This window comes from Dasypus novemcinctus, chromosome 1 (assembly GCF_030445035.2).
Source record: "Dasypus novemcinctus isolate mDasNov1 chromosome 1, mDasNov1.1.hap2, whole genome shotgun sequence".
NCBI lineage: Eukaryota > Metazoa > Chordata > Mammalia > Cingulata > Dasypodidae > Dasypus > Dasypus novemcinctus.
Genome location: NC_080673.1, coordinates 116,370,789 through 116,442,877, shown reverse-complemented (window position 1 = coordinate 116,442,877; position 72,089 = coordinate 116,370,789). Strand labels below are relative to the sequence as shown.

General features: G+C 39.1%; 1 protein-coding gene across 1 annotated transcript; it reads right to left on the bottom strand.

The window, feature by feature from the left end:
- Positions 1-27,957: 27,957 nt before the first annotated feature.
- On the bottom strand, positions 27,958-51,856 carry LOC105746638 (17-beta-hydroxysteroid dehydrogenase 13). Its single transcript, XM_058295811.2, has 7 exons — positions 51,509-51,856; positions 45,006-45,113; positions 43,639-43,770; positions 42,101-42,207; positions 40,232-40,369; positions 35,225-35,341; positions 27,958-28,448 (listed from the first exon to the last, which is right to left on the bottom strand). Exons 1-7 carry the CDS (start codon positions 51,716-51,718, stop codon positions 28,358-28,360), a joined length of 903 nt encoding a protein of 300 aa, XP_058151794.1. The 5' UTR covers positions 51,719-51,856; the 3' UTR covers positions 27,958-28,357.
- Between the last annotated feature and the right edge of the window lie 20,233 nt (positions 51,857-72,089).

Genomic DNA, 72,089 nt, shown 5'->3' with positions numbered 1-72,089 from the left:
AAAGCTGTGCTGCAGACTATTGTGGTGATGGTTAACATAGCAAGGGAATGCACCACTCATTTCATAGTGTGACAATTTCTTTGTTCATTTGGATTATGGATTCTTCAAATGTTAAACTTCACACAGTCATAGCTGTGATACAGTGGACTCCTTAAAAAGAGAAGCAATTCTCAAATCACATACTCCCTCAGACACAGCATTAGGAGCAGAATGCAATGTTTCTAGTGTGATAAAAAAAAAAGTGAGGAATAGTTCTCCTCTGTCAAATTATTACCTTGGAAACTCAGTAACCAAAGGCATACTTGGTCTGTAACAAATTACTTCAAATTACTTTGGAAAAAGGAGGTCCTTTCCATGGGGACAAAAGCAAATTGAAGTTTGAACTGAAAAATATACTTAACAATTAGAACTTAAATTTACTCATTTAAAAGAAGTTTAGACATTAACAAGAGTTAGTTAACCCTAAGGAACCAGTTTAGCTTCAAGGAAGATTTAGTAAGATTTAGAGGTTATTTAATTTGGTACTTTGTCACAACTTGACTGGTGCTTCTTTCCTCACTGTCTTGACATCAAGCCATGAGGTCAATTCTGTTTTCAGTAAATGTTTGACAGCTTTTTACTTAATAAAGTTTCAGCACTTTATCAAGCATGCAAGACTAACAAAACTTTGGCAATGCATCAGTGTAAAATGGTGGCAAGAGATAGCTTTTACAATTAAGTTTTCTAAAACTGCCTTCGCAGTGTGGAAATTGTGCTACACCCACCAAAAGAGGGCACCATCTACTCTAATATTTTAGTACTTCACCCCAAGAACAGACTCCTTTGCATTTGGATTCAGATAGCTCTTGACCATAAGGTCTTCCAAGAAAAGAGGCATCACTGATAACAAGGTCATTAAATTGGTCCTGGATTTGGTTCATAGTTTGTGGGAGATCTTGAGCTGGAATAAACCACTCATGTTCTTTTTCCTCTTCCAGCATTTCTTGGAAACAGCATTCAATAAATTCTTCTTCCCATAACTCCTATTTGTCTGTTGAATTCTTCTTCATTTTGCATGCACATGTACTCTGCAAATGGACGGTCATCTTCATGAGAATGACCGTTAATCATCACGTCTTCACTAACGATGCTTGAGCGAGTACTGCTGCGACTGGGCTCTTTCATGGTTGATGTTACTTGTTGTGTTTACCCCAGTGCGCGGCTGTGGGGGGAACAGCTCCTGGAATCCTGGCCTCTGCGGACCTCCATGGACTCCCCCGCTCGACATGCACTTCCCCCACCACCTCCCTTCTCCAGTCCCTGTCTTATAATCTTTTGATGCTCACTGTACTTTTTAGTATTTTTAAATATTAATGCTTACTCTGAGATTTAGTCCCCCACATTGTCTTTTCCTTAACTGTATCCAGCTAGTGGTATGGAATAAATTTCCTTGAGTACCAGAAGCTAAGAAAAACAAAGGCCAAAAGCACTTTTCAGTCATTGAAAATTGACCGTCTTTTAGCTGGTGGTCTCTCTCAGAGTATAGTCCTCTTATCAAATAGATTAGCCTGAGAGGAATGTGAATTGCAGCCCCCAAGTCTCCCTCTTATCTGAGCCTGAGGGGAGCCTCCTTCCTCTCCTAGGCCTGTGCTTACTTTTGGCCTAAGGAATTCCACCACATGCAGGAATTTGTATGGGGAAGCGGACTTGGCCCAATGGATAGGGCATCCGCCTACCACATGGGAGGTCCAGGGTTCAAATCCTGGGCCTCCTTGACCCGTGTAGAGCTGGCTCACAAGCAACGCTGATGTGCACTAGGAGTCCCCTGTCATGCAGGGGTGTCCCCCACATAGGGGAGCCCCATGCACAAGGAGTGCGCCCTGTAAGGAGAGCCACCCAGCGCGAAAGAAAGTACAGCCTGCCCAGGAATGGTGCCGCACACACGTAGAGCTGACACAACAAGATGATGCAACAAAAAGAAACACAGATTCCCATGTCGCTGATAAGGATAGAAGCGATCTCAGAAGAACACACAGCGAATGGACACAGAGAGCAGACAACTGGGGGGAGGGGGGAAGGGAAGAGAAAAAAATCAATCTTTAAAAAGAAAAAAGGAATTTGTATGTCCCTTCTACCTCCTATGAAATAGACTTTCTCTCCCTCCTGGATTCTCTATTGCATGAATTAATGCAGGCAATCCTTTGTCTCAGGCCTCACTGGCTCAAATTGTTTCTTACTTTGCTTTAGTAGCCTGTAAGCTGCTTCTGCTTGTAGGGCAAGTTTTGGGAGGGTGAGGAGACAAGTTTCCTGGGAAACTTGCATCTCTGAAAATATGTTCCTCTATTCTTATTGTCTTTGATGCTTGCATATTGAACACTAGTTTTAAAATAATATTCCTAGGAAGGAGGTCCCTTGAATTTTGTTGATGTTATTCCTTATTCTTCTAACTTCCCAGTATTGCTGTTAAAGAGTTTCCTCCAAGCTTTAAATGAGATATATTTTTTTAATTCTGGAAGTTTTAGGATCATCTCCATCTATGGTGGTATGCAGTTTCATGATGATGTACTTTGGTATAAATCATTCAGTGTTAGAAGTACTCAGTCTGCCCTTTCAATCCTAATACTTTTTTTGTTCAATTTTAGATATCTCTCTCCCATTGTTTTACTGCTAATTCTCTCCCTTTCCCATTTATTTATGTAGGTATGTATTCATTTATTTATTTATCATTTCTGATTTCTTATTAGACAGATGTTGGGCATGTGCTAAAGTTTTTAATTTTTCTTATTTTCCATTTCTTTCTCTCTATGTTCCTCTTCTAGATATTTCTGCAGCTTTAGCTGTCAAAAAATTTTTACAGGGAAACGGACTTTGGCCCAGTGGTTAGGGCGTCCGTCTACCACATGGGAGGTCCGCGGTTCAAACCCCGGGCCTCCTTGACCTGTGTGGACCTGGCCATGCGCAGTGCTGATGCGCGCAAGGAGTGCCGTGCCACGCAAGGGTGTCCCCCGCGTGGGGGAGCCCCACGCGCAAGGAGTGCGCCCGTGAGGAGAGCCGCCCAGCGTGAAAAGAAAGTGCAGCCTGCCCAGGAATGGCGCCGCCCACACTTCCCGTGCTGCTGATGACAACAGAAGCGGACAAAGAAACAAGATGCAGCAAAATAGACACCGAGAACAGACAACCAGGGGAGGGGGGGGAATTAAATTTAAAAAAAAAAATCTTTAAAAAAAAAATTTTTTACAGAATTTTATATTCTTACTATGAAATTTGTAAATGTCAAGAACTCCTGTGGTCTCACAGTTTCCCTTCCGGAAGTACATGAAATAGCTCACTTCAGCCCCTGGCATCTCAATGAACCTGCTGTGAAAGGGGAATGGGCCGGGTGCACGTAAACTCTGCATGTAGGAGGTTGTCAGCAGGGTGACAGTGCTCAGTGAACATTTTACAGGCCTCTGGGCTGCAGCAGACCCTGCAGAAAGTGGTGAGGAGGCCGTGCCCCCTTGACTGTCCAGGCTTGGAGGAGATTCCTCCTCGCCAGCACACCCCTGGCTGGGTGAATCTAGGGCAGGTGGTCCTGCACCGTGTTGGCGAGGCCCTCCTGGGCAGCATCCACCACTTTGCAGGCAGTGACGCTTCTTCAGCCTCTTCCTACTACTTCCCCTCCATTTGCCCAGGCCTCCCTTGTTCTAGGGCTGTTGGGAAGGATAGCCAGCCTGAAGTAGTCACAGCACGTATGGGCTTGGGTGGAGCCCATTGGAAGGCCTGGGACTTGGGGCAGAAGGGCTGAACAGTGAGGAGCACAGGTCATCCAGCCGCTGACCTGCTGGGAGTTCGTAACCACGGTGTCTATTGGTGGACTGAGGGTCGGGGACGACTGCTGTGCCAATGTGAGAGAGAGGTTTAGTGCCCAGTGGCTGCAGGTGCTGGTGGGTCTTGCGGCCACAGGGAATTATGGGAAGCCACTGTCATGCTGCCCTACCACCCCGCGTGCTTAGGGCTGATTGGGACAGAGCTGCTCCTATTGCTCCTGCAGTATCTGCTGGGAGGTGCAGGTCAGCCCAAGGTGTGTCCCCAGGCCTCCCACTTCACAGGGTGCATCCTCCACACCTCTCCTTGTTCTTATTGTACTCCTTAGCCCCAGGCTGCTCCCTGACCTCCGTCTCCTCAGGGCTGGCTTGGGCATCAGGGCCCTGAGACAAGGCCTGTCTGAGGGAGAGAGTTGGAGGTTTGGTGCCCTGAGGAGGCAGGTTCCAGGAACAGTGGGACTTGGAGGCAGGTGGGCAGTGGTGCCAAAAGAACACGGTGGCTGTTGGGAAGGTGGGGCCGCAGCACTGCCCTGGCAGCCACCACCATGTGGCTCATCCACCGAGGCTGAGGGACTCGGCTGATGGGGAGAGACAGAGCTCCTCTTGTTTTACTGGCAATTGCCACCTAAGCATGCATAACTTAATGCAAGCTGGGTCCCTCCGGCCTCCCTGCTTTATCAGTCAGAGCTCCATCCCTGACACCTCAGATTCAGCACCTCTGTGCTTTCTCTCTGACTACTTTCCTACCTTCGAATATACTCAGGATCCTGCCGCATCGAACTGGGTTGAAGCCTCAGCTTTTTTTTAGGTTATCCCATCATTTGAATAGATGGTACATGGTGCTGAGCATTCAACTTTCTGCATTTTAAAAAAATATTATTTTGCCAGCATGTACTACCTAAAATTAAAACATGAACCACAACGTTTTATTGACAAAAACTCAAATCTAATCATAATAGCTGAGTATAATTCTTTACAAAGGATTATAATGAGAGGAATTACATATCATTACATACATATATATTATAAATATAAATACATATAGAATTACATACATATAATTACAGGTCTTGTCTTGAGAGGAATGGATACCCCCATTTCACTTAAGCAAGCTTCTGAGTCAGTGTTGTTTATCTGCAAACTGCTTGCAAATGTGCATCTCCTAATGCCAGCTGCGTGCCTCAGAGCAGAGGAAGGTGCCTGGGACCCTATCCTTTAATACATGAGAGGTTTGAAGAGTTCCCTCAAATACCCGCTGGTGAATAACAAAGCTGTAGGTGTTAGATGACTTATATTTCCAGCAGCCACCTGCATTTGTCTGACTCTCCTGTACCTGCCTGTCACAGACTTTTCCACCATCAGTGGTGTCATTTGTTAGCAGATGCCACTTCAGGTTAGCCAAGTTAGTGTGTTAACCATAGCTTTGAATATATTCTTACCTGTATCGAAGTAGTCTTTTGTAATACATTCTATGCAATCTATGCAAAGAGGGTGATTTTCCACCACTTTGACCTTGGCAGGAAGCACGGAGCTCCTGTTTTCTAAGCTCAACTGAGCAGTCTGTTCTCAAAAGGAGCAAGCCCCTTATAATACTTTGCCTTCATTTTCCTCCATTTGAACCAATTTTCAGTATATGTAGCAGTTTGCTATGGTTATGAATTCCAAAAATTGATATTGGAATGTGTTTGTCATCTGGTCTGTACCTGGGAGTGATTAAGCTATGAGGAGGGTTTTGATTGGCCATGTCACTAAGACATTGTTTCTCCATCCCATGGGCAGTGGTGACTCACAGAGTAAAGGCATGGCAAAGGACAGAGTTGAGGATTCTTGAAGTTGGAGTTTGTTGCTGAAGCCTTAGCTGGAATCCCAGGAAGTAAGATCACCGAGGAAAGCGAAGCAAGCCCCAGGAAGACAGGACCCAGGATAACACAGAGGAATAGAAACAACTCCTTAGTCATGGCAGAAACCCCAGGGTGAGTGAGAGACAGAGCCCTTCACCTGATTGTCTCCAGCTGACCTTGTGGAGAGAGGCAAAGCCTAGAGAGCCTCATAGTCTACAGCTGCCCTTGTGGAGAAAACAGAGGGGCTGAGCCCAGAGAGAAGCAAGACTTGGGAAGAGAGGAACCCAGGAAGCCTGTACCATGGCAGATGTTGCCAGTCATCTTGCTCCAACATGTGGAAATAGACTTTGTGGAGGGAAGTAACTTAGGCATTATGGCCTGGTATCTGCAAGCTCCTACCAGAAATAAATACCTTTTGTGAAGACTAGCAGGCTTGTGGATTTGTGCATCAGCACCCCTTTGGCTGACTAGTACAGCACACAACTCTGTCATCTTGTTAACATTCACAATGCTGTGCTATTTTCCCCTTCCACCATTAGCAAACATTTTCCTTCATGCAAAACTGAAATCCTTTACTGCCTATCACCTGCCCCAAGTCCGTGTGGTCATCGATGTTTTGTCTCTGTGAAGTTCATTATTTACCCAGCTGATTAAAGTGCAGTTCTGCAGTACTTTCCCTTGCGCTTAGTTCAGTTAGCACAGTGCTTTCATGAGTCCTCCATATTTCAGTTCTTTGCATTCCTTTTTATAGCTGTACAGTTCTCTGTTGTCTATATATACCATTTAGTTTATTCATTCATTGATGGACATTTAAGTTGCTCCACATTTGGCTATTGCAAATAAAGACACTGAAAACAAACAAACAAAAAGAACTCTTTTCTTTCTGACTGTTTCCTTCTAACGGTGTCCTTTTTGTTTATTGAAGCAACATTTTTCCTTATCTTTCAAGGATATCCTTGAAGTTTTCTTCGTTCTGAATTTTCTCTTTTCAGTTCCTTTTAAACAATTGTTTGTGACCTTTCTCTTTTATGTGGGAAGCATGTTTTTCAAATATCTGACAATCCTTGTTTGCCCAGACTCTAAAACACTGATTGGAATCTTTGCTGGCAGGGGTAGGGCTTGTTGCCAGATGGATGTCACTATACTTCTTTTGGAAGACCAGTGGGTTTTCACATTTCCAACCCCCAAATGTCAGGATCTATAGATCTTTTCTTTTGGATTTTTCAGTTTTGTTTTTTTTTTTCTTCCAGAGAAACAGCTAGCAGTCCCCTGCCCAGAGAATATAAATCTGACTGCTGGCATTCTGGAGGAGGATGTGGGAAGTATCCTTCTCTCCACAGTTTTTCAAAACATTTATTGAGGACTTATACTGTATCAGACACTGCATGATTTTGGAATATGAAGAAGGAAGAATGAGGTCCCTACACTCAAAAATTCACAGCCCAGTGATAAAGCAGGAGTGCAACAGGCAATTGTATTTCAGCATAAGAAATAGGCTGTGCATGGAAACAGATGTTGCTCAAGTAGTTGGGCTCCTGCCTAACTCATGGAAGGTACCAGGTTTGGTTCCTGATGCCTCCTAAAGAAGACAAGCAAGACAGTGAGCTGGTGTGATGGGCTGGCACAACGGGCTGGTATGGTGAACTGACGCAACAAGATGAGGCAGCAAGATGATGTAACAAAGAGACACAGCAAGGAAATACAATGAGAGATACAACAAGCAGGGAGCAGAGGTGGCTCAAGTGCTTGGGTGCCTCCCTCCCACATGGGAGGTCCTGGGTTCAATTCCCAGTGCCTCCTAAAAAGAAGATGAACAGGGCAACAAGCTGGGGGAGGGGGGTATAAATAAACAAATAAAATAAATCTTAAAAAAAAAGAAAAGAAACAGGCTGTGCAAAATGCCACAGGAACCTTGGCGGAGAATAAGTGATTCTGTCAAAAGAGGTGATTAAACACACAATGATATCTCCAAGTCAAATATGTGCAGCACACACACACACACACACAAACCCAACCCTCACCCTATTTCTTATGCTACTCACTCAAATCTGTGTCCTGTTTTATTCTTTTACCTACAAGTAATCTAATTTCCAAATTCTTCTGGCCTCATTTTTAAAATTAATTATCTGGTTATTCTCAAAAGAAAATCATCTTGTTAGATGTGATATTCAAGGTAAAAATATAAAACTGTTTGAGAAAGGAGGCAAAAAATAAAATTTTTTCTCCCTCTCTACTGTCACAATGTCACAGTTTCCTCCTGATTAGTTCTGGGCATAGGGTTTTTTTTTAAAGTGGGGAGGACTTCTCCATTCTTTCTTACCATCCAGTTCAGAGGACTCTGAGCCCCTTGAAAACAGCCAGGCTACAAGAAGGAAGGAACCTACACTCCTGAAGGAATATGGAAACCACCCACTGACCAGGTACACCTGCATTTAGTACTTTAGGTGAGTAAGAAGTAAACTTTTATCGTGTTAATTAACCACTGAAAATTTGGGATTTATTTGCCACAGGAGCTTATGTTATTTCAACAAATATATCAGGTTACTCATACTCCTTTACATATTTGACAAAACATTCTTTGGTCACTTGACCCATCAAAGTATTTTTTTTCTCCTCTATACCACAACAATTTCACTGTTTCTGGAAAGCCACAGTCCCTTAAAATCAGAAGGCAGGCAATGTTGGAGTGCCCCTTCCCACTTTCCCCCTCTCATTAAAAGTCAGAATTATGACTTCTTTTCCAGAACCTACTCTAGTTTGGCCCATTGCTATGGACTGAATTGTGCCCCCTAAAATGATAGGTTCAAGTCATAACTCCCAGTACTGTGAATATGACCTCATCTGAAAACAAGGTTTTTGAAGATGAAATTAGTTGAGATGAGGCCAAGTAGACGCTAATCCAATATGCATGGTGTCCATCTAAGAAGAGGGAAATTTGGATACAGACCCCAGGGAGAAGGCGATGTGAAGGTGGAAGAGGCAGAGATTGGAATGATTCAGCTACAAACCAAGGACTACCAGTGAGTGCTGGTAAACACCAGAAGTTAGGGGACAAAGGAAGAAGTCTCCCCTACAGTTTTCAGATTATGTGGTCTGTTGACATCTTGATTCCAGACTTCTGGCTTCCAGAAATATAAGGCCATACATTTATATTCTTTTCAGTCATCTAGGTTGTGGTACTTTGTTACGGCAGTCCAAGGAAAAATAAGTCACCCATATTTCACCCTGACTGACTTAAGAAAAGACATCCTGTAGTGTGAACCCGGATCATGTTTCAGTGCAAATAATGAGGTGTGGCTTTACGGAAACTGAACAAAGTTCTTCACACCAAAATCACCTGGTTTCTGCATGCAAAGGGACCTTGGCGAATCAAGAGCAAATGCTACTGTTTGTTTTAGCACCACCTCCAGATTTCTTTCATTTGTTTGTTTTCATTTGTGCTTTTGCCAGCCAATATTTATAATCCTTACCTTTCCCTTGCTAAGCAAGGTTGTAAAAAATGAGGGCAGTCTGGCTGTGAAAAGTGTATAGACTCTGATACCACGCAGCCACCATCAGGCCAGAAGTTCTGTAAGTATGAATAAAACACATTAGCATTTCTATGCTGACAGAAATTAATACAGATTCAGCCTGGCCGACTCAAATTTCCAAACTCCAGGAACTTGAGAGGTCTCTGATTCATCTTCTTCTGCTCAGATATTTTTTCATATCATTTCCAAGAGATAAGGAACTTCCTTGGATTCACTGTGAAAGAAGCAGAAGATGGAGAATAAAAATTTGAACTGCATGTCAGAAAAGTCAAGGGAAAGTAGTTGATTCCATCTCTGCAGGAACAAAATTGCCTCTGGGTTTAGTTATTCTGGGAATGCAAAATTGCATTAGTGTAAATACTAGACCTGGTTTTCTCTGCTCAGGGCAACAGCTCTCAAGGCCTCACCCTGAGTGGGGGATGGGGTGGGGAGGGTGAGATAAAAAGAGAACATGGAAGGAGAGATGGGAGAGAGGAAATAGAATTTGAAAACTAGAAATGGGGGAGGGGAGGAGGATTATACAGTGGGGGAGAACTAAGAGGAGAAGAAATGGAAGGAGGTAGGAGCATAAATGAGAAAAAAGGAAAATGGAAGAGGAAATGAGGAAGAGAAAGGAGAAGTGCTAGGGGAAAGGGAGGGGAATTAACATTCATGGAGTACTGTGGTAGTTTGAGTCTTTTGTGGACCCCAGAAAATAATTTTCTTAAACTGGTCCATTCCGATGGGTGGGACCTTTTGACAGGATTGGATTCCGTTGAGGGATACTTTATTGGATTACTTCAGTGGGGTGTAGGTCAGGGTGGGTCTTGGTCCTCTTGGTGGAGTCCCTTAAAAATGGGAGGAACACAGAGAAAAACTCTTAGAAGATGAGAGAGAAGGTCTGGGGAGCCAGAAGCTGAAATCAATGGAACACTTAGAAGCTGAGAGAAGGCTTCAGAAGCCAGAAGCTGAAAGCAACCAGGCCTGGCCGGGAGTGTAGAGAACAGATGCCATGCACCTGATGGCCCATGGCTGTAGCTCAGGGAGAAAGGATCTCCTAATGATGCCTTGATTTGGAAACTTTCCCTGCCCAGAACTATAAGCTCATAAGTTAATAGGTCCCTGTTGTAAAAGCCAACCCATTTCTGGTATACCACTTTGACAGTCTTTAGCAAATTAAAACAAATACCTTTTAGGTAGATGATAAACAAACCTGAGGTTGGAGTCTTACTTCCCACCTTAAAGGGACTGAAGTTTAAGCTGGGTACTTGAGGCTGGGTGTCTACGAAGTCTTACCCTGGATGGGGCTGATTGATATTGGAAGGTCCTTCAGGCAAGACCAGTCACATAAATCTGCAGAATTCTGTGTGTTGGAGATTGAATTATATCCCCTCACAAAATATGTGTTCAAGTCTTAATCCATGTTCCTGTGGGTGTGAACCCATTTCTAAATAGAACCTTTGAGGATGCTATTATTAGTTAAGGTGTGGACTCATTTGTGAATAGAACCTTTGACGATCATATTTAGGTGAGGCCAAATTGAATCTGGGTGGGCCTTAATCCACATGACTGGAATCCTTATAAGAAAGAGGAAATGTAGATGCAGTTCATCAATAGAAGCTATAAGTGAGAGTAAGCGAGGCAATGAAGCAGATTGCCTTGTGACAGAAACAGGGGTGCAAGCCAAGGAACTCCACAAATTATGGCAAGCCAGTCCCAGAACGCTACAGATTCTGGGAAAGAGCATGACCTGGTGAATCTTTGATTTTGGACTTTTGGCCTCCAAAACTGTGAGACAATAAATTCCTATTGTTTAAGTCAATTATTGTGTGGTATTAGTCATAGCAGCCCTGGCAAACTAAGAAACAACATGAAATGAAAATTCAGAAACCCTCGTTAAAAAGTACTAAGAATTTCAAGATGGTGACAACAGAGTATTAAATCAATTATGGGACTCTTTGGAACATGAGGCTCTATAACGGTTGGACAGGGTACACATCCATGAGCTGTTCCTTTTTTCATCCACACTGATATAACTGGAAAATTAGAAAAGGAACTCAACAATTGAGCAATGTTTATATGATATAAACCATCTGGTTTACTGAAACTGAATGTTTGGTACCATGTAAGCAAAACGGTTGACTGAATTTTTTTCAGACCAACTAGTTGTGTTGTGTTATATTAAATCTAGCCCAGAATTTTCTTTCATACCTGGCTCTATGTCCCAGAGCTTTAATTTTGACATAAGACCTTTGCTTGCTTTACTGATAACAATTGCTGTGAAATTAATAGCCACTCTTCATTTTTAGAATAGAATGAAAGATTATACTGATTGCAAAATAAAGACTCAGGTGTTAGCTCAGATTTTTGAACACAGGGAGAGATGTGATAAGCTCATGCAGGCTCACAGGATGAAAGCATTGAGAAGAAATTAATGAAAATGTAACTATGCCGAATTATTATGAAGGCTAAGTAAATACATTTTATTTGTATATTTTCCTTTATTCTAGCAATAATAAATTAAAATGATACTAAGTCCTTTTTTCCTGTATTCTACATGAATCCAGTTCCATATTTAATTCATTTTTTTTGGAAATGAATTCTTTTCAAAAAGCCACAGAAAAAGAAATCTGTGAGTATCTCTGCTTCATTGGTGGCACCTGGTCATCCTATACATATCAGCAGCTGAGTTTCTGGGTGGCAGCTACCAGCATTCCTTGCTACTTGCTCAGATAGGATGGCCAAGATTGCTATCCTTTTATTTTCACCTTCATACAACACATGCATTTCTAAGTCTCTTATCAATCAAACTTGGAATTTTAGAAAGGCAAATCTAAGTTTTTCTCAGAAGATGCCAATTATGTAAAGAGCAGTTACCACTCAGTTACATTTTTAAAATTAAATGTTCTCATTCTTAAATAGTTTGACTTACAAAATGGTTGCAAAAATAGTACAGAAGAAAGCAGACTTGGCCCAGTGGTTAGGGCGTCTGTCTACCACATGGGAGGTCCGTAGTTCAAACTCTGGGCCTCCTTGACCCGTGTGGAGCTGGTCCACGTGCAGTGCTGATGCGCGCAAGGAGTGCCCTGCCACGCAGGGGTGTCCCCCGCGTAGGGGAGCCCCACGCGCAAGGAGTGCGCCCTGTAAGGACAGCTGCCCAGCACGAAAGAAAGTGCGGCCTGCCCAGGAATGGCACCGCCCACACGGAGAACTGACACACAAGATGATGCAACAAAAAGAAACACAGATACCCGTGTCGTTGATAACAACAGAAGCGGACAAAGAAGATCGGGGGGGGGGGTGGGGGGGGTGGGGGACTGGGGGGGAGAAATAAATAAATAAATAAATAAATAAATAAATAAATAAATAAATAAATCTTTAAGTCCGAAGAGTTTTCACATACCTTTCACCCAATTTCTCCAAATGTTAATATCTTACATAAACCATTATACAATTACACAAACTGGGAAATTAACATTTCTATAAATGTATGAACTAATCTAAAGATCTTATACAAATTCTATAGACATTGTTAATAACACGTGGTTTTCTGCTTTAAGAATTTTCCCCCCAAAATGTGTTTACCATCTGAGTTGCTTGTAGTCATAGAGCAAACACTATTGCTGGTGAATATCTTAAATTGTCAAGGAAATCTCTACAAATCATCCAGTGTTAATACTTGGATGGGCAATTTGTTTCATTTTAATTGTGAGAAGATGAGCTGGTACACTTCAACAACATGAAACAAATTCCTAGATTTTAAAAAGTTGAACATTTCCCCCACTGATATATCTTCCATCTTCTTTGAGTAGGTCCTCTACCTAAATATATATCATCTAACGTAATGATGACTCTGATGAATATAAGAATGTAGTTGGGACTTGATATACTTCATATATAATGACCTAGCTTGAACTAGTTTAAGATGAAAGCAATTTTAGAAGAATGATGATATGTAGGATTTGCTTTAAAATAATAGAGGAGGTGAGAAGTGGGTGGAAGTATAGATTAAACAAGTTGGCCAAGAGCTGATAACTGGAGAAGTTGAGAGATAGGTATATGGGGTTAATTATATTATTTTATATAATAAAAAGCAAGGTTTCCATCTCCTGGACAATTTTTTCCTAAACTCGTTTATAATCATACAGTATTCTTTGTCCAAAATAAAGTTTTTTCTTATGAAAAAAAATTTTTAATGTTACCTGTTAAAAGAAAAACATTACCCTAAACAAAGAAACAACTCTAAAAAGCCCAGAAAACAAAAATGACAGTAAAATGGAAGTAAAAATCACCCCAAGTTCTACCACTCAGTGATAACCACTGGAAACATTTTGGTGTATGTCCTGCCAGAATTTTAAAATAAGCTATTTTTCAATATGTCAGCTTATATATTCATACCATATGGGAAAGGACTCCTTGTTTATAGGGAGAGTCTCTCAAGATAAATGCATAAATTAGTAACTGCACATTATATGTGCAAAATGATGATTTATATTTACATAGACATTTTGTTTAAGAGGGGACCAAAGCTTTCCTTAGGGTTTCAAAGCACATCATGTCCTAAATGGGCTGAGAACGACTGCTTTAGATTATGTTTCCTATTCACACAACTCTTTACAACTAGTCATTTCTTCATTAAGGAAAATTTGAAGAACTTTTCTTTTTACTGTAATTCAACTTTGATATTAGTAACACATATCTTTACCAAGGGAAAATAACCATCTAACACCAGATTTTGTTTTACTACCAGTAATTTCCTCTTCCCCGGTAAAAGAAGGATGGTTTAAAAATGTTAGGGTTGATACATTTTCATATAAACTTATGTGCTTTTGTATTTTTCAAATAACAAAGGTTGTATTGTGTTTGTTCTTTGTTTTTCCAAGTAAATTTCCTTTTATATTTGTTTGTTTTTAATAATACTCTAAAAATTTCTGGCCAATCTCATAAAATATTCCTTTAGATATTGAGTAAAACCAGCTAGATAAGAGAATCATCTTTTCTTGAATCACTTAATCCAGTAAACCCTTTTCATTTAGCCACACTATCAAAATAGTTAACAAGTTTCAGGTTTAAATTATTTTCTTTTAGCAAATAAAACACAACCTCTTTATAGAATGGTTTGTTATAACATAGAAGTGAAATGATAACATAATAACTTAATACACAGTATTAATTTGTGGGTTTTTCATTCATTCATTCATTCATTCATTCACATTTCAAAGAGGGCAAAACAATGCAAGGAAAATTATATCATTAGCTGGTGTTTTGCCTCAAGTCCCACTGTGGCAACACTGTGAGACTAACTCTCCATTGGAAGGTTCCTTTTCCCAAAGCTGTTAAAACCTAAAGAGCCTCAAGTCAAAACAAATCAAAATGCTCTGCTTTGTGGATTTACATCATCTCTTTCAGTTATCCATTGCTTTAATGGCCCTTTAGGTCACCAGTCCCAGAAGAAAAGGAACCAGAGAGCATTAGCTCCCAGAGCTCAAGAGTGGTAAGTGGAAGGTTTGGGATTGGGCAGAGAGGGAGGGCCTCTCAGGCTAAGCTGCCTCCTAGCTCTTCCTTACAAATGACATGGTATGTCAAAATCATACCTCATCCACATTCAGCAAAGGTAGTCTTGACCTTGTTCTCCCCTTCCCCCCCACCACCACCACTATGGCCAAACAGTCACCCAATCCTGTCCCAACCAGCAGTCTGCCTCCTTTAGGGTAAACGAAGGTGCTGGGCACAGAGAAGACATATTTAGAAGGCAGAGTGAAATGAACTTGGTAAGAAAGAATAGATAGATCCCTTTGGTTTAATTCCTACTATTATGGAAACAGGAACAAGCAATTCTCAAAATTCGTATTTCAAATGAGTACACTTCTAGGTTTTATTTCCTCCCAGCAAAAGTATACCCTTCAAATCCTCACGAAAAAGAGGAAACGAAAAGAGAACGAGGTCAATAAGCCCAGCCTTGGTGGGACGTCATTTCAACAAAGCCCAAGGTGGGTGTGGCACTGCCTTTCTCAGATGGCGTCTCAGTCCAAGCAGAGAAACAAAGGAATGTAATTAACACTGAGTAACAGATTTGAATGTGGTTAAAAGGGGACATTTTAGTTTGTACACATGTTACTGTAATAAAATTTTTTTTATAAAAACAATATGACTGTACAACAATGACAGGCAGGGAATCTAATATAAACCATGGACTATAGTTAATAGTGCAATTGAAATAATATCCTTCCATCGATTGTAACAAATGTACCACACTAATTCAAGGTTAATAATAGTGGGGGGTGTATAAGAGAAATCTGTATTTTCTGTATGATATTTCTGTAAACCTGTAACATCTCTAATTAAAAAAAAAAAAAAGGAGAAAAGAAAGAAAAAGCCACTAGAGGTTTCATTGCCTGACTTAGTTTTCAACCTCCACCTGCTCTTTCCCAAGAGGAGGTAGTCAAGTAAAAAGCAAAACAAGACAAACACATACTCCAGATCACCTGTACTTTTATCTCTTAAATTCCATCTTCTTCAGGATCAGTCACTATGTCATAACATTTTCTTACAGAGAAAATAAATATATCTGAATATATGAATATTACCCCACAGAACTTAAAACACTTAACAAAAAATATTTTCACAGAAAAACAGGGAGAGGTCACAGCTGACTCATATACCTTACAAGACGTTTACAAAAAGAGAACTTTGATTTTATTTCTTAAATATTTTATACACTTTGGAAGGAGGGAGTGGAAGTTACCAGGTTTTTCATCAGGGAAAAAGACTCCACTACTGTGACTCCCTGCGTCAGTTTTCTATTGCTGCATAACAAAAGACCACATTTTCAGTGGCTTAAAACAACACCCACTTATTAGCTCACAGTTCTTTGGGTCAGAAGTCCAGGCAGAGCGTGGATGCATTCTCTGCTCAAGGTCTCGCCAGGCTGAGAACAAGGTGTCAGCCGGGTTCAGGATCTCATCTGAGGCTCATGATCCTCTTCCAAGTTCACTGGGGTTGGCAGGATTGATTTCTTGCAGCTGCAAGACCTTGGTCCTATTTTCCAGCTTGTTGTCCACTGGGGACTGTTTCCAGCTCCAAGAGGCCGCTCTTCTCCATAGGCAGTTCACAAAATGACTGTTCGTCTTGCTTACAGGCCAGCCAGGGCAGAGAATTTTTCTGACTTTGCTTTGTCTACTGGCCTGAGAAAACCACCCACTTAAAACAAAACAAAGCAAAACAAAAAACATCTCATGGGCTTTGGTTAGATTTATTGGTGTGATCTCCCTTCAACCAGGTAACTGGCGTAAACGCGTCCCATTCACGGTCTAGGGCTTAGGCAGGGCGTGCCCTCGTGGGACCAAACCGTGGGGCGGTCTTAGAATTCCCCGCACCTTCGCTGCAACCATGACCGGAGGAACAGCAGTATTTAAGGAGCAGGAGGAAGAGGAAGGTCCCGAAGAGGAGAAAGGGAAAAGCAGCCCGAGCAATAAGAGAAAAACTGGGCGAGAATGAAGAAATATAATCCCCTCACATGAGAGGTGCTGCAGCGAAAAGATTGCGAGCGTGGACCTTGGAACCGATCTCCATCCACCGTTTACTAAGTGGCCTTGGACAATGCGCTTAAACTTTACAGTTGCCTTATCTGTAAATTCTTGCCAATAGTAATACTTACATCAGGGGGTTGTGAAGATTAAAGGAGTAAATACACTAAGGCTCAAAGAGAAGTGTCTCAGGGTACAATCAGCAATGTGTATGTTTGCTAGTGTTTGAAAGGATTAAATCCCTTTTATATTATAATTACCAAAAAAGAATATGATTTCTATTCTCGTTGGAAAAGTTTAAAATTATGTTTTTTATCCTCGGTTCCTACCTAGTACAGCTCCCTTGAGTAGGTGCTCAGTAAAGGTTTGTAGAATTGAACCAATTATGTATCATGAACAGTACAATAGATGAATATAATTATTATTATATTAGCCCTGAATCTAAAAAGCTATCCTTCTATTGCACTCTGTCAGTGCCTCTAGACCTGTATTCTTTATAACTTTAGATAATGTAAGCATCTGAAATCCTTTCTGGAAATAAAGCAGGGTGTAATGTAATAAATAAAACACAGCTACAATGTATCAACTTCACTTTTTTCAAGGTCAGTGATAGATAATCTGTAAATTACTCTATGGTTCATATAAATATACTTAAATCAATTTGAAATTTTGCATGGTATTATCTTGTGACTGTATATTGTGGTGTTTAGCATAAATATACTGCTATTTATTTTATGATTTTTTCCCTCTGCTTTATGTCTCATTTCAACACCAGGTTTGTTTATCTCAAATGCAGATCTGACAGTGTCATTTTATGTACACCACCCTTTCACAGTTTCATGCCTCAATAAAGTCCAAATCCTCTGCATACTTTTCAAGGCTCTATTCTATTGCACACCAAACATTATTTCCAAGTTTTCATTCCCTGAAGTCCCCAGGCATGTGATCCCTGTTGACCCTGGACAAGCATACAACTCCCAAAGCAACATCTTGTAGCAACATACACTTTCACTCTTAGGTTCTATCTGTCACGGGATGTTCTTGCATTTCATTCTCTTTAATTTCTTAAATTATATCTCCTCCGTAAAGACTTGTCCTCCCATCCAAAATTAATCATGCTCTGTATTCCCATATCATGTTAGTAAATTTTCAAGGGCACTAACACTGTTTAGCTTTGGTGAGCAGTTGTTTACAAACATGTTTCCCTCCCTGCTCTACTGTAAACTTCTTTAAAGCAAGGATGGTATCTTCAGCTCTAATTTTTTTTTTTTTCAGTTAGGCCAGTAGTTTATTAAGGAACTGAGAAAAGAGAATAGAAATGGGAGAAAAGAACAGATTATGGGTCCTAGGTATACTTGCCAGCTGGTCCAGGCAGAAGACAGAGCACTCATGTGGTTGCTTTTTAAATTATTAATTACCACTCCCCTTGTTAATGTTTGGGGGAGGAGTCCCCGTGTTTGCTGTTTTGATTGGTTACCCTACCTGTCAATTCTCCCAGGTGTGTGGGGAACTAACAAGGCCCCTTGAGAGTATCCAGGGCTTTTCCTTGATTCTGGACAAATCTGTTTCCAAATGGGGAATTCTCATGAAGTTCTTCCAGCCTCCTTTTTTTGGAGGGGGTCTTTCCCTGGAGGGGTTCCAGGCGTGTTCCATGGCCACGTGTTTCAGAGCCCTGGTTTTCTGCCAGATCCCAGTCTCCTCCTCTCATTCCCTAAACTAGCCTGCCTCAGTAATTAGGTAGGCTATGAAGAAGGGGGTTTTCCTTGTTCATAGCATGGTTGGCAAGAGCCTCTCAGGTTCCTGTCCCAGTACAGGTCCATAAAAAGTTGAACATTGGGGGTTTCCAACCATTTTCTTTCCCTCTTACGCAAGAGATCTAACTGGAGTATGGGGTTATAATTAAGGGTCTACTCAATAGCCACTCCTAGCCCTTTTCTACCTTATATTGTGGCCCCTCAGTCTTGCAGATGAAGATAGTTTCTTCCTCTTACACCATGTGTAGGTGGCTCGACCCGGTTCCTGAGGAGACATCCCAGTGGGAAGTCTTGCAGGACTTTCTCTGGCCCTCCCTCATTCCCTGCTCCTGCCTGCCTCAACTCCTGCCCGCTGGGCCTCGGGTGTGAAGGTGGACTTCTGCTCCTGTCCACAGCCGTCCACCGATGGATCCTGAAAGAGAGCACTGCATCTCTGATTTTTAATACAGCCTAGTCTCATATGTTTCTTTTGAAAGTTGTTCAGCAAAATTCATGCTGAATGAATACATTTTCTTGAATTGTAGAACAAACTTGTTTCGGTTTGAAAAAGTCTTTGAGTTGGTGTAGACTTTATCTTGCATAAAGTCTATATTAATTCACTAAGACAGAAAGGAGTGCTTTCAAATTCACAATATTATTAGCTAGTAAGGGAAACTTGTGGTTACAATTTTGTTTAATATACTTAAACGATGTCATTCCAAAGTAAATTCAACATCAAGTGGTCTTCTTTCACGTCTACACAGGTGGTAGGAAATAGTTTCAGTGACTGAAAAATAGTGTATGCTTTTAGACCAGATTAGAGTGTAGGGAGGGATGCAGAAGGGAGAAGGGAGTTCCAGAAAAGAGAAAGAGTATAATGGAGGAAAGCAGAGGGCTAAATGTGATGGATGTAGGATGACCAGGTACCTAAAAGTAACTTGTTTCTCTCCATGTTGCTAGGATACAAGGAAAGAATTATATGTAAATTGGAAGGTAATGAGACGCAACCCTCTCTTGGTGCCACGTTCTGTTTCTTGTGGTCAAGAACATTCTGTTGAAGCAATGAAGTATGAAAACCACCTTCAGTCAGTTGGCTGAACCCACATAGAAGAAGCCCCTGGTTGCCTCACTTCAACTTGCTTAATTAACATAGTAAAAGTCTCATCCAGGAGTAGAGTTATCCGCCCCTTATTTGATCATGAAATGTATGTGCAAGCATAGTTTCCTGAACATACTAATCATTTATATATTATATAATCAATTATATAACTAGCTATGTATGTTCATCCATATGCATAAAAATTTATGCATAACCAAAGCATATTCTAAGTAGAAACTTAGATATTTAAGTAACAGTAAAACTGTAACACAGGAAGTCAGGTCTGAGTCACTTTAGACTGACTTTGGCTCCCACTTCTGCAGAGGTAATAAACGTAAGTTCTGCCTAACTCTCATGTTAAAGTTTTTTTCTCTACATCTCTGGTTATTCCCAAAGGCCCAGCTCTGGGGCATAAAAAATGCACCAAAGTAATTGGGCAAAGTAAGAACTGATGAGTAAAAGGCCTTAAGAAAGTAATAGGTGCTGAGAAACGGAAGGGGAAAAGTCTTAGTTAATGGAACTAGTTATAAGAACAAGTAATTTAGATTTTGGGTGGTGGTTTGAGAATATTTAAGTCTGAATTTACACAAGTTAACCTCACATTCACAAATAAAAACCATTGGGAAATGAAGTATGAATTCTAGATCATTATTAGGGTTCAATAGGTAAATGATTTTGCTTTTCATAAAGGATTTAATGTGAACTTATGACTATTCTCGTAATCGTACACTGGGTTTGTGAAGCTGGTTTGAATTGGTGGTGATTGAGTCCTAGGAAAGAATGTGCTGACTTGTGATTTGACTGTGATTACCATTACTATAAAAGATTCCCATCAAATCCATGCCACTTAACTTTTCTACAGTTCCATCCTTGCTGCAAGTAGCTGACAGGCAAATTTGATCAGATGTAATATATTCAATCAAATAAAGAAACGATTTTAGGCAAAACACCTCCCATATTTGAAGTGAATTGAAAACGGAGTTATGTGCCACCTAACAACCTTTAAATACAAAAGCAAGCAAAGTATAGAAAATGTGTGGGGGCCCTTAGGGCAAGGTGTAGTGGATTGAACTATGTACCCCCATTTAGATATATTCTTGGTCTTGGTCCACATTCTGTTGGGTTTGGGTCCATTGTAAAGAGAATCTCTTGAAGATGTCACTTCAGTTAAGGTGTGACCCAACTGAATCAGGCTGGGCTTTGATCTGAATTACTATAACCCTTAATAAGCAGAATGAAATTCAGACAGAGACAGAAACCCACGGGAAGAAGGCAAAAGTCAATGGAACCTGAAGGAGAAAGAAGACATCGGCATGTGCATTGCCATGTGACAAAAAAGCCAAGGACCAGGGATCACTGGCAGCCAGCCCCAGAACGCCGCAGTCTGCAGGGAGAAAGCATTGCCTTGCTGACACCTCAATTTTGGATTTCTCCTAACCTCAAAACTGTGAGCCAATAAATTCCTATTGTTTAAGCCTACCCATTGTATTTGTTTTAGCAGCTGGGAAACTAAGACCCAAGAGTCGGCATTTCCTACCTATGGTTTCTTGAATAATTTGTGAAGAAATGATCACAGAGGTAAATGTTGGATTTGTTATCGTTATCATATGTTCAGAATATCCTAGTTCATATGAAGCTGCGATAAATTCAAAGCTAACATCATAAAAAGCAATGTCTTGGAGAGATAAATTGTGCACTATTTAAGAATACAACTCTGAGGGGAGAGAAGTTGTGGGTTAAAGTTCCTTATGTTTTCCCCTGAAATTGTTTCCCTCTCCTGGAATCAAATGAAATTACAAGGCTCAGCTAAAACCTATAAGGACTGCAAAACGTGACCAGGGAATAACCAGGCTTGGGATTGGAGAGAAACAGGAACCGAGGTTGACAAAACTATTGGACTGATCATCAAATTTGGCTGTGAATTGGCAACCAGTTACATAGAAAATAGCCCTGAATCACTCTATTTGTGACTCTTCCCCTCTCCAAGAAGATTCTGTCTTCTGTTAAAATAACAGAGAACGTGAGCTAGCTGACTGTATGTTAGCTGATGCCCTAGGTCTTGGGTTCTCTGCGGTTTGTTGGGATGTTTCTGATATCACAGCCCTGAACTGTAGCAACTGATCTGAATTTGACAAAACAAGATGCAGTCCTCCCCCATTTCGCTTTGGGAAATCAAAACTACTCTACATACAAAAATAGAAACTTGCTGTCCTTGGGCAACAAAACAAAACAAACAAACAAGGAAATAAAAAATATAACCTCTTAAACCTTTCAACTAGAGGTCTTTTTAATGTGCAGATTCTGAGTTCTTAAGTTTGGGATGGGCCCGAGGTTTGCCATTTCCCACAAGCCTTTGTGTGATGGACATACTGTAAGGTTGATGGACAAATCTGGGATGGGTCTTTTGGGTGTCATGCTCTGTGTAAATGAAGAACTTCAATGTTAATCTCATCTTTGGAAACATCATACACCAAGATACAGGATTTAAATCTTAGGTTTTCTCTCCAACCATTCATTAGCTTTGGCATCCCTTTAAGCTATGCATAAATTTAGAGTAGCTCAGCAGTACCACTCTTAAACCTGGAAAATTGGTGTACCCATCCCAGCCCCTGTACCTCAGAGACCCTTTCTTTTTGGAATGTCATCCTTGTAATAATCTAAGTTCTCCTCTTTTGCTGGTCCTGTTTTTCCCCTTTGGGGTATTCTCCATCCCTCTAACCTGCACATAGGGTTGACCAGATACTCCAAGAAGCTCCTGGCCTTGCATCTACAGTGTTGCTGGGTCCCGGGTCAAGAGGTGGCCTTGTAAGCAGATTTCTCCCATTGGTTGGTGGGTATTTCTTTTTCAGGATCACATGAAATTGGACTATCAGAATGATGCTGACAGGCCAGATTGGGGCAATTCTCACTTTTTATTAAGATGCGGTCACCCCTCGGGCTGAAGTGTGGTTTGCTGGCCTGGCGGGGGAGCAGCCGCGGCAGGCCAAGCCACTGCCCCCATAATAGGGTGGCTGGTCGGACTCACCGCCACCCCTGAAGGGAGCTCGGCATGGGCGCAGAGTGCCCTCGGGTCTCCCCTTCTCGGCAGCCATGCTTCCGCGGCCGCCCCTCCTCCCGGATGGCGCCACACGATGCCTGTGGGGCGGCACCCTTCTTCTTCTTTCTCCCTGCGCAGGCGCAGGGCGGAAAATTCCAGTCTGCCCTTTTCCCCTCCCCCGACAGCAGCAACATTCAGGCGTGGGCGGAAAAATCCAGTCTTCCCTTTTCCCTCCCCCCGACAGCAGCAACAGCCAGGCGTGGGCGGGAAACTCAAGTCTGCCCTCTACCCCAGCAACAGCAGCCACCAATCACTAAACCCTGCCCCTTCCCCCAGCAACAGCAACAGCCAATCCCTAATCACCACCCCTCCCCTGTCCAGTACCTCCCACTGACCTTTCACCAGCAACCAATCAGAACAGGGCGTGGCTTCAACCAATCAGCCTTCCCCAGCCCCTATAAAACTGTTGCCTCTCCCTCAATAAAGTGGACTTGTGTGTTTACCTCGTCTCCGTGGTAGTTCTTCTGCCGTGCGCCCTCCAGTCCTGAGAGCCCCTGACAAGGGCCTGGCCTCCCTTGTCCCCAGTTCGTCGCCTGCTTCTCCGGGCGACCCCTTCGTCGCCGGCTTCGCCGGGCGACCCCGTCAGCCGAACCGCGCAACCCCTGTGAGACCGACCCCTCGTCCTGAGCTGGACCGACCCCTCGTCTGCAGCCAGACCCCACCTCTACAGACCGAGCAAGCCGTCGCATTAAGACATAAGACTAATTCAGGGCTCTGAGCTATCTAAGGCCCACTACCCAAACCCACATATATGGGTCCATGTGTCTACTCTCACTATCCATGATCTGATCGTGGTGTCATCTCTGGTGTACAATCCCCAAGGGCTTCCGAATGGCATCCAGTGTCCTTTATTCTGTGAAGACTCTGCTACTGGTTCCCAGTGCTGTCACCCCATCCCCTTTGCAGAACTATGCCATGTGTCAGTCTCCTCTGAGGACTTTCAAGACTATTATGGAATCTTCTGATCGATGTGGTGATGCCATGTTCTTCCTCATTGGGATTACACCTTCCCAGATGAGGACATTCCTCATGCTCATTTTGTTTTGTATAATCCCCTCCCTGACAGTGATTTTATATAAGAGGCAGGGGTCTGGTCAACATTGAAAGAGATTTCGTTCTAGGAATGCAATGATTATGGCCTAAAGAGTTCAAGACAGGACATGATTGGAAGATGTGCCATTCTCTATTATGCCATAAAATTCTAAAAGATAAATTTAACATCTCCAGAAAACAAATGATCACATTTCCCATGCATATTGTGGGTAAGATTTGAATTTGTGGCTGTCATCAAAGAAGTGCTATAATCAGGAAGTGGACTTGGCCCAATGGATGGGATGTCCACCTACCACATGGGAGGTCCATGGTTCAAACCCCGGGCCTCCTTGACCCATGTGGAGCTGGCCCATGTGCAGTGCTGATGTATGCAAGGAGTGCCCTGCCACGCAGGGGTGTCCCCCACATAGGGGAGCCCCACGCACAAGGAATGCACCCTGTAAAGAGAGTTCGCCCAGCATGAAAGAAAGTGCAGCCTGCCCAGGAATGGTGCCACACATATGGAGAGCTGACACAACAAGAAGATGACACAACAAGAAGAAACACAGATTCCCGGTGCCGCTGATAAGGATGGAAGCGGTCACAGAAGAACACACAGTGAATGGACACAGAGAACAGACAACTGGGGGGAGGCGGAAGGGAGAGAAATAAATAAAAAAATTTAAAAAAATAAAAAGAACTTAATTATAAAAAAAAGAAGTGCAGTAATAATCTTTGAGTCATTGGAAGTCAATATTTACTGGCAGGATATCAGCTGATACAATATCAAGAGTAATGATGTAATAACCAATATTAAATAAATGTAGTAGGGAACTGCAGAGGCTAGAAGATTCATTTTGTTTCAATATGTGAATTTCAACAGGTTCCAAAGAGCCATGGCATTATGAGAAATAACAGCATTGCTACCCTTTCTTGTGGTGAAAGATATTAAATCAGCAGGAAATGGTATATTTGATAATAAAAAGCAAAGACATTGTTCCTGGGTCTGAACGAGAAGAAATGGTGCCTGGATACTACAAAGAATCTTTACATGCACTGATTGGACAATAAACAAATAAGTTCTTTCCATTCTTCTAAATCCTCATCAAAAAACCAACTTCATCACATGGATCTAAGAATTTTATAATACATTTAAAATTAAATTCTTTATATAGACAAGGACCCCACAAAAAATACTTGATCAGGCCCTGCACACCCTAGGTAGGAATTAGGATCCTTCGGGAGAATTAAAAGATGGAGAATGTCATAGAAAGATATTTAGAAACTCAGCTAGAACTTATAAAGAAGAGGCTGTATAGTATGCAAGAAAAAGGGATAAAGAGAACTCAGTATTATGCTTCCAGGTATTTCTCTGAGTTTCACTAATAAAGAGCTAAAACCAAAACAATTAAAAAAGGAAGTTTACTTCTTTGCACTTAAATTAATACTAGGATTTATTTTTAGAGTTTTTTTTGGGTAATATGTGTAGAGTATTTTTTAGTAGTCTACATATTTTTTAGTATGCCTACATATGGCAATTGCCCAATAGGACAGAACTAAAACAAAACATGTTCAATGACTTTTTAAACTAAAAAACAAGGTGTTGAGATTTCCTAATTGCTAACCTCAGTGTAAATATTTAGCTACCTCATTAGATAAATAAAATGTCTTCATTATTTACACCAATGCCTTTGGGAAAACTAAACATTGGGGGAAATTTATGAGGAAAGAATACTTCTATCTCCTTCATATGCCAAGGAAATAAGGCAAATTTTTCATTTTGCCTACAAGAGCAAATTCAAAACAATATCAAAATCCCTTATCAGAGTTTAAATCCTTACAAATATTTTTGGGAAGTCATTTTGACAATATTTTTTCAAAATTTTTATGATCTTATCCTTTGTGCTGCATTTCTATATTTAGTGATTTACTTTATAATGTATTTGCACTACTTTGCAAATATGTATGTAAAAGCACATTTATTGCATTTCTAAGAGACACCTCCAATGAACATATCAAAATCAAACTCTTGATTTTCCCCCACAGTCCCCAAGCACTGCCCTTTCCAAACCCACGTATTCATACTTCCCCAATTCAGTAAATGACAACCTCTTTGTTCTAATTGCTTAAGATAAAAATATAGGACTCATTCCTGACTGCTCCACATTACCTCACCTTCAATCCATCAACAAGCCCTCTTTGTCTGATTAAAAATATGCACTAGATCCAAACATTTATCACTCCTTCCTCAATAGCCATCCTATTCCATCACTATCATCTCTTTCCATGCCATGAATAGCTTCTAAACTGGTCTGTTTCATCACTTCCCACTCTACTGTAATTCTCTACAGAATAAAGAAGATAACCTATTTTAAAAATATAAATCAGGTGTCTCATATCCCACCTCAAAATCCTCCAAAGTCTTCCCCTCACACTCCGATAAACGGAAGAGTCTTACTGTGACTTTATGTGGTCTTCAATAATTTGGCCATGCCTACTCCTCTTACCTGTTACCTGTGAGTTCACTCTCTAGCTTCTCCACCCTGGCCTCCCTGGCATTCATTCTGTTCTTCAGGGAAATTGGTTCCTTCTTCAGTGAGTGGACTTGCACTTTCTTTCCCTCTGCCTCAAGTATTCTTTTTGTACATCTTTACATGGACTGTGTCTTGCTTTGCACATACTTCTACCCCAAAATGCTGCTTCTTAGAGACTTCTTCCCTGACTCCACTATTGGATACTCTTTCTCAATAATTTTTATATTCTGTTATGGTTTGTCTCACTTACTAGAATGTACTAGAATGTGACTCCATTAAGACAAGGAGTTTGCTTTATTCACTGATGTTTCCACCATATCTAAATGGGCTTAGAAAAATTGAAAACAACCCAACTATCAATCAAAAGGGACAGGTTAATTATATTGTGATAGGGATATAAATTTATGGGTATCGTGTACCCATAAAAAGGAAAACCAAAATATGTTCATGATAACTTGTATTTGTTATATATATACTTGTATATCCATTTAACAAGACCAGGAGATTACAAACTAACACTCTGACATCTGGGGAGTGGAATTGTGGGGAGTAGGCTTACACTTTCCACTTCACATAATTTTGTTTTGGACTTCTGTAGCCATACATTTAAAATAATACATTTTTAAGTTTCCTTAAAATATTCTGTTTTTAAAAATATATTTTTTATTAAATTGTCTTTTTTTTAAGATACATAAATCACAAAATATGTTACATTAAAAAATATTAGAGTTTCCCACATACCCCACCCCCCACCCCCACTCCTCCCACATCAACCACCTCCCTCATCACTGTGGCACACTCATTGCATTTGGTGAATACATTTTGGAGCACTGCTGTACTGCATGGATTATAGTTTACATTGTAGAATTGGATTAAAGGAATATGTGGAAAATTATTGCCAAGTAACTAGAAAAGGAACTCAACACATTGGTACCCTGCTCAGTGCCACACATAGAAAGGGTTCAGTCAGTTTCAGCTGAGAAATCATCACTCTTACAGTCAGAGACCAAATTCTAGAGAACCCCAAATCTCACTTAATCTGCAATATTTACGTTTTCTTCGGATCCTTGATTCCTAAAATAGACTCTTGGAGAATTCATAGATTAGAAGTCAAAACTTAATTTTATAACTATAGAGGTTATTTTTTAAAAAGCACAGCATCCTTATTATTTGTTTTTTAATAAATTGTTTTATTAATAATTTCCTTGTATTCATTTGTTTTTAATAAAAGCAAGAGGATAATCAATGCAAGAATATTCTCTAGCATATGGAGAACACAAAAAACAAATCTAGTCTTCATATAGTAGGAGTATGCTTTTTTCTATCCAAAAAAAAAAAGCCCCAGATTTTCTCTATTTTTCCTTCCTCTCTCAGATCCGTTATCCAGAGTTAGGCAGCCTTACGCCTTTAGCTTTAATTTTTGAGTCTCAAAACTGTCTAAACATCTCTGGGACCAAAAGTATGTAATGGCATAAACTATAAAGAAAAGATTATCATAGAGTTGAATTGTCAGATGCTCTGAGATTGAAAATAGAGTCATCTTTTCTAATTTAATCGTTTTTTAAAAGAGATAATAAAAAGGGCAAACAGTATAAGGGTCCACTTTTGTTGGGCATAGACTTACAAGGGACAGAATCAGGTGATAAAGTCCAGAACATGATGGCACTGTTTTGGGCTGATAAAGAAGAGGCTGAAGAAATTTTCTCAACTCAGAATCTCATTTACATAGAAGTAACATTTAGAGCCTGTTTAAACTTGATCTTTAACTGCCCTCTCTTACTGTGTACTTGCTGAGGTTCTGTGGCTTGGCTATGGACTGGAAGGCTAATTTGAAAATGTCTTAAATGTTCCGTGGTGTAGATAAATTCTCTTTGTATTTACCTCAGGGAGGTAGCTTTTGTCTACTGTTAAACAAAAAGAATAAAAATAAAATATCCTAAAGAAAAACGAGCTTTTAAGTATGTTTAGGCAAGCATAGAAGTTTATAAGAGGCAAGGTATAAAAATGGATTTGACTATTAAACTATATTAATTTTCTTGAGAAAATGGAAAGGTGAGGTAATTAATCTTACTCATTTGACTGTGACTAATGCCTTTTTGATATTAAACAGCACTGAAAAATGTGAAATAAAGCTTTGGAATATTGATTCTCAACTTAGATCCACATCATTGAGGTACATACATCTCTGACTGGAGCTCATTTATTCATTTCATTTTGGTTTTGTTGCCAACCACTGCTTCAAATTGAATATTCTGTACATGATTTATAGCTGCCAAGGCACGTTCAGGAAGAAATCTGTATGAAAAAAGAGATGAAAACATTTCCATTTAAAAGTATTTAATAGCAGAATATCTCTCTCCCTCTCTCTCTCTCTCTTTCTCTCTCTCTTCCTTTCTTTTTTTCCCTTTTGTCAGTTAAAATACCCCAAGAGTTATCTGGACCGCATTTGATTTCTCTCTTTTTCACCTTTCTTCTTTCCATCGATTTCTCTCTCTGTCATTTTTTTGGTGTCTTTTAATACTCAGAGTACAAATTATATGTGAATATAAAAAAGCACTGATATATACCAGTCTCCTCACCCTTGACCTTATATTAGTAAAATCTTAAATGGGATCTTATGTGAGTAAAGACCTAAAACTGAAGGTATAGTGTTACTGCTGAGACCACTGATTATTCCTAAAGCTAATAGTGTACAGAGAGACACCACCAGAATCCGTTCCATCCATCTCTTCTCCTCTCCTTAAGCATTTACTGAATATTTATTATAAACTCTATAGTAAGATAAACTAAAGTACTTAAAAAATTGCAACTACCTTTAAGGAGTGTATTGTTTATCTAAAAGGCTGTGATGGCCATCTTGAAACAATCAGTAAAAAACATAACGTCTATAATGAAGGATTATAAATTAGGAGGAGGATTAATGTAGGATACAATTTAAGACATTTTCAAAGTCGCCTCAATCCGTAGCCAAGCCACAGAACATCAGCAAGTACATAGTATGAGATGATGACTAAAGATCAAATTTAAACAGGCAGTTGTGCTCCAAAGGACACAGGTTTCTTCTATGTGAAGCTTCAGAAGGACAACTGAGTGTTCAAGGATGGGAAAGATTCTAGTAGGCAGAGGAAAGAAGGAGAGTATGAATGAACTTTCTGAAGAGAAAGTCATATTGAAAGTTGTTTTGGTATTGTTGACTAATGCAATTTTCCTATATTTAGGGGATGGAAGATGATCAAAAGGGCAGGGAAGACCTGGCTGAGGGAAGGACAAGGATAGGAAGAGATCTTAGCATGGGTCTTTTGATTACATTCAAAAAGAAACTTTTATGGTTGTAAGTGCATTTACTAAAAAAAAAATGTCTACCTCTGTTAAAGGAATTAAATGCAAAGAAAATTAATATGTCCCTGTTACTAAGTTATAAGCCACGAAGACAGTCCACAATGATACCTAAAAGTTTGAGACTTCTATTTATCTCAAGGGATTGTTAAGTAGTTGGTATGGTGGAGGTGTGACACATCTCTTCCATAATATGAATATTATGCATATTCTCTAACCCTGTGTTTTATTATGTTGGTAGTATGCATGTCTGCTATGCTTTTAGAACTTTTCAACATTAATATGACTTTTTTTAAGCCCCAAGAGAGCAGCAATCCCATCAAATTTATTTCTTACCATACTCAGCCCAACACTAATATGGTCAAACCTCTTGATATAAAGTTGTTTTGAGGTCAAGGTTTTCCTTAGGCTAATTTAACTTAATCTATTTAACCTAAACTGGAAGATTGAAATAAATTCAGCAATCAAGTTTGTTCCTTGTTCTTAAGGTATTCTATTCCATGTTTGTGCAGAGTTTATATGATTTTTTTTTCAAAAAGACCCAAGGACTACAAAATTAGTACAGTTATCTGCTCATTGATACAATCTAAATTTATTAGAGATTGTCCTGAGTTGAGAGATAAGAAATTATATTTTCCAGGATACACCCTTCTATTTCCTCTTATCATGTCATAGAAGTTCTGCTTCTTAAGTTTTTTTTTTTTTTTTAAGTACTGGGACTGGGGAATGAACCCAGGATTGGGGATTGAACCTGGGGCTTCATATGTGGAAAGCCAGTGCTCAATCGCAGAGCCACATCTGTTTCTAACTATATCAATGACCACATTAAATGTATATGATTAAATGTAAATACCCCAATTGAAAGGCAGAGATTGTCAAATTGGATTAAAAAGAAAACAACCCACCCTACTATATACCATCTGCAAGAGACATATCAAATATAAGGAAACAAAAAGGATAAAAGTAAAAACATATAAAAGGATATACTAAGTTAATGTCAATCTAAAGAAAACTGGAATGGCTATATTAATATTAGACAAAGTAGATTTCACAGCAAAGAATGTTATCAGTGATAAAAAAGGTAATTTCAGAAATGACAAAGTGGCCAATTAATCTGGAGGACCCAACAATCTTAAATGTTTATGCATATAATGACAGGGCCTCTAAATAGATATACAAAGTAAAAACTGACAGAACTTCAAGGAAAAATATACACTGAGATTTCAAGACCTCTTTCCAAATAAATGATAGAACCAGTAAAAGATACAATTAGGAAGGATATAGAATACTTGAAAAATACTATCAATTAAATTGACCTTGTTGACTTTTACAGAATTCTCCATTCAACAGCAGCAGAATACTTACTCTTTTTAGGTACACAGGGAACATATTTTGAGCCATATAAAATTGTCAATAAATTTAAAATGATTCAAGTCATCCAAAAGAATTGAATTAGAAATCAATAACAGAAAGATCTCTAGAAATCTCCAAATATTTATAAACTAAATAATATACTTCTAAATAGTCCATGACACAAAAAAGAAATTAGATAGTATTTTGTACAGAATGTAAACACAATATATCAAAATTTGTGGGATGGAACTAAAGCAGTACATAAGGGGAAATTCATAGCAATAAATGCCTATAGTAAGAAGATAAGGTTTCAAATCAATGAACTCAGCCTCCACATTAAAAAAAAATTAGACAAAGAAGAGTAATTTAAATGCAAAATTAGAATAATACAGAAAATAATCAAGATCAGAGAGGAAAATAATGAAATAGAACAGAGAAAAATAATAGAGAAAAAAAAGTCAATGAAACCAAAAACTGGTTCTTTGAAAAGATCAATAACCTTAATAAACTTCTGACTAGATTTATGAGAAAAGACGAAAAGGACCAATATCAGAAATGAGAGATTATAAAGAATGGAAAAGGACAATAAAGGAATATTACAATAAAACTTACGCCAATAAATTTGACCACTTAGATGAAGTGGTCACATTCCTTGAAAGACACACTACCAAGAAGAAATAGTCTGAATAGTATTAGAGCTACTAAAGAAATTGAACCTGTAGTTAAAATATTTCTCACAAAGAAAACTACAGGACTAGCTGGCTTCACTGGTAAATTCTATCAAACATTTGTGAAATAAATAATAGCAAACTGTGATGATTTGGTACTGAGTAGACCCCAGAAGACCATGTCCTAAGCTAATCATTACTGTCCATGCTTAGTAGACCCTGGAAAACCATGTCCTGAGCTAACCCATTACTGCCCAGTGGGTGTTAACCTATTGTATGTAGAACCCTTTTATTAGATTACTTCAGTTAAGGGCTTTTTGATTAGATTATTTCTGTAAGGTGTGACCCAGGGTGGGTCTTAATCCTCTTATTGGAGTCCTTTATAAATGGAAATAATGCAGAGAAAAGGAGTTATATGTAGTGAAACCCACAGAAGCTAATACAGGAATCAAGGGAAACCAGGAAGCTGTAAGTGAGGAGATTGAAAAGAGAAGAGAGATACTGCCATATGTCTTCCCATTTGACAGTGAAGTCCAGGATCACCAGCAGCAGGTCTCTGGGTAGGTGAGGAAGTGCTGCCTGATGCCTTGATTTGGACATTTTTCTCAGCCTCTGAACTGCAAACTTGTAAGTTAATAAATCCACATTGTAAGAGCCAATCTATTTATGGTATATTGCTCTCAGCAGCCTTTAGCATCCTAAAATAGATTTTGGTACTGGGATTGAGGTGCTGTGAATGCAAATACAAAAAATGCTAAAAAGGCACTTAGTTGACTAATGAGTAGAAGTGGGAGGAATTGTGAGATCCTTTATAGAAAAGGCCTAGATTATTTTGAAGAAACTGTTGGTAGAAATATGGACTCTAAGGATACTTCTGATGAGGCCATAGGCAGAAATGATGAATGTGTCATAGCAAACTGGGAAAAAGGCAACCCTTGTTTTAAAGTGGCATAGAACTTGGCAAAATTGTGCTCTGATGTTGTATGGAAGGCAGAATTTGAAAGTGACAAGCTTGGATATTTAGCTGAGGAGATTTGCAAACTAAAGGTGGAAAGTGCAGCCTGGCTTCTCCTTGCAGCTTATAGTAAAATGTGAGAGGAAAGGGAATAAGCTGAGAACTGAACTCCTAGGCACAAAGAAACCAGAAACTTGTGGTTTGGAAAAATCTGAGCTTCTTGAACATGAATCCCTGGAGAATCCTAACTGTGAATCCCAAGTACTCTATGTGAGAACTTAACTGAACATGGAACTAGTCAGTTATTTCAGTGCAAGTCAGGATTCCAAATGCAGTTATCCAGAAAAGATCTGTGGAAAAGATGAGTATGTCCCCATACTTGAAGAATGCAAGCCTTCTGCCTTATTGCTGAGGAAGAGTTTTGCCACCCCAGGGTTCAGACAGGGTGCAGCATGTTCCCCAGTGTCGGGGGAGAATCTGTTCTAAGGGGGTTCAGCATATGTCCCTAAGATTGGGGAGAATCTCATCACCCCAGTGTTCTTGGACAGTGGGACATAGAGTTCTACCACTACCCCAATGCTTGATGAGGGTGGAGCTGAGAACATGGCCACTGGGCAAGCCCTTGGAAAGTGCTGCCACTCCATTGGAACCTGAAGACAAGGAATTATTCTATAGATGACTCACAGGACTTGAAATCTAATGGAGTATGCCCTGCAGGTTTTCAAAATTGTTTGGGACCTGTGACTCTGTTTTCCTTCTAATTTCTCCCTATGGTAATGAGAACATTTATTCTATGACTGTCCCTCTTTGTATATTGGAAGCAGATAACTTGTTCTAAGTTTCACAGGTACACAGCTTGAGGGAAAATTTCCCCAGGACATACTATGCCTAATAGCAATGATACTTTGTTATAAGGATTTAAGGCTTTGAGATATTGTTATGGAATGAATTTATTTATATATGGAAGGAACATATCTTTTGGGGAACAAGAGGGTGGAGTGTGACAGTTTGATGCTAGGTGGACCCCAGAAAATCATGTCCTTATAGCTAATTCATTCCTGAGGGTGTGAACCTTTTGTAGATGGGACCTTTTGATTAGATCACTTCAGTCAAGGGCTTTTGATTAGATTACTCCAGGAAGGTGTAACCAGAGTAGGTCTTAATCCTCTTACTTGAGTCCTTTATAAACAGGGTGAACAGAGGAATCCGCAGATAGAGATACCCATGGAAGCTATGAGATGAAGACACAGAAACCAGAAAGCTGAAAGAGACAAGATCTGGAAGGGAAGGGAGACACTGCCACATGCCTTCCCATTTAACAGAGGAGTCCAGGATGGTCTGCTGCCAGTCTTTGGGCAGAGTGCATTGCCTCATGCCTTGATTTGGACATTTTTTTCAGCCTCTGAACTGAGTATAAGTTAATAAATCCCCATTGCAAAAGCCAATCCATTTCCATTATATTGCTTCTGGCAGCTTTTAGTAAACTAAAACACAATCCCAAACAAAATATTCTATAAAACCCAAGACCCAGTATGAGACCAGTAATATCCCAATATAACAAAACCACTACAATGCAGGACTGGTTTATTCTTTGAAAATTAATTAGTGCAATTCACTGCTATAACAAATTAAAAAAGAAAAACTATAAGATCTTCTCAATATATTCAGAAAAAGTACTGGACTAAACCCAAATCAGTCTTCATAAAAACTCTCATCAAAATAGTAGTAGTTGAGGAACTTCCTCAACTTGATACTGAGCATCTATGAAAAACCTGGTAGCCAAATATTGTGAATGTAATTAACAGTACTGAATTATATATTTGAATGTGATTAAAAGGAGAAATTGTAGTTTGTATATATGTTACTAAAACTTAAAATTTCATGGAACTGTATAACACAAACAGTGAACCCTACGTTAAACCATGGACTAAACAAACAAACAAAAATCCTATGGCTAATCTCATGCTTAATTATCTAATACTGAATACTCTTAGGATCATGAACAAGAATTGGAAATCCTCTCTCACCAATTCTATTCAATTATAGACAATACAATAAGGCAAGAAAAAGAAATAAAATGCATACAGATTGGAAAGAAAGAAATAAAAGTATCTTTATTTGAAGACAGCATGATCATCTATGTAAAAAATCTGATGTAATCTAAGAAAAAAACTATTAGAAGTGAATTTAGCAAGGCTGCAGGATACAAGGTCAATATTCAAAATCTATAATATTTATATAAAATAGCAATGTACAATGGGAAGTAGAAAATTTTAAAAATATCATATACAATTATACCAAAAACATGAAATACTTTAGGATAAATCTGACAAAAGATGTTCAAGACCTGTACCCTGAAAACTATAAAATATCATTTAGAGAAATTAAAGATTTTTTTTTAAATGGAAAGATGTATTGTGTTCTATGAATTGGAAAACTCAATTCTTTCCAACTGATCTATAGATTCAATGTGATCCCAATCAAAATCTTAGTAGGCCTTTTTCAAAAAAAAGTCTTACTCTTAGCCACCTCACTATATTGCATTCTTTTTCAAACAAAAGATTGGGTGAAGATTATGAATGCAGTAAAGAAAATGAATCAATCCCTTTTTATAGAATTGATAAGGCAATAACAGAGGAAATATGACTATTCTTATCATGGATAGAGAGATTCTATGGCAACTTTCACAGCTGAAAGGCTCTCCACAATAATAGTGCTATTAGTGTTTTAATATTTAAGTTGTTCTATACTATACTTACCTCTCTAGTGTTAAGGTGAGATTGATATATGATGGAACAAAAATCATTTTCTTATTGGTAAGTATTCCATCTATCAGTCTTCTTACAACTTCATCTGTCTCCAATACAGGCCACAATCTGTGATTAAAAAGAGAAAAAAGATATTTTATTAACAAAGTCTGGATAATTGATTTTTCATTCTACCAAATTTAGAATTATGATTTAAAAGATTCCAGGATGCAATCCATAAATCCTACCACCACCACCTCATGTATGCTCATGCTTTGTTATCACAATCTCATACTTTCACATCCACTAGGTGTGTTTCATGACATACTCAGCCAAAATAGTAGAGAGGAATTAGAAGACGGTAGAGGAGTAGGGGAGCCAGGCAAGAATGAGATGTGGATAGGATTAATCATGGGACAGAAAGGAAAGACTTGGCATCTCTAGGGCCTGCTGGACGCAAGAAGAGAATTCTATAGCTAATTTTACTTTCTTCCTTGTGGAAATATCTCATAAAACTGCATTGTTTTGAGGGCATTTAGTGCTTGAAATTCACCTCTGACTTGCCTATCCTGCAGTTTTTTGAGAGTTCAAAATGTGCACAGGATTATATTATTACTGGATTTGACCTTGTTTATAATGAAGACTGTGTACATGGGTTCTTGAGAAGTACTATTATAGGCGAAGTATAAAATGCCCATCAGTGCAAGATGATAACAAAATTAAAATGTTAATTGCCTGAAAATGTTGTATCAAAGTTAAGAGGTTTAGGCATGGGCTGTATTGTATAGAGGGGTTAAGTAACCTATAAATTGTAAAACTTCCTTCCCTGAGAGTCTGTTGTTCACTGCTGCAGATAACTATGTGTTTGCAGTTTCCATGGCATCGAGTTGCAAATCATAAAGAGGAATACAAATCAATACTTTTCTAAATTAGTAAATTATTGGTTTCTGCTTTGTCGCTCTCTGATTTTTACCATTTGGATCCATCAACCCAGTCTCTGAGACAAGCCTGATATTAGCATATTGTCATCTTACATGTTGCCCCGGAAACTCAGAATCCAGCAGCCTAAGTGAGACCAGTGGTAAATCTTCAGAGTGGCCCATGTCCAGTTCCAGATTTGTCCTCAGGCCCCCGTACTACCCCAAATCACACTATCCTTCCTTCTCTAATCTGTCGTGCTGTCTCCACTAGTCGGACTGGTTCTGTTGGTATAGCTCCTTCTACACTATACCTGAATGCTTTCCAAGAGGACTTTAATACAGTCCAATTTTGTCTCCAAGAAAACTGAGCTCAAGTCACAATTGTACACCAGCGTGCTTTTAGATACTGCATTCTTGTTAAATACCTGTATTCTAGCACTGTTAAGAGTCTCTGGGCAGCTAACATGGAGTTGAAGAAGGTCAACCACCACACCATGGAGACAAGAGTGCCTACAACTGAAAGCAGGAGGATTGCATCCAGCATCCATGTGGAATCTAAGCCCCCTCTTGATATAGATGTGGAGTGAACACAACCATTCCATCCAAGCCCCACAGGATGGAGGAATAGAATATGGATTAGCGTGGACTTACTGATATTCTATTCATGAATATGAATATTGTGATTAGTAATCAAAGAAAATGTGGCATTGGTGTGGATAAAGTGGCCATGGTGGCTGCTGGGGGTGGGGAATGAGAAGAAGAGATGAGATGTGGAGGCATTTTCGGGACTTGGAGTTGTTCTGGGTGATGCTGCAGGGACAGTTACCAGACATTGTATGTCCTCCCATGGCCCACTGGGTGGAACGTGGGAGAGTGTGGGCTATGATGTGGACCATTGACCATGAGGTGCAGTGGTGCTCAGAGATGTATTCACCAAGTGCAATGAATGTCTCATGATGATGGAGGAGATTGTTGCTATGGGGGGAGGAGTGGGGTGAGGGGGGTGGGGGGTATATGGGGACCTCATATTTTTTGAATGTAATATTAAAAAAATAAAGACACACACACACACACACACATACACACACACACAAAAGAGTCCCTGGGGCTCCAGTACCAGGGAGTGTATCCAGTTTTCAGAGACAACCCAGCTAATTTAGAGTTTATGAGTCAGTAGCCTCAAATGAGGTCAAGCATAAAAGGAAATTTTTAAATTCTTTTGAATGAATATTCTTGGAACTGATTCCCTTCCAATACCAAATTGGTTTCAGGTTGGCAAGCTTAGTTTATTTTGTTAACCTGCAGTGGAATATACTCTTAATTGAGGCAAGCTTATGAAACAAGTGGCTTAATTTTAGGGCCTTTTTTTTTTCCTCTCCCCTTTTAGGACCAGTTTCTCCTCTCCTTTGGTCCCAAATCCTCCCACACCAGAGACAAACTTCTTAAAGAAATTTACATTGACTAAGGGGTTAGGGACTAAATTTATTGTTGTTCCCAGGGACATTATGCACTTTTAAGGAGGAGAGGGTGGTGATGGTAATCATGTGCATAAGCCTATATTTAATGTGTCACTGTTTTTCAAACCTGCCTCCAGACTAACCTGGGGTACTTGTCAAAAAACATGCACTCATTCTTGGAGCTTATTTAGCCTACTGAATCAGAATCTCTAAGGCAGGGTTTAACAAGGGATCCGTGAGCTTGAATTGAAATGTAAAAAAACATTGTTCTTGTTGGGTCGTGTTGGTGCAGGTGTGATATATTTATTAAATAATACACAGTATAGTGTGGACTTAATAAGGGGTCCATGGTTTTCACCGATGGGCAAAGGGGTCCGTGGAACAAAAAAGTTGAGAACCACTGCTCTAAGAGAAGGACCTAAGGACAATAATATTTTATTAGGTTGGTGTAAAAGGAATTGTGGTTTTGGACCATGACTTTTAAATTATTATAACTAGGCTCAAACACATCTTTATTAATCAAAATATGAACCATTACAATCAAAACATTTTTGCCAACGAGAAATAAGTTTGCTTATTCCTGTAGCATAAAAATCCATGCTTTGGGATTTGGCAAACTCTTGGAAGGCATTTTCTGTATCCTGCTGGTTATGGAAGTGCTTTCCCTGCAAAAAGTTGTCGAGATGCTTGAAGAAGTGGTAGTCAGTTGGCGAGAGGTCAGGTGAATACGGTGGATGAGGCAAAACTTCATAGCCTAATTTGTTCAGTTTTTGAAGTGTTGTGCGACATGTGGTTGGGTGTTGTCATGGAGAAGAACTGGCCCCTTTCTGTTGACCAATGCTGGCTGCAGGCGTTGTAGTTTTCAGTGCATCTCACTGATTTGCTGAGCACACTTCTCAGGTATAATGGTTTCATGGAGATTCAGAAAGCTGTAGTGGATCAAACTGACAGCAGACCACCAAACAGTGACCAGGACCTTTTTGGTGCAAGTGTGCCTTTGGGAAGTGCTTTGGAGCTTCTTCTTGGTCCAGGTATTCACCAGTTGTCGTATTAAATCCACTTTTCGTCACATGTCACAATCCAATCAAGAAATGGTTCATTGTTGAGTAGAATAAGAGAAGATGACATTTCAAAACGACATTTTAAAAACATTTTTGGGGAAGCGGACTTGGCCCAGTGGTTAGGGCGTCCGTCTACCACATGGGAGGTCCGCGGTTCAAACCCCGGGGCCTCCTTGACCCGTGTGGAGCTGGCCCATGTGCAGTGCTGATGCGGGCAAGGAGTGCCCTGCCACGCAGGGGTGTCCCCGCGTAGGGGAGCCCCACGTGCAAGGAATGCGCCCCATAAGGAGAGCCACCCAGCATGAAAGAAAGTGCAGCCTGCCCAGGAATGGCACCACACACACACGGAGAGCTAACACAACAAGATAATGCAACAAAAAGAAAACACAGATTCCAGTGCCGCTGACAACAACAGAAGTGGACAAACGAAGAACACGCAGCAAATAAACACAGAGAACAGACAACTGGGGCAGGAGGGGAGAAGGGGAGAGAAATTTAAAAAAAATTTTTTTGGGGGTCAGTTCATGAGACACTCACTTATTGAGCTTTTTCACCTTTCCAATTTGCTTCAAATGCCAAATGACTGTAGAATGGTCGATGTTGAGTTCTTCGGTAACATCTCATATAGTTTAAGAGGATCAGCTTTGATGATTGTTCTTAATTGGCCATTGTCAGCCTCTGATGGCCGCCCACTACCCTCCTCTTCTTCAAGGCTCTCATCTCCTTTGCAAATCTTCTTGAACCACCACTGCACTGTAGTGCTTCCCGGTGAAATGTGTTGTTTAAGCTGATGAGTTGTCTCCACTGATTTACAACCCATTTTGAACTCAAGAAAATAGCTTGAATTTGCTTTTTGTCTAACATCAGCTCCATATTGTATAATAAATATAAACAACATCATTAGCAAAAAAACATAAAGCAAGAAATGCACATTAAAATGACACAACATAACCACATTCATTAAAGAATGTATGCCAATATCAAATGGCAAAGTTCAACAATGTAAAATCACAGTTACTTTTGTACCAGCCTAATATGTCACCATCAGTGATGATTCATAGGATCAGGCAAATGTGCAAAAAGTTGGGGTATTTTATGTTAGCATTGTGGTAGGTGCTGTGCAAAATCTATAAGGGGCATTCACCCGAACCTTTCTATAAGGGGTTATCTCTATTTGAGGAGGACGAACCTCTAACAGGAAAAGGGGAATATTAGGTATCATTCGTTTTTGGGGGGTGGTTTCCAGGAGGGGAGCTCTCCTCAGTCCCTTCCAACACCCTCTACAGCCCATTCCACAGCACATTCCCACTCAGTCTCTGTCGAACCTCCTCCCTGGATGCAAATACGCAGTTGCCCAACTCATTGGTAGTTGATCGCTCCTGCTAAACCCCCTAATATTTTTTTCCTTTATCCATTTTATATCAAAATGAAAACTTAAAGTCAATACAATAACACTAAGAAGCAATAGTTTTCCCTTTTCCTTTTTCCCCTTTCATCAGCTGACCTGTTTAAAATTTTTCATATAGTTTACATATCAGTTTCTCATGCCAGATTCTTATCCTAACTTGATTACTAACTCACCTCGTGCTTGGGTTTTTGGTGAACCCAGTATTCACAAACACTGGGCAGAGACATGAGGTTTTGATACCAGTTCTTCCCAAGGCTTCAAGTTCTGATGTCAGAGCTCTATGAAAGCCAACAGCAGCAAATTTGCTGGAACTGTAAGACAATTGTTAAACACTGTTATCTAAGGGAAAGTGTACACAGTTTTCAGCTTTCAGTGTCATGACTACATTGATTTGGTTTGAAAACAAGTAGAAGCCAAATCCCCCAAATCTACCTGAGATTTTTCTGAGAAGAGAAAATGGGCATTCATTTTCATTTAAAATCTCTCATATGATTTTAATTCTGAATGCACCAATTTCTTAATTAACAATGAGAATAATAGAACAAATAATAGTAACTTTTACTGAATGGTTTAATGCTTACTTTTTCACCATACATGTAAGATTTTCCATTTACTCTTCAAACTGCTTTCTAATCAGTTTATATCACTGAGGTTTTTTGAAAAATATGAATCATAAAAAACACATTTAGAAATATTACATAACTAACATAGGTATTGAAAAACTTCTGTAGGACTCTATATTTCTTCTCTGTAAAGGAGTTCATATTTTCTCTTTTGACACTGATGGCCATTTTGGCTTAATTTCATTGTAATAACCTGGATTCAAAAGACTCAAGATGGTGTGGCGATTGTTGTGTTTGTGTGTGTGACCTTCAGCATATTACATTATATTCGGCCTTTGATTTTCTGATCTTTAAAATGCAGATAATCAAAATATAGGGCTGTTTCCGGGGTTGAATCATATAATATATGAAAGACTCCTTTATTATCTGTAGGGATCTATAGAAAAGTCATTTTTGACACAGATGACAATGACAGCAATAAAGTTAAAAGCTGGTTTCTTTCTTAAGGTAGAAGATTAAAAGAGAAACTATTATTAGATTAAGTTTCCACATTTTCAAACATTAAAACAATAGCAAATATTGAATTTCTGTAATTCTTATTTGTGCTTGAAGATGGAACAGAGGCAGGTTGAAATAACCATATGTGCATGCAAGGACCCCTCAACCTACTTTGAAATCTAATCGCATCCATCATTCCATTTAGTGTCAGAAATAATTTGCTGTATGACTAAGCGTAGCCTTGGATTTTTATGTAAAAGTAAATAATAAATCCACCAACTATCCACCACCGATACTCATGTGTTGGCAGTTGGGAAAAGAACTGGCTAAACATTAGCAAGTTAATTTTTTCTGTGAGGTTGATAGGGGCAGAGGGAAGCAAATGAAATGTCAATAGAAGAGTTTACCAGGAAAGGACATGTTGCAAATGGTGTATCCTTAGAGCCTCTCACCTTTCCCTTATGTCCTTGGTTGGGCATGAAGTGTGATAGCTGTATATTTTAATCAGCAGACACTTTCTCTCTCTGGCTCTCTCACAATCTCTCTCTCTCTCTCTTTCACATACACACAGCCTTTCATGGCACAAGCACACTGGAAAACATTTTAATCCAGGGCCACTCTGGTTGGCTTATCTTGGGCACCCAAGCTATAACACAGATGTGTTCCTTTGGACTTCTGTATGTTTTACTTCTTAGTCTGTGGATCTCCTATTTCTTTTATCAACATCTATTCATTCTAGGATACAACAAAAACATGCTTGGCATTATTGCTTTCTTTCATTGCTCTCTATAAAATAATTTACAGAATCTAAAAGTTTTTTAAATTATAATTACAATAGTATCACTGTTTTAGGAGGTCAGTTTAAAAACTCTATTCTAAATTGTGTATATCCAAATTACTCTGCTATGAGGATTGGGATATAAAGACTAATAATGCCCTAAAATATAAAAAGACATAGTCCTGCTAGGAAGAAATACTTACCAATATGGGATGAGATAAGGAATCACTCCGTGACCACACACTGAAGCTACTGTGACGATGTGGCCGTGATTTCTCTTTATCATTGATGGAAGAAGGGCTTTAATGATCTTAAAGATCATTGTAGAAAGAAGAAAACAATAACAGGCATTACATTTCCAATCAGGTAGTGTTATTTGCAACAACTTTTGTGATGAAATGCAGTCTATGCCAAGATTCCATGATTACTTCTATTCAGGTGATCAAAATGAAAAAGATAAAGATTTTATAGTTTTGAGCTGGTATTGAGTGCTCTATGTGTATATCACATGCCAAGAATCTATCCCAACATATCCCTTCTTCCCTTCAGAAAGAATAGCTTCTTTTAAGATATGGCATCTAAACAATATTATTAAGGGAACAATTCAGAGTTCTTAGAACCAAAAGAATACCCTATGATTATGTATTAATAGTATCCTGTACTTTTTTGGTGTGGTGTGCTATCATTCTAATTAGAAGAGCGAAATCCTGTGTACTTGTATCAAGTCAGTTGAGTCAAATAAGCTACAAGTTCTATACTGATTCACAATTATTATGCATCATGATTAGATTTAGCATCTCCTTATATGAAGTATTGTGCATTATATATTGATGTTACAGGAAACAAAAGGTATTTCTATGTCTCCAAAGCTTTATCATTTTGTGAGAAATACCAACATTTTTTTCTGTGAGCATTTTACTACGCCTATGAATCCTGTGTAATTTCTTGAGAGCCAGAAATGCCAAGCCAAGCCACCCCTAAATTCCTGACTCACAAAACTGTGAGGGATAATAAACATTTATTGCTATGTTGAATCACTAAATTTTGGCGTAATTTGTTCCACAGCTACAGATAACCAATACACAAGGTCTCTATGTAGTTTAGTATGTATGGTAACCAATTCACACTAGCATATGTAAGAGGCTGAGGAAGGTAGGAGGACACATATCTTTTTTTAATCTCTCTTTCAGAATCCTATTTGTTCTATGTTCTATACTAACATTGAACTCTGGAAGAATAATACATATAAAATCTCTTTACAAACGAAGTTGAAATTGATATCTTCCACAAAACTAACCAATTATAAGAAGTTTGTATAGCCATATTCCTAAGTTCCTGCCTCCCAGATTCTACAGTTCCATCCAGAAGCATCCTAAATGACTGAATATACCAGAGTAGTGATTTCTGATGTCCCTTTTTTCCTAAAATTCCATGAAATGAGGTCACAAGTGAATGTACACTATAAATATTTCCTCTAAAGCATTGAAAAGATGCACATCTTTATCTTTCTATAAAATATCAAGGGTAAAGACCTTGCTGAGGGTTGTCAATGTGCATGAACCATGTGTCTTTCTGTCAGAGACTCTATGGCTCTTCTATTCAAACTAATTTGATGATTCTTGATTTAAGTGGCCAGTCTCTTACCCAGAAAAGATGTGAACCCAATTATGAACTTCAGGGAACTTAAAGGGGGTAGGCGGTGTCAAACATACACGAACAGAATTTTTTTTCTGATTCATACCCAAAAATGAGCTAAGATGTTGACCTCGAATGTTTTAGTAATCTCTTCATCCTTGGTACTAAGAAGATCAGCTGGATATATTGTCCCGGCATTATTCACTATGATGGCTACATCGCCCACTTCTTTCTTTACCTTTTGAAATGAAAAGAAACATATACATTTGGTATGGTATAGAAACTCCAGTTTGGGGGCTGGTATCATGCAGGAATTCAATTCTTTATTCTACGAGATGAAGTTTCTCAGAAGAAAAGGTTCTAAACCAAATAATAGATCCAAAGGGAACACTGTCACAAATGTGGGATAAACTGCTTTTTTCTTTAACACCTAAGTTTCAGTATCCAGTACACCATGGGGCTATGAAAGCTTACCATTAGAGTGAAATTAATATTAGTGCTGATAAATTGATATATAAATTCTGACTAAACATTTTTAAAGTACTGCTCTTGTAGGACTTGTTTCACCACCTACCAGCTACGAGAACTTTGGCAATTGGCTCAACTTCTCTGAGCCTCAATTTGCTCATCTGTAAAATGATGTTAATCTGGTTGTTGTTCCGTCAAATTAAATTCAATATGCAATAGTTTATCAGAATGTTTGGTTCATTGTGAGCAATTGATATTTGCTCCTTTAAAAAGTGTTGTTACAGTGAAGTGGCTGTGGCGCAATCAGTTGGGTTCCCGTCTACCATATGGGAGGCCCTGGGTTCGTGTCCTAGGGCCTCCTTGTGAAGGCAGGCTCACCCACAGGCCATGGAGAGCCGCTGGCCCACAAGTGCCATGGAGTGCTACCTGGCCCGCAAGTGCCATGGAGAGCCAATTCAGCAAGGTGACCCAACGAAAAGGGAGACAAGTAAAAACACAGAAGGGTGCTCAGCAAATGGACACAGAGAGCAGACAACAAGCAAGCCACAAGTCGGGGGGTGGGAGGGGGAATAAAAAAAAGGCAGTATTACAAAAATTACTATTACATTTTCTATAGAAGACTAGATTACCACTAGATTACAAACAAAATCTCACAAAGGAACTAATTAAAAGGGAATTACTGCAAAAGTGATAGGACTAAAATAATACCAGAAAGTGATTCATTTTCCCTGGTGATAAATCTTTTCTCAGTCACCCTGTGTCACTGCTCGAACTTTTGATCAGATTGAAATTGATTAATAATATCAAACAGTAATAATGGGCAAAACTGAGTGGATTATATGCAAGAAAAAAGTATGCATCGTACTTGGTCACATAGCTACCTCAGTTAGCAGAGGTTAAAAACTAATTTAAATCAGGCAGTCATAAAGAGTCTTTTCATTTTCCAAGTCAGTGGGAGTGGGGTGCAAAAAATCATCTGAAGAAATTTATAACCTAAAGTCTCACCCGGTTTATGGAGCTGTAAATCTCTACTCTGTTACTGCAGTCTACCACATATGCATGCGTGGTGGCCCCTAGTTTTCGGCAATCAGCTGCAGTTTCTTCAACTCCGTGCTGTAATTGGAAGAAACAAATTCAGAAAGATGTGGATCAGACAGGGGAAAGGAGTGGGAGAGAAGGCTCTGGAGAAAGAAACTTTTTAGAAGATTAGAATTCATGTTTAAAAGCTTCCTTTTAAATAAAATATGTATGTTTATTTATTTATTTAAAGATACTTTAGATTACATAAATGTTCCATAAAAAATATAGGGGATTCCCATAAGCCCCACTCCCTGTCCTTCCCATGCTTTCCCACATTAACAACATCCTTCATTAGTGTGGTACATTTGTTACAATTGATGAACACATATTGAAGTATTGCCACTAACTGTGGATTACAGTTTAAATTATAGTTTACATTCTGTCCTGCATAATTTTTTGTTGTGACAAAATATATAATGGCCTGTATCTTGCAATGTCATGCAGGACAATTCCAAAGTCCGGAAAAATGTTCCCTCTCCCTCCCCTCAGAACCTTTGGTGGCCACTATCTCCACATCAGTGATAAAGTTCTTCCGTTGCTAGAATTACAATCAATCTATAGTAGAATAACAGTAAGTCTACTTTAGTCTGTTGTTCATTCCCCAATCTTAAGGCTTTTGGGCTGCTTCCTTTTTTTAAGAAAATTCCTCAAGGGAGACTGGTTACTTAATTTGTAAAGAAATTATGCCTGACTTCTCGGCCAGGGAACAGTCCTACAGGACATGTGTTTTCACTTTTTGTTTTGCTACACTCTGGACAGTGATTCTGCACCAAAGCAAAAAAAAAAAAAAAGAGAAAAAGAAAAATACAACCACAAAAAACTGCAGAGAAAGAAAGAAAAAAAAATTCCTTCATGTTTTTATAGCTTTTCATCTTGGTTTGGAGGTTCTCCAGTAGACAATTTCTTTAAAATAGATTACTCTTGTGACTTAAGAGCATTCTTGGAAAACGTTGCTCTTAGTAGTATCACAGAAAGAGATGTATGAGTATGGAGAAGAAAGGAAAACTCAACGGTTTATTTTACAAACATTTACTGAGCACCAACTATGTAACAGGGGGTGAAGTACTAAATAGCAGTTCTAAACTAGTGATATATGCCCTGCCCTTCATATTTTTCTTGGTGATTCTGATTTACCCATCTCGGAGGGATAGGGAAAGAAGGATCCTCATTTGAGAATGACTTTCATAGGGAGACAATGTTGGTACTCTTGGGGATATAGTATAATCTTCAGGAGTGAAAATGGGCAAAGGCCACTGAAAGGATTCCCATCTATGAACAGCCTTGCACATAACTCTGGAATATGGAGACAGAACAGTTTACCTCCAGCCTAAATTCAAAGACCTCTTTGCCAAGATAAAATGCCCTAATGTTTCTTGACCTGCATTTCTGGAACATTAGAATATTTTTCAGAGTTTGACTTCTGTTGACTTTTGTAGAGAAGATGATATGGTTTTTAAAAATTATTCTTTTTCCTCTTACAATCTGTAAGCCCTTCTCTGCAATGAAGAGACAAAATACCCAAAACACCTTTTTGTTTGCATTTTGGAATGTTAGTGGTGTCGCTTGAATTTGGGGCGATCTCTGAATAAGTGGCCAGGTGATTTCCCTTGCCAACGCTTGCTTACCTGGGGTCTTTGGTATTTTACTACCGTGGGCTAGTAAAATAGTAAAATAGGCTACACCTTGGATCGGCAGCCTGAAATCCCAAAGAGCAGAACCTAACAGAGATTGGGACCTTTAGTCTCGGAGACAATGTCCCCTCATATCAGTTCAAGGGGAGTGGCAGGGGAGTAAAAGAGAGAGGACAGGGGAACCTTTCAACGAGTTAGGTTTTAGCGGGCAGTCTGCTCACTGCCTGACTGCAAGAACCACCACTATCTTTTGTCTCTAATTCAAGGTCAGCACAGAGCATTAGTAACAAGAGCTTTCATCAGACACTTTCATTACAGAATTAAAAGATCTTCAGTCATAGAACTGCACCAGAGCACTTCTGGACTTTTTGTAAGCAAAACACTTGCTTTAGCCTCAACTCCAGTGTGCATTGTTTCTTCCACTTATCACAGTGTTCAAAAGCAATAGTTTAGATCAAATGAGGGCCAAATTGCTAACATGACTCATCTTGCAAAACAAAAGGAGCCAGTTGTTAAAAATGGCAGTTGGCACCTTCCTGTGATAGAGGTGATCTGAGTCGCATTTACAGCCTTAGAGTGAATCATGTAATAATTTAAATGTTTAACTACAAAATTCAAGGATACAAAGAGACCTTAAGAGGTTAAGTCCTTCAGGCAGAATGTTATTGAAATCATTTAAAATATAAATTATTCTTATTTTGCTTTTCATTTGTCACTGGAAATTTTAAAATAATTAAAACAAAATAATAAATCCTGGAAGCACATGTCTGGAAAGAGAGGTAAGACTAGTCATGGATGTAGAGGCATACCTCAGCTATACTGCAGGTTTGGTTCCAGACCACCATAACAAAGCGAATGTCACAATAAAGAGAGTCACAGATATTTTGGGATTTCCAGTGCACGTAAAAGTTATATTTACACTGTATTGTAGTCTATTAAAGTGGATTGTATTATGTCTTAAAAAAAACAATGTATATGCCTTAATTTAAAATACTTTGTTGGGAAGTGGACTTGGCCCAATAGATAGGGCGTCCGCCTACCACATGGGAGGTCCATGTGGTTTGAACACTGGTTCAAACTCTGGGCCTCCTTGACCCGTGTGCAGCTGGCCCATGTGCAGTGCTGATGCCCCCAAGGAGTGCCCTGACACGCAGGGGTGTCCCCCACGTAGGAGAGCCCCACCGCAAAGAGTGCGCCCTGTAAGGAGAGCTGCCCAGCATGAAAGAAAGTGCAGCCTGCCCAGGAATGGTGCCACACACATGGAGAGCTGACACAACAAGATGACACAACAAAAAGAAACACAGATTCCTGGTGCCGCTGATGAGGATAGACGCGATCACAGAAGAACACACAGCGAATGGACACAGAGAGCAGATAACAGGGCGGGAGGGGGGCGGAATGGGAGGAAATACATGAAAAATAAATCTTTAAAAAAATAAAATACTTTGTTGCTATAAGTACTAATCATCATCCAAGCCTTCAGTGAGTCATCTTTTTGCTGGTAGAGGGCTTGCGTCAATGTTGATAGCTGCAGGACTGATAAGGGGGCGGCTGTTGAAGGTTGGGATGGCTGTGGCAATTTCTTGAAATAAGACAAAAATGAAGTTTGCTCCATGGAGAGAACTCCTTTCATGAAAGGTTTCTCTGTAGCATGCAGTGCTGTTTGATAGCATTCTACCCATAGTAAAATATCTTTAAAAATTGGAGGAAATCCTGTCAAACTCTGCAGCTGCTTTATCAACTAGGTTGATGTAATTTTCTAAATCCTTTGTTGTCATTTCAATAATGTTCACAGCATCTTCACCAAGAGTAGTTTCCATCTCAAAAAACCACTTTCTTTGCTCATCCATAAGAAGCAATTCCTTATCCTATCAAGTTTTATTACAAGATTGTAGAAATTCAGTCACATCTTTAGGCTTCACTTCTAATTCTAGTTCTCTTGCTATTTCTACCATATATGCAGTTACTTCCTGCACCGAAGTCTTGAAACCCTCAAAGTCATCCATGAGGGTTGGAATCAACTTCTTCCAAACTCCTGTTCATATTGATATTTTGACCTCCTCCCATGAATCATGAATGTTCTTAATGACATCTAAAATAGTGACTCCATTCCAGAAGATTTTCAATTTACTTTGCCCAGAACCATCAAAGAAATCACTACCTATGGAGGTTTAGCCTTACAAAATGTATTTGTTAAGTAATAAGAAATAAAAGTCAAAATTACTTCTTGATTCATGGACTGCAGGATGGATGTTGTGTTAGCATGTGTGAAAATACCATTAATCTCATTGTACATCTTCATCAGAGGTCTTGGGTGTCCAGGTGCATTGTCAATGAGCAATAACGTTTTGGAAGGAATCTTTTTTTCCTTGAGCAGTAAGTCTCAACAGTTGGCTTAATATAGTAAACCATGTTACTTAAAATAGTCAGTAAGCCATCCTACCTTTGAGGCTTTGTTGTTCCATTTATAAAGCCTAGACAGAGTAGATTTAGCATGATTCTTAAGGGCTCTAGGATTTTCAAAATGGTAAATGAACATTGGCTTCACTTAAAGTCACGAGGTGCATGAGTCCCTAACAAAAGAGTCAGCTGGTCCTTTGAAGCTTTGAAGTCAGGCATTGACTTCTCGAGCTATGAAAGTCCTAAATGCATCTTCTTCCAATACGAGGCTATTTCATTTTCATTGAAAATCTATTGGTTAGTGTAGCCACCTTCATTAATTATCTTAGCTAGATCTTCTGGATAAGTTGCTGCTGCTTCAACATCAGCACTTGTGGCTTCACCTGCACTTTTATGTTAAAGATGGTGGCATCTATCCTTAACCGTCACGAACCAGTCTCTGCTAACTTCAGACTTTCCTTCTGCAGTTTCCTCACCTCTCTCAGTGCTCAGAGAACTGAAGAGAGTTTGGGTCTCATTCTGGATGAGGCTTTGGCTTAAGAGACTATTGTTGCTAATATGATTTTCTACCCAGACCACTAAAACTTTCTCCATATCAGCAATAAACCTGTTTTGCTTTCTCATCATTCATGTGTTCACTGGAGTAGCACTTTTAATTTCCTTCAAAAACTTTTCCTTTGCATTCAAGAATTGGCTAAATGTTTGGAGCAAGAGGCCTAGCTTTCAGCCTATCTTGGCTTTCAACATGCCTTCCTCACTGAGCTTAATAATTTCTAGCTTTTGATTTAAAGTGAGAGACCGGTGACTCTTCCTTTCACTTGAACACTTAGAGGCCATTGTAGGGTTATTAATTTGCTTAATTTCAATATTGTTGTGTCTCAGGGAATAGGGAGTCCTGAGGAAAGGGAGAGAGATGGGGAATGACTGGGTGGTGCAGCAGTCAGAACATATACAATATTGGTTAATTAAGTTTGTTGTCATATGTGAGTGTGGTTTGTGCACCCCAAATCAATTACAATAGTGTGACAGTAAAGATCACTGATCACAGATCATTGTAACCTATATTGTAATAATGAAAGAGTTTGAAATATTGTGAGAGTTACCAAAATGTGATACGAAGACATGAAATGAGCACATGCTGTTGGAAAAATGACACTGATAGACTTGCTCGACCAGGGTTGCCACAAACCTTCTATTTGTAAAAATTACAATATCTGTGAAACACAATAAAGTGAGGCACAATAATGAGTCATGCCTTAATACTGATAATTGTTTGTGTTATACTTTTTCTTAGATGTATACTTACATGTATTTCTTCAAAAAATAACTGAAAACAGCACACTACATTTTTTTCAATTTGCATATTTTCATCTTCTTTTAGAAAATTAATTAGAGTCTCTTCAGGGGCCAAACAGATTCCAAATCATTTTCATGTATACTAAGTCATGTATTATATAAAAAGCTGATATCTGTTAAATTAAAAATATATTATCTTTTTCTTGTTCTTCACTGCTCAGAGAGAAACAGTGAAGAATCATTACATTCAGAAGACATTTTAGAAGGCCCTAGCAAAACAAGTGCCAACTAGATATGATGGCAAAGAACATGAGAGGGTAATAATATCAATTAAAATCTCACTGTCATTTTTGTACAATCTGATCCTCAAAAAAAATACTCCAATTTTTCCAATCTTAAAATCCTGTAAACATTTTTCAATATATATTTTCATGCTTATTTCAGATATTCCAGTTTTATTGCAAGTAGATTTTATTTAAACACATAATTCTTACAATGTACCAGGCATTGTTCAAAGCACTTAAAATACTCATTCATTTAATCCTCTTGACCAGGGATTGGCAATTTTTTTTTCTGTAAAGGGCCAGATAGTAAATTTTTTAGGACTGGGAGAGGGGGAACACAAAAGACCTCTGTGGCATATTCTTTTTGGTTTGATTGTTCTGACAACCCTTTAAAAGTGTAAAAAAACCATTCTTAGCTTGATAGGCTGCCCTGGCCAGATATGGCCCATTGGCTATAGTTTGGCACCCCCTGTTCTTGAACATTCCATGGGGATTATCCCCATTTCAGAGATAAGGAAACTGAGGCAGAGATAAATCAAGTGACTTGCCCAAGACAAAGAGTTTGAAAGGAACGTGGCTCCTGACGTTGTGTAATGAACCTGTATACCATGGCATAAAAATCTCTGCTTAGGTTTCCATTATGTTCCCCTCATCTAACCAACCAGATGCATATGTAGAATAAGGCTCCAGGACATTTATTTATCAAAAGTTAAAAGAAAAAACACCCCACAGAAATACAAAGGTAAGTAGATGCTAAATGAATTTTTAAAACACGTGTCTTAGTTATGCCTTTAAGAGAGGTGGATGAACCCATTACCTTATTAATATCCCACAGAACCAGTCTGCTTTTCCGTTTTGCAAATTCATAGGCAGTCAGCTTGCCTATCCCATGCCCGGCTCCTGTAATGAGAACAATCTCACCAGCCACAGATTTTCTCCTCCGGGGAATGAAAAACTTCACCAATGCCTCCAAATAGGAGTAGATGATGGTGGTCAGAAGTAGGAGGAAATCCAAGACAATGTGCATGACTCCTGCTATCTACTCTTCTCCTCCAACTTAGCCCTTGTCCAGTCCTAGGAATGAAACGTCCCTCGCACAGAGCTCCAGTCATGAGCTGGGCCCCAGGTGTTAATGTGACTGGCAGAGGTAAGCCAAATTTGGAGGCAGGCTTTGTTCTCATGTTCTAATGGATCAGATACTCCTCTATCTTTTGAAGCGGTGCCAGTTGCTAGAAAAGCTTGGCAAAGAATCCCCAAGGAAACGTGCTCTTTGGACTTGCTTATCTGAGAAGCAGTTCACCATAAAGTTTCACCTCTAGAAATAAATTTTAAATTCTATTGCATTAGTTAATGGTTTATGGTTTACTGGTAACTTTCTGGAAACTGTTTTTTTAAGATATTGTTTTATTATTTTCCATGATAGAAAAAAAAGGTAGATATAGTCTCTTAAAGAACTTTAAAGTATGGCCCAACCAAGCTTAGCGGTTTGATTCATTTATCTACAGGAAGTTTCACCTCTGGCATAATCATTTTTAAAAGTTCAGCCTTAACATCCCAGCTAGCTAAGTCAAACAGCTTGAAAGGAACGTGGCTCCTTTCATGTGATGCCCATTACTCTGAAAACTTCTTGAGTTTGAGGGAGTCTTTAGGTTACATAAAACAATTAATTCTCTAGTGCTGGAAAGAGCGTAAGACCGGGAGTCTGAAGTCATCACTTAAAAGGGGTGAGACTTTGGGCAATCGTGTTTACTTTCTCTATGCCACAGTTTCCTTATTTGGAAAATAGAAATGAAAATATAACCTGCTTTTACACAACACAGACTTTTACTATGCATCACAGCCCCAAACATCCTTCTCATCCCCCCGCTCCCCTACACATGGTCGTAAGGATCAAATGAAGATATATGTGAAATGGCTTTGCAAGGAGTAGATTACTACATAAAGCAAATCATAATAATGGTATCACTTTAAATTTATTAAGCACTTACTATATGCCGTGAAGTGATATCCATTTAGGTAATCTCAAAAGAACACTTTGAGATAAGTTCTGTTAAAATCTACATTACACAGACAAGGAAACTGACTTAAAAGGAAGTTAAGGAACTTGACAAAAGTCACATAGCTGGTAAGTGATGGAGTGAGGATTCAAACCCAGGAAGTCTGGTTTCTGAGACCCAGAGTTAAAAGGTCAACTTTTACCATAGACAAATGATTCTCAACTGGGGTTGATTTTATCCCCAGAGGACTTTTGACAATGTCTGGTGACAGTTTTGGTTGTCACCGCTCAGGAGGGAAGGGGGATGTGTGCTATTGGCATCTGTGGGTAGAGGCCAAGGATGCTGCTAAGCCTCCTACAAGTACAGGACAGCCCCCCCACAACAAAGAATTATCCAGCCCGAAGTGTCCATAGTGCCAAGGCTGAGAAATCCTGGTCTAGACTATATCACATTACATGGGAGATAAATTTAAAAAAATTTTGACCCCTGAGTGTATTTCTAAAATTACATTCTGGAGCCTATGTGGCTCAAGTGGTTGAGCACCTGCCTCCCACACAGGAGGTCCTGTGCTCCTGGTGCCTCCTAAAAGCAAACAAACAAGAAAACAAACAACGAGCAAGCAAACAAAAAACCAATGCGGGGAGCCTATGTGGCTCAGTGATTGAGTGCCACTTTACCACACACGAGGACTTCGGTTCAATCCCCAGTACCTCAAAAAAAAAAAAAAAAATTCTGCATTTAGGTTTCCAGTGAGGTTTATGTGAAACCATTTAGCTATTAATATAGGTAGTTTAGAACCACCCTCCTGGTGGGCTGCAATGTCAGAGAAATAAGTCAAGGTCCAGTCACTCAGAGCCTTACAAACAGTTTGGATTTTATTTGAAGATTAAGGATGACTAGTCAAGGGTTTTGGGCAGGGGATTGATATCAGATTTGCATCCCCCAAAACGCTACAGTATGGCAGATGGACTGGAGAGAGGACGAGAATAGAGGGAGAAAGATTGGGTGGTAGGTTTTTTCCATTAATCCAGGCCAGAGATGATGATGGTCTGAGAGACGGTGGTGGTAAAGGAGAGAGATATTTAAGAGAGAGAGTAAATATGAATTCATTTATAATTATATTTTTAAGTACCTGGTATGTTTCAGGGAATGTGCTGGACATTGGGGATATAGCAGTGAACAAAACAGTTTTTAAAAAATATCACTGCCTTGGGAAACTTACACTCTACTGGAAATGTGGACGATAAAGAAAATAATAAGCAAAAGTTAATATGGTATATAATGATAAGCAGCAATAAGAAAAATAGAGAATGGAAGAAGAAAGGGAATCTTGTATGGTCTTGCTGTGTGGAGAGCATTACTGCCCTTTTAGGCATGGAATGAAGGAAGTCCTCCTCTAAAAAAGACACAAAGGAAAGAAGGAATAAACAATGTGGATATCTGGAAGAGCATTCAAGGGAGAAGAAACAGTAATGTTTGGTGGGTTAAAGAGCTAAAAGGAGAACAGTGCTGCTGGAGTGAATTACAAGAAAGTGACAGTAGATATGTAATGGCAATGGTGGGGACAGAGGGCTAAATTTTGTATGGCCTTGTAGGCCATGGTAAGGATTTCAGCTTTAAGTTTAGATGAGAAGCTGGTAAAAGATTTTGAGCTGAAGCATTACATGATCTTCTATTTTAAAAAATCATTCTGTGTTGGAATAGCACAAAGATGAGCAAGAGATGCTAGTGACTTGAATCAGGGCAGTAGTCGTGGAGGTGGTAACAGGTGCTTGAATGCGGGTATATTTTCAAGGAAGTGTAAATGGAATTGTCCTTAGAACAGATGTGGTGAGTGAGAAAGAGGAATCAAGGATGAGACCAAGTTTTTTGGATTGAGCAACTGAAATAATGAGGTTTGGGGCAAGTTTGGGATAACATCAGAAGCTTGATTTCTGCAATATTAGGCATAAAATGCCTGTTGGTCATACAGATGGGAAGATCAAGAAAGCATTTGGCTGGACATTATATATCCTGTCATAACCCACTGAATGTACCGGGGGAGAGTGTGAACTGCAGAGTAAACTATTATCCACGAGGTGCAGTAGTGCTCCAAAATGTGTTCACCAAGTGCAATGAGTGTGCCACAATGATGGGGGAGGTTGTTGGTATGGGAGGAGTGGGGTGGGGGGAAGGGGGATATATAGGAACTTCTTATGTTTTTTATAATGTAACCTTTTTTTGTGATGTATCTTAAAAAAATACAATTTACAAAAATGATGGGGGTGGGTTATATGGGAACCTTTTATGTTTTTCTTAATGTAACATTCTATGTGAACTATTAACTTTAATAAAAATTTAAAAACAAAACAAAACAAAACAAAAAAAGAAAGCATTTGGGTTTATGTCCAGAGTTTAGAGCAGAGATCCAAGCTGGAAATATAAAAGTGAGAAAGGTGATTGATCTTGAATGTATTTGGTGAGGATTAGAGGATTTTTGTAAGGTAGGGAATGAGGGAAAAGAAGGAGGCACATATAACTCAAATTTTGGGTTTCTGGCACTAGTTGAAAGATAGATGGGTAGAAAAGAAAACAAGTTTTGCTTGTGCTGATGTTAAGCCATTTATTTAATTAAAACTGGAGATAATCTAGGAGATTATGTAGTCTAATCCTTTTATAGATGAGGAACCTGAGGTTTCAGAAAAGCTAGATTGCACTAGCTTCCTCAGTGCTTTCTGCAATACTAGGGCACCTCTAATTCCAGGAAAGGTAGTGTAAGCAAAGGCATATAGGTAGGAACATCTCCCTATTTTGGGGTGTAGCCCAGTCATTCCTAGATTAAAAATACACTTGAGGTGGTCAAATTGGTTCTGGTGTCAAGTGGGAATTCCTACCTACTTTGTGAAAAGATTTGCTATCCAGGGTGTATTAATGCCATCTCAACGTTGACCTGTATTTTCAGACTTCAGCATTTTAATTTCAGGAATTTTTAAACTTTGACTATATTGGGCCATGCCAGAGATAGATATTTTTACAGGTGAAATACTTGTTCTTCTGAATTATAGCATTTTATTCCAGCTTAAAATAATTCCTGGGTTGAATACCTTCAATTAATATCAGAAATTCCTGTTGGCTGAATACCAATGAAAGTAGAGGGTGTTTAAAGCAATGACTCAGCTATCTGAAAATTTCACTGGGGCTTACGATAGTGAGGCCAAATGAGCTTGGGTTCAAATCTTGGGCTCTGTCTCTTACTAGCTGTTGTGATTTTTGGTAACTTTATCTAAGGTCTCTGAGGTATAGTTATCTCATCTAGAAATTAGGGATAACTATATATACCACACAGAATTGCACAAGGGAGTAAATCTATCATCCAGCCTGGGAGAGGAACTTCTCAATCATTGTTGCCCTTCCCCACAGTAAAGTCCCCATCAGCAGTTTACTCATTAGTCCAGTCTGAATTGAAGATTTGCCAAGGGTCAGTTCTCACCCCTTTCCTTGTCCTGATTCCCAATTTTCTAATCTTCATTTCCAATAAAAAGAATATTTCTCACAAGGGAGAATGGCAACCTGAATGTAGGAGTGGGGAAGATTGTTTCTGAAGTGAAGGATAGAAATATTTTAAAGAGAATGGAGAGGCCAGTGGGTACCAGCAGTCTTTGGCTGGGCCCAGATTGATGGCAATGTCCCAGAGGAAGGCTTCATGGTATATCTGGGGAGGCTGGGTTCCCTGCCACAGTCATGATTTCTATACAACATGAAAGAGAAAGACATCTGCCATCAAGGGATCCCCTAATTTAGGACCACAGAGTCCTATTGTTCATGACAATTGGCAAGTAGGAATCTTTCCCCATTTACTTCAAGACAATATAAACCAGAGAAATTCTGGGAAGATAGCATTGGAAAAGGCAGGCAGGTCTCAACTTGCTCATAAAAAAAAAACAATGGAGAAAGGGCCAAAAGCTATCTGAGGGACCTGCTTGCAGGTCAGAAAACCAGGACCATCATGCACTATCCCCAGAAGGGCGATGGTCAGAGAGCCAAAGAAGCTGAAACAACAAAGGTAAGATACTAAACCCCTGCAGTGGCCAAGAAGGGCATCCGGCCACCCTAAAGGTACACAGCCTGGATAAAACCCATGATTTACTGCAACTGACTGAGAGGGAAACAGATGTCTTCCTTCCTGGGAAGAGGAAGGGTGTGTCAGAGGTGGAGAGGGGTTTCTCTTCAGTGAATTCAGTGGGCAGAGCCTGCTTTGAATCTCAGTTCTGGCCACGCCAGAAACACAGGCAAGGGGAAGTTGAGAGAAGCACCTCTGTGGAAAGGTTCACCAACTAGTGCCATCTGCTGGCTAGCTGAGAAACTACAGGGAGAAAAAACTGCTTTTAGGTCTTTCTTAGCCCCAACTCCTGGGAGAAAATCTGCACCCAGTTAGTGAGTTCCTGGTTCTATTCTGCTAAATTAAGCTGGGAAATTTTAAAGATGCAGAATTAGTTGAACCAAAAATCAAAGAACTGTGAGGAAAAAAACAACACTAAGCAAGAGAGAAACTGACCATCAGAGTAAATTCACCAACATATTCAGATGCCTAGACATCAGCAAAAAATTATAAACCTGCTAGGCAACAGGAAGAGATGGCTTGGCCAAAGGAACAAATCAAATATCCTGATGAGCTACAGGATTTAAGACAAATAGTCAATGATAATCACACAAATATCCTAAATCAAGTCAAAGAATTGAAGAGATAAATGATATTAGGAAGGAAGTGGGTGAACATAAAGAACAATTTGAAAGCCTGCAAAGAAAAGTAATAGACCTTATGGGAATGAAAGACACAATGGATGAGATTAAAAATACCCTAAGGCATAAACAGCAAATCTGAATTACTCAAAGACAGAATTAGTGATGTTGAGGACAGAATATCTGAGCTGGAAAAACAGGAGAAAAGAATGGAAAAAATGGAATGGAGTCTCAGCGAATTGAATGACAACATGAAACAAACAAACATATGCATTATTGGTGTCTCAGAAGAAGAGAATGGAAAAAAAGGGCAGAAAGAATATTTGAGGAAATAATGACCAAAAACTTCCCAACGCTTATGGAAGACATAAATATCAATATCAGAGAGGGACAATACATCCCAGACAGAGAAATCCAAATAGACCTAATCTGAGACATTCTCTATTCCAAATGTCAAATAGAAGAGATGAAGACAGGACTCTGAAAGCAACAAGAGAAAAGCAAAGCATCACATACAAGGTAACCTCAATAAGATTAAGTGTCAACCTCCCATCAGAAACCAAGGAGGTGAGAATAAAGTGGTATGATGTATTTAAGGTATTGAAAGAGAAAAAAATGATAGTGAAGAATTCCGTATCTAGCAATACCATCCTTCAAAAATAAAGGTGAGTTTGAAGTCTTCACAGACAAAAAGATAGCTGAGACAGTATGCTACCAAAAGACCAGAATTACAAGAGATACTAAAGGAAGTGCTGCAGCCTAAAAAGGAAAAACCAAGGGTAAGAGACTTGGAGAAGAGTATGGAAATGAAGATGATTAGGAAGGGTAAATTAAAGGTAAAAGACAGACAATAGTAAGAAACAGAAAGCCAATGGATAAAATGGACAAAGAAGATAATGCTTTCACACTAATTGCATTGAATAGTAATGGCTTGAACTCTCCAATCAAAAGACAAAGACTGATAGAATGGATAAAAATATATAGACCATCTATATGCTGTCTACAAGAGACTCACCTCAGATGTAAGTACACAGGTTGAAAGTGAAAGGTTGGAAAATGATACTTTATGCAAATAGTAACCAAAAAGGAGCTGGAGTAGTGATACTAATATAGGAAAAATTGACTTTAAATGCAAAACTGTTATAAGGGATGAAAAAGGTCATTATATGTTAATAAAAGGGGTAATTCAAAAAGAAGAAATAACTATAATAAAAATTTAGCACCTAATCTAGGTGCCCCAAGTCATATGAGGCACGCACTGACAAAACTGAAGGGAGAAGTAAGTGTCTCTACAATAATGGTTGGAGACCTCAATACACCACTCTCAGTATTGGATGGAACATCTGGACAGAGGCTAAAGAAATATGAGCTTGAATAGCTTGAATAATACAATAAATGAACTAGACCTAATAGACATTTATAGAGCATTACACCTCAAAACAGTAGAATAGGCATTCTTTTCAAGCACTTATGGCTCCTTCTCCAGGATAGACCATGTCTTGGGTCACAAGAAGATCTTAATAAAATTAAAAAGATTAAAATTGTACATAAAACTTTCTCTGATCATAATGGAATGAAGCTGGAAATAAATAGTGGATGGAAAAAGGAAAATTCATAGTTATATGGAGATTAAACAACACACTCTTAAACAATCAGCAGGTCAGAGAAGAAACTGAAAATGAAACCAAAAAATATCAAAATCTATGGGACACAATGAAGGCAGTGTTAAGAGGGAAATTTATAGCCCTCAATACTTAGTTTAAAAAAGGAAGAGATAAAATTGAAGATCTAACTGAACACCTGGAGGAACTAGAAAAGAACAGCAAACTAATCCCAAAACAAGTGAAAGGAAAGAAATAGGAAGGATTAGAAGAGAAATAAATGAAATCAAGAAAAAAAAAGCAATAGAATCAAGAAAACCAAAAGTGATTCTTGGGAAGTGGACTTGGCCCAATGGATGGGGCATCTACCTACCACACAGGAGTTCCGCGGTTCAAACCCTGGGCCTCCTTGACCCATGTGGAGCTGGCCCATGTGCTGCTGATGTGTGCAAGGAGTGCCCTGCCACACAGGGGTGTCCCCCATGAAGGGGAGCCCCATGCACAAGGAGTGTGCCCTGTAAGGAGAGCTGCCCAGTGAGAAAGAAAGTGTAGCCTGCTCAAGTATAGCACCGCACACACGGAGAGCTGACACAAGAGGACGCAACAAAAAAAAAGAAACACAGATTCCCAGTGCCGCTGATAAGATAGAAGTGGTCACAGAAGAACACCCAGCAAATGGACACAGAGAGCAGAAAGGAAAAATAAAAATTTTTAAAAAACTCATTCTTTAAAAACAAAAAACAAAAAAACCCAAAAGTGATTCTTTGAGAAGATCAACAAAATCAATAAACCCTTAGCAAGAATGACAAAGGAAAAAGAGAGAAGATGCAAATAAATAAAATCAGAAATTAGAGGAGGGACATTATCACTGACTCCACAGAAATAAGAGAGATCATAAGAGGATACTATGAACAACTCTATGCTAAAAAACTAAACAATGTAGATGAAATGAACAAATTCCTAGAAACATAAAAACCACCTACACTGACCCTAGAAGAAATAAAAGACTTCAAAAAAACAATCACAAGTAAAGAGATTGGAGCAGTCATCAAAAATCTCCCAAAGAATGAAAATACCAGGACCAAATGCCTTCACAGGTGAATTCTACCAATCTTTCAAAGACTATCTAATACCAATCTTGCTCAAGCTCTTTGAAAAAATTGAACAGGAGGGAACACCACCAAACTCATTCTATGAAACCAATAGTACCGTAATACCAAACCCAGATAAAGATGCTACAAAATATGAAAATTACAGACCAATATCTCTAATGAATATAAATGCAAAAATCCTCAACAAAATACTTGCAAACTGAATCCAATTGCACATTAAAATAGTTATACACCACATCAAGTGGGTTTTATCCCAGGTATGCAAGGGTGGCTCAACACAAGAAAAATAATTAATGTAATAAACCACATTAATAATTTGAAGAAATTAATCACATCAACCTGTTGATTGATGTAGAAAAGGTATTTGACAAAATGCAGCATCCTTTCTTGATAAAACAATACAAAAGATAGGAATAGAAGGATACTTTCCCAATATGGTAAAGTGCATATATGAAAAACCTACAGCTAACATTGTACTCAATGATGAAAGACTAAAAGCTTTCCTGCTGAGATCAGGAACAAGACAAAGATGTCCACTGTCACTATAGTTATTCATTATTGTGCTAGAAGTTCTAGCTAGAGCAATTAGGCTACACAAAGAAATAAAAGGCACCCAAATAGGAAAGGAAGAAGTGAAACTTTCACTATTCACTGATATGATCCTATATCTAGGAAATTCTGAAAAATCTTATAACAAAGCTACTAGAACTAATAGAAAAGTTCAGCAAAATGGCAGGATCCAAGATTAATATGCAAAAATCAATAGTGTTTTTATACACTACTGATAAGCAATCCGAGGAAGAAATCAGAGAAAAAATTCCACTTATAATAGCAACTACAGCAATCAAATATTTAAGAATAAACTTAATCAAGGACACAAAGGACTTCAATTCAGAAAATTAGAAAACATTGCTAAATGAAACTGAGCAAGACTTAAATAAATGGAAGGATAATCTATGTTCATGGACTGGAAGACTAAATATCTGTAAGATCTCAATTCTACCCAAACTGATTTACAGATTCAAAGCAATTCAGTAAAATTCCCAACAGTTTTTTTTTTCCTGAAATGCAAAAGCCAATTATCAAAATTTCTGGGAAGAGTTAGGGGCTCCCAATAGCCAAAAATATCCTAAAAATGAAGAATGAAGTTGGAAAACCCTCACTTTCTGACTTTAAAACATATTACTTAGCTACAGTGGTAAAAACAGCATGGTACTGGCATAAAGACAGACAGACTGATGAAGGGAACCTAACTGAGAACTCAGATAGACCCTCACATCTATAATCAAGTGATTTTTGACAAGACTGTCAAGCCCACCCAGCTGGGACAGAAGAGTCTATTCAAGAAATGGTGCTGGTATTAGGCCCCAAAGCTGGGCCTTTGGGGATAACCAGAGATGTAGAGAAAAAAACTTTAACACAAGAGTTAGGCAGAACTTACATTTATTGTCTGTAGACAGAAGCCAAGGCTGGTCTAAAGTGCCTCAGCCCTGACTCCCCGTGCTGCAGTTTCACTCTTGCTTAAATACCTAAGTTACTACTTAGCATTTGCTTTGATTATGCATTAGCTTTTATGCATATGGATGGACATACATAGCTAGTTATGTAATTGTATGATTAGTATGTTCAGGAAATCACACCTGCACATACATTGCATGATCAAAAAGGGGACAGATAACTACACCCCAGAGTGGGAATTTTACTGTTAATTAAGCAAATTGAAGTGAGGACAGCAAGAGTCTTCTTCTGTGCAGGTCCAGCCAACCAGTTGAAGCTGTTTATCATACTTCATTGCTTTAAAAGAATATTCTTGACCACAAGAAATGGAATTTGGCACAAAGAGATGGTTGCATCTCCTCACCTTCTAATTTACATAAAATTTTTTCCTTTGTATCCTAGCAACAGGGAGAGAAACAAGTTACTTTCAGGTATTTGGTCATCCTACATCTATCTCTGGGAGAACTGGATATTCATATACAAAAGAAAGAAAGAGGACTCCTATCTCAAACGCTACACAAAAATTAATTCAAAATGGATCAATGACCTAAATATGAAAATCCTAGAAGAAAATGGAGAAAAACATCTTCAAGATCTTGGGGTAGGTGGTAGTTAACTTAAATTTTATACCCAAAGCACAAGGAACAAAAGAAAAAATATATAAGTGGGACCTCCTCTAAAGTAAACCCTTCTACACCTCAAAAGAGTGAAAAAGCATCTGATTCAATGGGAGAAAATATTTGGCAATCACATAGCTGATAAGGGTTTAATAGCCATGATATATATAAAGATACTATAATTTAACAGTATAAAGACAAACTACATGATTAGAAAATGGGCAAAAAACTTGAACAGACATTTGTCCAAAGAAGAAATACAAATAGCAAAAAACATGAAAAAAATGTTAAACATCACTAGCGATTAGAGAAATGCAAATCAAAACAATAATGAGATTTCATTTCACTTCTATTAGAATGACCACTATTGAAAAGTTGGGGCAAGAGCGGGAGCCACTGGCAGGCAGTTAGTGCCTGTCCTCAGGGCAGTAAGGGGACTTTATGGTTTATGGTGAGCTAGGCCACTAGGAGCAGGGACCCCCACCCTGCAGTCCCCCTGCAGTTCCAGGAGTGCGTGTGCGAGCTGGATGCAAGGCCCACCAAGGTCCTGCCAGCAGACTAAAAAGCATCTGCACAGCTCTTCACGAAAGACCCACATGGTCCCCACCACCGGCTGACTGGTGATGCGATCCTGCTGGAGCTGTATCAGGAAACTACAAAGCAGGAGGTATCTGGATGTTGATCTGGAGAGACTGCAACAAAATTAGTGCTTCCTCAAGGTAAAACTGTGGGTTTCTAACACTGAAGCTGTGGGAAGGTAAATCCCTTCCCCCTAGGGCAAAGGGCTGCAGTTTTCCCTGAGAACTACCAGCCTCACAGCAGAGTTCCCAAGCCCTGTGTTCCCCTAAACATGTGAGCCCTAAGCCCGAGTTCCCTGAACCCTGCAACCCACATCTCACAGACCTACGTACCCCAAGTCCACATTCTTCTGGGCCTCTGTTTCCCAAACCCAGTACTCCCAGAAATCCGGCATTCCCCTACCCCGCTGGGCTAACTCTGGGAGTGGAAGGGTTTAGGTAGGAGGTGCCGAGGGGCCCAAGGAGTACAGGTTCAATTTTCTAGTCCCCTCCTTTTACTGAGTTTGAAGGAGCATACCAGATGACTTGGGGAGAGCTTAGGAAGAGAGGAGAGGCAAATCTGCTGAGAGAGCCTGATTTATCTAAACAGCCTGGGATAGGAAACTTGGTTTGGGAGAGGATGGAGTCAGAAAATTAACTAGCCCCTCTGTAGCACACCTAAGGAAGAGGGACAGTAGGTTGTGCTTTGCAGGCTTACAAAAGCATATTTAGGGTTCCTGGCAAGGGGTGGGTGCTCTCTCTCAAGAAATTAAGAGACATTATTTTCTGAGATGAGGTGGTTCACCAGGGACCCATTTGAATCTCCTATGGGAGCCCTTAAACAGCTTTCCTACTACCCTGGAAGAGAGGGAAGTGAGGAAGAAAGAAAGGGGGGAGGTCAGACTCCTAAGCAGGTTATTCAGTTGCAAAGAGGATTCCTTCCTTGAGGACTTGTCTGGTCTTTCTTGTTGGCTTGTTTTCTTGTTTTTCTTCCTCTTTAACCCCCATGGCCCTTTTTTTCTTGTTTTCCTTTCTCTTTTACTTGCTTGCTTCCCTCCCTTTTTCCTCTTTCTCCCCCCCCCCCCCCGTTTTTTTCTCTTCTTTTCTCTCTCTTTTTTTCAATATTAGGTGCTACAGACAACATTTTTTATTTGCTGTGCTTCCTCATCCTCAATTTCCTCCTTTCTGTATGTACTGATTTTGGCTATCAACTCTATCCCCTTTCCTTTACACTTTCTATCCTCTATCATTTATCATTTCTCTTATATTCCACCTCTTTTTGTTTAGCCCCCAATTTTATCTCAAATACCTCTATTCTGTTTTCTATCTTTTATTCACTCTTTATATTATTGTCCTTTCTTTTCTCTTTACCTCTCTCTAGACCATACTGGCCTTTTAATTCATAATATATTCCTCCCCATACTCAGTTTACTATCTCTTTATAGGTATTCCATTTTTTTTATTGTTATAACTGCACACAGCTTACATGAGGTAAATATCCATTCTCCTAGCTCTCACATGGTTCTTCTGCTAACATTCACTATCAATACTACTATTATCTTTTTCTTTTCTTACCCATTTTGTTTTCTCTGGCCGTAATATTTCCTTCAAGGAAACTTAACCAACAACAAGGAAATAGAATAAGAAGAACAAAGTGACAAAGGGAAGACTTAACACGCACATGAAAACAACAACTAATGGAACCTGACATGAAAAAACTAATCAACTGAATAAACCCATCAAGATACAATGATGACAAGACAGCAACAAAAAACTACAAACCATACCAATAATCAGGAAAACATGACCCAATCCAATGAACAAACTAAAAATCAGGAAGAGGAGTGGAACACCAAACAACTAATTATAGCTCACAAAACATGTGTCATGGACCAATTCAATGAAATAAAGGAAGAGATTAAGGATATTAAGAAAACACTTGGGGAGCATACAGAAGAAATTGCAGTCATGCACAGAAAGAAAATGGATGTGATGGGGATGAACAGCACAATCCAAGAAATCAAAAATACACTCTCAGCAGATAACAGCAGATTTGAAGAGGCTGTGGAAAGAATTAGTGATTTGGAAGACAGTACATCTGAAATCAAACAGACAGTAGAATTGATCAATAAAAAGATAGAAAAAAATCCACCAGGGACTTAGGGACCTGAATGACAATGCAAAACATCCAAATATACACATTATAGGCATCCCAGAAGGAGAAGAGAAGGGAAAGGGGACAGAAGGGATGTTGGAGGAAATAATGGCTGAAAACTTCACAAACCTACTGAGGGAGATGGATGTACATGTCCAGGAAGCACAATGCACCCCAAACAGCATAAATCCCAATAGGCCTACTCCAAGACATATACTTGTCAAATTATCCAATGCACAAGACAAAGAGAAAATACTAAAAGCAGCAAGCGAAAAGAGAACCATCACATACAAGGGAGGCTCCATAAGATTAAATGCTGATTTCTCATCTGAAACCATGAAGGCAGTGGTATGACATACTCAAGGTACTAAAAGAAAAAAATTTCCAACCAAGAATACTCTATCCAGCAAAGCTAGCATTCAAAAATGATGGAGAGTTCAAAATATTCACAGATAAACAGAATCTAAGGGAGTATGCCAACAAGAAACCTGCTCTTCAAGAAATACTAAAGTGAGTTCTGCAGGAGGAAAGAAAAAAACAGGAGAGGCAGAGTTGGAAGAGAGTGTAAGAACAACTAAAATGACAAAAAGAAAAAAAATTAAACAACTTATGACAAACACAAATTCAAAGACAATATGACTAATATACGTAATTCCTTGAAAGTAATAACACTGAATGTCAATGGATTAAACTCATCTGTTAAGAAACACAGATGGGAAGATTGGATATGGAAATATGACTATCTATATGCTGTCTACAAGAAACACATCTTCAAGGAGATTGAAAAACAATCTTACAGGCAAACAATAACCAAAAAAGGGCAGAAGTAGCTATATTAATATCAGACAAAATAGACTTTAAATGCAAAACTATTGTTAGAGACAAAGACGGACACTACATATTAGTGGAAGGGATAATCTTTCAAGAAGAAAAAACAATCATAAACATTTATGCCCCTTACAAGGGCACCTCCAAATACATGAGGCAAACATTGGATGAACTAAGGGAAGGAATAGATGCCTCTACAATTATACTGGAATTTAATACACCATTGTCACCATTGGACAGAATATCTCAAAAAGAGAATCAATAAAGAAACAAAGACTTTGAACAATATGTTAGAGGATTTGGGCATCATAGACATATACAGAACATTACACCCAAATACAGCAGGACATAGATTCTTCTCAAGAGCACATGGATCATTCTCAAAAATAGACCACATGCTAGGCCCCAAAGAAAGTCTCAATGAATTCAGAAAGATTGAAATCATACAAAACAATTTCTCTGACCACAGTGGAATGAAGGTGGAAATCTGCAAGGGCCAGAGATCCAGATTTAGCATCAAGATATGGAAGTTAAACAACACACTCTTAGAAAAACAGTGGGTCAGGAAGAAATCTCAACAGAAATCAATAACTACCTTGAAACTAATGAAAATGATAACACAACATATCAAAACTTATGGGATGCAGCCAAAGTGGTATGGTGAGGGAAATTCAAAGCCATAAATTCATACCTGAAAAAAGAAGAAAGAGCTAAAATTGAAGAACTAACTGCACAATTGGAGGAATTAGTAAAAAAAAAAAAAAAAAAAAAGCCAACAAACTAACCTCAAAGAGAGAAGAAAGAAAGAAATAACAAAGATCAGAGCAGAACCAAATGAAATAGAAAATAAGAAAGCACTTGAAAAAATAAAACAAAGACCTGGTTCTTTGAGAAGATCAATAAAATTTACAAACCCTTAGCTAGACTAACAAAGAAAAAAGAGAGAAATGCAAATACACAAAATAAGAAATGAACAAGGGGATATCACCACTCACCCCACTGAAATAAAGAATATCATAAAAGGATACTTTGAAAAACTATATTCCAATAAGAAAGACAATTTAGAGGAAATGGACAAATTCCTAAAAACACGTAACCAGCCTACATTGACAAAAGAAGAAATTGATGATCTCAACAAACCAATCACAAGTAAAGAGATAGAATCAGTCATTAAAAACCTCCCAACTGGTCTGCAGTTCAAACCCCGGGCCTCCTTGACCCATGTGGAGCTGGCCCACGCACAGTGCTGATGCGCGCAAGGAGTGCTGTGCCATGCAGAGGTGTCCCCCGCATAGGGGAGCCCCACGTGCAAGGAGTGCCCCCAGAAGGAGAGCCGCCCAGTGCAAAAGAAAGTGCAGCCTGCCCAGGAATGGCGCTGCCCACACTTCCCGTGCTGCTGACGACAACAGAAGTGGACAAAGAAATAAGACGCAGCAAATAGACACAGAGAACAGACAACCGGGGGAGGGGGGCGGTATTAAATAAAAATAAATAAATCTTTAAACAAACAAACAAACAAAAAAGCCTCCCAACTAAGAAGAGCCCTGGGCCAGATGGTTTCACAGGTGAATTCTACCGAACATTCTGGAAAGAACTAACACCAGTCTTCCTTAAACTTTTCCAAAAAATCAAAATAGAAGGAATATTGCCTAAGTCATTTTATGATGTCAAAATTACCCTAATGCCAAAGCCAAACAAAGACACCACAAGACAGGAAAATTACAGACCAATCTCTCTAATGAAACTATATACAAAAATCCTCAACAAAATACTGGCTAATCGCATTCAATAAAACACTAAATAAATTATACACCATGACCAAGTGGGTTTCATTCCTGGTATGCAAGGATGGTTCAACACAAGAAAATCAATTAATGTAATACACCACATAAACAGATTAAAGGAAAAAGAACACATGATCATATCTATAGATGCAGAAAAAGCATTTGATAAAATACAGCACCCTTTCTTTATAAAAACACTGCAAAATATAGGAATAGAAGGAAACTTTCTGAACATGATAAAGGGTATATATCAAAAACCCACAGCTAATATAATTTACAAAGGTGAAATCCTAAAATCTTTCCCTCTAAGATCAGGAACAAGGCAAGGATGCCAGCTATTGCCCCTTTTATTTAACATTGTGTTAGAAGTACTTGCTCGAGCACTGAGACAAGAACCAGATATAAAAGGGATCTGAATAGGAAAGGAGGAAGTCAAAATTTCACTGTTTGCAGATGACATGATCCTATACATAGAAAGCCCTGAGAAATCTACAACCAAGCTTCTAGAACTTATAAATGAGTTCAGTAAAGTCACAGATTATAAGATCAATGCACAAAAATCAGTAGCATTTCTGTACACTGATGATAAGCAATCTGAGGAGGAAATAAAGAAACAAATACCATTTACAATGGTAAATAAAAAAATCAAATACCTAGGAATAAATTTAAATAAAGATGTAAAAGACTTATACATAGAAAACTATACAACACTGCTCAAGGAAATCAAAGACCTAACAACACTGCTCAAGGAAATCAAAGACCTAAATAAATGGAAGAATATTCCCTGTTCATGGATAGGAAGACTAAATATTAAGATGTCTATCCTACCAAAACTGATCTACAGATTCAATGCAATTCCAATAAAAATCAACACAGCATTTTTTTAAATGAACTAGAAAAACTATGAAATTTATTTGGAAAGGAAAGAGGCCCTGAATAGTCAAAGACATGGTGAAAAAGAAAAATGAAATAGGAGGAATCGCACTACCTGACTTCAAAACATACTACAAAGCTACAGTAGTGAAAATGGCATGGTATTGGCACAAGAATAGACACATTGACCAATGGAACTGAACTGAGAGTTCTGATATAGATCCTCATATTTACAGTCATCTGATATTTGACAAGGCCATCAAACTCACTCAACTGGGAGAGAATGGCCTCTTCAACAAATGGTGCCTAGAGAATTGGATATCCATATTCAAAAGAAGGAAAGAAGATTACCATCTCACATATTATACAAAAATCAACTCAAGATGACTGAAAGATCTAAACATAAGAGCCAAGACCATAAAGACCTTAGAAAATAAAGTACAGAGGTATCTACAGGAACTTGGAATAGGAAATGGCTTCATGAACTTCACACCAAAAGCACAAGCAGCAAAAGAACAAATAGATAAATGGGCCTTCCTCAAAATTAAAGCATTTTGCACCTGAAAGGAGTTTGTCAAGAAAGTGAAAAGAGAGCCTACCCAATGTGAGAAAATATTAGGTAACCATATATCTGATAGGAGACTTATATCCTGCTTATATAAAGAACTCTTGTATCTCAAAAATAATAAAGACAAACAACCCATTTGAAAAATGGTCAAAAGACCTGAACAGACACTTCTCCAAAGAAGAAATACAAATGGCTAAAAAGCACATGAAAAAATGCTCAAAATCACTAGCTATTAGGGAAATGTAAATCAAAACTACAATGAGATACCATCTTACACCCATAAGACCAGCAGCTATCAAAAAAAAAAAACAAAAAAACAGAAGACCACAAGTGCTGGAGAGGATGTGGAGGAATGGGGACACTCATCCACTGCAGGTGGGAATGTAGAAGGATCCAGCCATTCTGGAGGACAGTTTGGCAGTTTCTCAAAAACTACCTATAGATTTGCCATATGACCCAGCAATTCCACTGCTGGGTATATACCCAAAAGAACTGCAAGCAAGGACACAAAACGATACATGTACACCAAAGTTCCCAGCAGCATTATTCACTATTGCCAAAAGTTGGAATCAACCCAAATGCTCATCAACAGATAAATGGATAAGCAAAATGTGGTATATACATGCAATGGAATACTACTCAGCTGTAAGAAGGAATACAGTACAAACACATGGGATAACATGGATGAATCTTGAGGCCCTTATGTTGAGTGAAGCAAGCCAGGCATTGAAGGACAAATACAATATGACCTCTCTGATATTAAACAAGCAAACCAAGCTGTTTCAGAGAACTAGAGACTGGAGGACAGGCTTAAAGGAATTTGGGAGGGGGAAGAGGAAGGTTGTAAGCTGATGCCTACATGGGTGAAGTATATGATAAGCTGGAGGTAAGTATTTGTACAGGGAAGGGATAAGATGGGGGCATAGGGATACCAATGGGTGGAGCTTTGAGGGCTTGAGGGGGACTAGTGTTGGGAAGATGGGTCGGATGGCCCAAGGAATTGGAGGGATGGCTGGGGGGGAACAGTTGAATATGGGAGAATATGGTTGAAACTATAAAGTTGAGAAAACACTTTAGAAAATATAATAAGGAAGGATTACATGTTTAAGGTGCTTAAGAGGGGGCCTCTGCACAGGGACAGGCTGCTAGGGAGTGTGTGAGTTCTCAGTTTGTCATAGTGTATTAAATCATTGGGTGGAGACCATCCAATGAGTGTGAAGGTGTACCCACATCCTGGGGAGAACTGATGTTCTCAAACGGAGAGAATTGTGTCCCTCAAGAGAATCAGTGGCTCCCAATGGGTTAGGGCAGTCTAGTATGTCAAGCCCTCAGCATCGTTGCAAGTATCTGTAAATCTGGCCCCTCAAGTAGTGAAGATTGATTGTCATTGTGGGCCCTGAGAGGAGGGGAGAGAGGTAAAGAGGGTAACCAGGGGGCAATGAAAGTTCTCCACAAGATCATGTAATGATGGATATAGGACATGTTAACGTACACTAAAAATGTATACAAGTCTATAAGCTAACATGTAAACTATAATGCAAAACATAAGGAAACTAAAAATTTAGAAATTTATATAGTCTAAAATATAAACCATAATGTAAACCAAAATGGAACCATGTTTGAAAACTATGTTTCAAAATCTGTACATCAGCTGCAGCAAATGTAACATGAACATGTAAAAAGATCATTGCTGGGGAAGGGGGAAAGGGTTTGATATTGGATATATGGGAGTTCCCTATATTGTATAGGTGAATTACTGTGATCTAAAACTTTTTTGAAGACAAAATTAAAAATTAGAAAAAAATTTTTAAGAAAGAATGGATGTAGACACTGAGGAAGAAATGAAAGAAAGTGCCTTGCCACTGTACATACAGGGCAACACCTATTACAGTGATGAAAGGCAAAACATTAAAAAGAAACCTTTATAATATTGCTCATTTTTATTAATATAACAATTTATTTTTACTTTATCTTAGTATTTCTAAATTAGTATGTATACTTCTAATCTTTAAACTGATCACTATATTTCATTTTCCTATTAATTGAATTTGGCAATATATTAGGCTTCATTGTTGAAGAAGTTTTGGACCACAGAGAGGTTCAACTATGGCAGGGGAGGAACATGGGTGGGATGTTATTGATGGGGGGCATATGGTTGGGAGGGAGTTCTCCAAGGCATGTATACAGGAGACATAAAAATGTTTGGATATATGTTGGATATTTTCAGAGTAGCTACAGTTACAAATGACAACTGAGGGAGTGCTGAGTTCCTAGCCAGGGGAGCCCTATCACATTCCCCATGGAACAGCAACAATCCCCCAAGTGCAATGGCAAAGACCAACAAAGAAGGATTTTCCAACAATGAGCCCTTGATACTGATGACTATGCTTATGAGTCTGTGTGCCTGAAATATGAACTAGGCCTAGAGCCGCAGAGTGCTTAAGAGTTACCTCCTGAGAGCCTCCATGTTGTTCAAATGTGGCCACTCTCTAAGCCAAACTCAGCATATAAATGCATTACATTCCTGCCAGCATGGGACATGATTCCCAGGGATGAGCCTCCTTGTCACCAAGGGATTACTACCAAGTACCAGCTGGTGATGTAAATAGAAGACCTTGAATAAAAGGGTCAACTCAGACCAGCAGAATATCTCAGCCTACATGTGGGATCATGTGTTAAAAAACTGCTTTTTGATCTTGAATAAAAGGGGGAAATGGCAAAGACAAATGTGTTTATATGGCTAAGAGTCTTCAAAAAAGAGTCAGGAGGTCATCAGAGGGGTCACGTTTATGCATGCCTCAGGAGGACCCCAGAAACAGCCAAAGTGGACACAATCCCAGGTACTGGTTCTCCTGAGGGCTATGGAGACCCACAGGGATATGGTCATGGCAGATAGCTCTGGAGTTCAGTACCATGTCAGTGGGCCCTACTTTGGAATTTGTGTCTCTGGGTGTGATGGATTTGGACTCAGATGTGACCTTCTACACATGCTTCTTCTGTCACTTTTACTGAACCTTTGGTTGGTGCTAGGGTTGGTGTATATTCAGGAGACTTGAATCTCTGACAGTTCATGTGCCAGCTGGACCCTGA

Coding starts and splice junctions, on each gene's coding strand:
- LOC105746638 (XM_058295811.2), bottom strand. CDS start 51,718: ATGCACATTGTCTTGGATTTCCTCCTACTTCTGACCACCATCATCTAC. Junction 43,771..45,005: donor TTTACAGCTCCATAAACCGG/GTGAGACTTTAG, acceptor TCATTTCAAAAG/GTAAAGAAAGAAGTGGGCGA. Junction 42,208..43,638: donor ACATCTTAGCTCATTTTTGG/GTATGAATCAGA, acceptor ATGATCTTTAAG/ATCATTAAAGCCCTTCTTCC.